The sequence below is a fragment of the Motacilla alba genome, chromosome 14, assembly GCF_015832195.1.
Source record: "Motacilla alba alba isolate MOTALB_02 chromosome 14, Motacilla_alba_V1.0_pri, whole genome shotgun sequence".
Lineage (NCBI taxonomy): Eukaryota > Metazoa > Chordata > Aves > Passeriformes > Motacillidae > Motacilla > Motacilla alba.
Genome location: NC_052029.1, coordinates 13,489,905 through 13,556,502, shown reverse-complemented (window position 1 = coordinate 13,556,502; position 66,598 = coordinate 13,489,905). Strand labels below are relative to the sequence as shown.

General features: G+C 49.6%; 8 protein-coding genes across 10 annotated transcripts in view; 3 read left to right on the top strand and 5 right to left on the bottom strand.

Moving 5' to 3' along the window:
• The first annotated feature begins 21,184 nt into the window (after nucleotides 1-21,184).
• Nucleotides 21,185-22,818, top strand: ATP5MF (ATP synthase membrane subunit f). Its single transcript, XM_038151237.1, has 4 exons — nucleotides 21,185-21,232; nucleotides 21,326-21,433; nucleotides 22,227-22,343; nucleotides 22,662-22,818. The coding sequence occupies exons 1-4, from the start codon at nucleotides 21,220-21,222 to the stop codon at nucleotides 22,688-22,690; spliced, it is 267 nt and encodes an 88-aa protein (XP_038007165.1). The 5' UTR covers nucleotides 21,185-21,219; the 3' UTR covers nucleotides 22,691-22,818.
• Nucleotides 22,819-23,716: 898 nt separating this feature from the next.
• Nucleotides 23,717-30,505, bottom strand: CPSF4 (cleavage and polyadenylation specific factor 4). The gene is made up of 8 exons (XM_038151233.1): nucleotides 30,181-30,505; nucleotides 29,206-29,256; nucleotides 28,561-28,713; nucleotides 27,732-27,827; nucleotides 27,510-27,603; nucleotides 26,736-26,808; nucleotides 26,091-26,183; nucleotides 23,717-24,927 (listed from the first exon to the last, which is right to left on the bottom strand). The coding sequence occupies exons 1-8, from the start codon at nucleotides 30,281-30,283 to the stop codon at nucleotides 24,859-24,861; spliced, it is 732 nt and encodes a 243-aa protein (XP_038007161.1). The 5' UTR covers nucleotides 30,284-30,505; the 3' UTR covers nucleotides 23,717-24,858.
• Nucleotides 30,506-30,607: 102 nt separating this feature from the next.
• PTCD1 (pentatricopeptide repeat domain 1) lies at nucleotides 30,608-35,215 on the top strand. The gene is made up of 8 exons (XM_038151230.1): nucleotides 30,608-31,222; nucleotides 31,747-31,887; nucleotides 32,083-32,301; nucleotides 32,629-32,730; nucleotides 33,041-33,793; nucleotides 34,029-34,145; nucleotides 34,445-34,627; nucleotides 34,857-35,215. Exons 1-8 carry the CDS (start codon nucleotides 30,764-30,766, stop codon nucleotides 35,034-35,036), a joined length of 2,154 nt encoding a protein of 717 aa, XP_038007158.1. The 5' UTR covers nucleotides 30,608-30,763; the 3' UTR covers nucleotides 35,037-35,215.
• A 405-nt stretch (nucleotides 35,216-35,620) lies between these two features.
• On the bottom strand, nucleotides 35,621-37,747 carry BUD31 (BUD31 homolog). The gene is made up of 5 exons (XM_038151236.1): nucleotides 37,658-37,747; nucleotides 37,107-37,259; nucleotides 36,547-36,669; nucleotides 36,195-36,361; nucleotides 35,621-35,890 (listed from the first exon to the last, which is right to left on the bottom strand). Exons 2-5 carry the CDS (start codon nucleotides 37,198-37,200, stop codon nucleotides 35,840-35,842), a joined length of 435 nt encoding a protein of 144 aa, XP_038007164.1. The 5' UTR covers nucleotides 37,201-37,259; nucleotides 37,658-37,747; the 3' UTR covers nucleotides 35,621-35,839.
• On the bottom strand, nucleotides 37,362-37,978 carry LOC119706951 (translation initiation factor IF-2-like). Its single transcript, XM_038151235.1, has 2 exons — nucleotides 37,605-37,978; nucleotides 37,362-37,564 (listed from the first exon to the last, which is right to left on the bottom strand). Exons 1-2 carry the CDS (start codon nucleotides 37,967-37,969, stop codon nucleotides 37,435-37,437), a joined length of 495 nt encoding a protein of 164 aa, XP_038007163.1. The 5' UTR covers nucleotides 37,970-37,978; the 3' UTR covers nucleotides 37,362-37,434.
• PDAP1 (PDGFA associated protein 1) lies at nucleotides 37,835-46,042 on the top strand. The gene is made up of 6 exons (XM_038151234.1): nucleotides 37,835-37,986; nucleotides 41,023-41,114; nucleotides 42,942-43,049; nucleotides 43,391-43,512; nucleotides 44,398-44,549; nucleotides 45,184-46,042. The coding sequence occupies exons 1-6, from the start codon at nucleotides 37,977-37,979 to the stop codon at nucleotides 45,240-45,242; spliced, it is 543 nt and encodes a 180-aa protein (XP_038007162.1). The 5' UTR covers nucleotides 37,835-37,976; the 3' UTR covers nucleotides 45,243-46,042.
• Nucleotides 46,043-47,316: 1,274 nt separating this feature from the next.
• On the bottom strand, nucleotides 47,317-54,519 carry ARPC1B (actin related protein 2/3 complex subunit 1B). 2 transcript variants are annotated; one of them, XM_038151231.1, is made up of 10 exons: nucleotides 54,360-54,519; nucleotides 51,646-51,719; nucleotides 50,853-50,957; nucleotides 50,029-50,251; nucleotides 49,634-49,741; nucleotides 49,155-49,361; nucleotides 48,532-48,607; nucleotides 48,253-48,449; nucleotides 47,731-47,821; nucleotides 47,317-47,593 (listed from the first exon to the last, which is right to left on the bottom strand). In XM_038151231.1, the coding sequence occupies exons 2-10, from the start codon at nucleotides 51,707-51,709 to the stop codon at nucleotides 47,555-47,557; spliced, it is 1,110 nt and encodes a 369-aa protein (XP_038007159.1). In that variant the 5' UTR covers nucleotides 51,710-51,719; nucleotides 54,360-54,519; the 3' UTR covers nucleotides 47,317-47,554. The 2 variants fall into 2 exon arrangements, with proteins under 2 accessions (XP_038007159.1, XP_038007160.1); XM_038151232.1 differs by having other exon boundaries at nucleotides 54,355-54,509.
• A 1,860-nt stretch (nucleotides 54,520-56,379) lies between these two features.
• ARPC1A (actin related protein 2/3 complex subunit 1A) overlaps nucleotides 56,380-66,598 on the bottom strand; it is a 15,924-nt gene continuing 5,705 nt past the window's right edge. For both annotated transcript variants that reach the window (XM_038151604.1, XM_038151603.1), the window contains exons 4-10: nucleotides 65,301-65,523; nucleotides 63,502-63,609; nucleotides 60,450-60,662; nucleotides 59,204-59,279; nucleotides 58,833-59,026; nucleotides 57,855-57,945; nucleotides 56,380-56,775 (exon numbers count right to left, since the gene is read on the bottom strand). In XM_038151604.1, coding sequence (XP_038007532.1) covers nucleotides 56,737-56,775; nucleotides 57,855-57,945; nucleotides 58,833-59,026; nucleotides 59,204-59,279; nucleotides 60,450-60,662; nucleotides 63,502-63,609; nucleotides 65,301-65,523 — 944 coding nt within the window. In that variant the 3' untranslated portion in view covers nucleotides 56,380-56,736. The remainder of the gene's footprint in view (nucleotides 56,776-57,854; nucleotides 57,946-58,832; nucleotides 59,027-59,203; nucleotides 59,280-60,449; nucleotides 60,663-63,501; nucleotides 63,610-65,300; nucleotides 65,524-66,598) is intronic.

The following is a 66,598-nucleotide window of genomic DNA, read 5'->3' as shown; positions in this document are numbered from 1 at the left end:
GTAGATAGAAAAGCTCTGAGAAGCAGAGCTTTTCTGCTGTCTAACTCTCACACCAGCTGTCAGGACTCTGCAGATTTTGCTGAGGTGACCAGAAGTAGCCAGAAGGGGTGAGAAAGACACAGGCACCACGCTGAAGGATAACAGGTTTCCGAGCCATAGTTCTTGGTAGATTCAGGATTGGACTGATGGCCTTCTAGGAACAAGGTGTTCAGGAAGAAGCTCTTCAAAAGATGATGATTATCCATCCCAGAAAATAAACACAAGCCTCCACACGGTGCTGTTGGATTAGTGTATAGGTTGCACATGCTCCATAAATCTTTGCTATATGCTGCTGATCTACGAGCACTCAGACGACTGAGAAGCTGTTTGTGGGAGGCTGTGCAGTGAGGAGAGGTGGAAAATTGGGAAGTTCTCCTTTGAGGAATCTGTCAGGAGATGAGAGGGACTGACCTATACAAATACTCCAGGGAAGGAAGGGAGACAGCTCCTATCAGCTTGGCGATGGCAGCTCTTTCTTTGGAAATCTGGCCCCTTGCAATGGAGAAGAAATGGACGGGGCTCTGGAGCAGAGCTTTTGTGAAGGTTTTCATAGGATTGAAGGAACTGCATGATTTTCGACTGGCTTGTTTCAAATTTAAGGCAGAAGTCAAAAACGTGGTTCCTGCACTGTCACAGTGTATAAATAGCCTGATGGAAGCATAACAGCAGCTCAGTTTGGTATGTATCATGCACTCAAATAATTTTATAAAAAATCCCACAGAATTCTATCCAGCTACTCCTGCAAGAAGCTCACCAGCTTCTGTTTAATGTGTGTGCAGTGACAGCTACTCGTACTTCAGGTGGATCACAAAACTCGCCCTAGAACCAAAATTGTTCTTTCCATTCTCTGCAGAGACAATTTTTTCCTTTTAACTTGAAATTTGCTATCATAGATTTGATTGTCTGCTTAAAAAAAAAAAAAAAAAAGAAGAAGAAAAGTGCCACATTAACTTGCAAAGAGAAGAAAGGAGCTAAATCTGAGACCTCTTATCTCAATCTTCCCAATGCCTAAGTGCTGGATAATTGGAATTGCTGTCTGAGCCATAAAATGCAGTTTTGCTCAGATGTTCCTAACCCCAGATAGACTTCTCCTTTCTGCTTCTCCTTCAGAAGCACCCTGGTTCTAAGATCTCAGGAGATATGTGAAATCTAACCTTCAGTGGAGAAAGACCCTACTTGAACTTCCTAGAAGCCAGCCAGCATGAGATAAGTGCTTTGCAAAATGAGCAATCCACTTTCTTTGGAGTCAGGAGTTTTTTTGGAAGCACAGGGTCACTCAGCCAACCACATGGACCAGTATTCCCTTAGTTAAGAGTTTTCACAACCTTCCCAGACAAAGCACTTCTTATCACCAGGTAGGTTTTTAGGAGGGAAATAGCTGGGACATAGTCACCTTTAGGAAATTGGGTCTATCTGCTGTGCTCATTGCCTTGTGCTTATTCTGTGTGCGTTACCTTGGTGAGTGTGCAGAGCTGGAGTCCACCTGAAAAACACAGAGGTTGTCTATAAGGAGAAATAACTATTAGTAATTGCTGATATCCAGGACAAGACAGCTTTCCCCATGGATATCTTGTTTGGGTACTGCCTGGAGGGCAACTAGTGAGGACTCAGCAATTCTGAACACCAGCTTACATATTTAGGAACGTCATGTCAAATGCATCTTAAAATACAGGGGAAGAAAGGCCATTTGACAGAGAAAATGGAGAGATGTAAACAGCTGGATCTGTTCTCTGTCACTGGCTCACCAAGGGACATGGAGCAAATCACTTAATTTTTCCATGATTCAAACACCCCCTTGCAAAATGAGGCCAACAGCAAAGCAGGTCCAGCACTTCCCATAGTGCTCACATTTGTACCTGGTGGGGTGTGTGTGTCAGCTGGGGAGCACCAGAGTTTTCAGTTCACAAGGAGGGTCTGTAGAGAGACATCAGTGTTTGTTAATCCACGCTTTATAATGTTCTGACATCTGGAAGGGCAGAGCAGAATTGTTATTGTTCCGATGATGACCACTGTGTCGCTTATTAAGAGGAAATTAAAAATAGGAAGTGGTTATAATTACCATTTTGGACACCATTCCAGTGGCATCATTCTCAACACAGTGCTGGGATTATAAAGTAATAGCCGAGGGAATGTCAATTTGCAATTCCTTTTTTCAGTGCAGCACGAGTGTGAGCCAGTTCAATCCCTGCTATCTCCTTCCCCGACACCCAGCCGTGCATTTCCCAGTACTGCTCGTTCAGCTTTCTGAGGCCCATTGTGACATTAACAAAGGCAGCCCAGCGATATTGTTACATCCAAATGATGGACAGAGACAGAGAAAAAACTCACAGTACCTCTAGAAATGAAAACAATGATCTTGTACCATTCCAAATGGGAAGAGAATTTCCCAGATAAAGATTTACCTGTCTCCTGCTCTAAGGCAATTGCTGTTGCCCGTTCCAAGCTCACTGGCTTTGCTCTCCACTCCACGCACGGAAGCGAGCACCTGCCTTTGGAAACTGCTAACCTTTTCCTGCATGGGAAACCAAACGAAAGCACTTTGTTTGGGAAAGGCTTGCGCTGGGATTCACAATAAGCCATCATTGACGTGACAGACCTTGTTGTTGACTTGGAGCCAAATCTTGAGGTCCTTGCCTGAAGGATCAGAAGGATTTGACCCCAGGACTGTTATTAGCCTTGACATCACCAGCTCCTGACATGGGATAGTTTTCCAGTGAACTTGCTTGAGAATGTTTAGAAATGTCAAGTGGCCGAGCCACGAGGACACAAGAACGAGAAGGTATCAAATTCGCCCAATTGAACGGGAGAATTTCAGTCCTCCCCCTGCTCTCGCTGGCGATGGCAGCGCTGCTGACAACGTATGTCAGGGTCACACTGCCTTATCAGGCCCCTCTCAGCCCAGCACCATTGGTCAGCACAAGCCACGTGCGCCATCCCAGCTGAGCGAGAGCAACGGGATCCCGACGTGGGCTCAGAGACCCGCAAGAGAACTTTTCCAGCACTAATTGTGTTGTGGTGGACAGAGCTTGTAACAAATGGTTTACACAGAGGATGGACACTGTGTGAAGTGGACAGGAGGCTAAAAGTTCTGGTTGTGGTGTGGCAGCATTTTGCCAAAGGATTGCTGGCGTCACATCACGCTGAGAGCTTTGAGGGTGGGGAAGGAGAGGGGCAGAGGAGACTGAAGAAGCCACAGAGCTGTAGGCACTCATGAGCTTGTGAAGTGCAGCGACTCATACATTTACTTTTACTCCATAAAGGTCAGAACTCCATGCTGAACTCCAGCAGAGGAAAGGCCGTGTGTTAGGTAAACCTTATCCAAACTTTCTCCATACAGGGAATGGCTACAGCTCTCACTTCAAGATTGCAGAGCAGCTCAGCTCACCATGGTTTAAACCAAACTTCTCAACAGCCTTTGCCTTTCCCCATCTTCTTCCCTGTGTTCAGGGCTGCCAGCTTTCCATGGACACATCCACGGCACAGTAAATCTTCCTCCTCTGCTCCTCGACTCAAGCCACCGTTCTGGTTGCTGAAATTAGTCAAGGTCTAACAGGATCTACTATTCCATTCACGCCTCCAGAAGATTTGTGCCATCCAGATGCCCTTACTGAGTGAAACTCCCATTGTTTCATGCAGCTAAAATCAGTTCCACTAACAAAAATGATAAGGTGTCAGAATCCGTATCGATCGTATATCCACCCATCTCTCTTGCCATCTCTCTGCAATTTCCGCAATCCTTGAGAGCACCACTTGTTAGTGCGCTGCAGGAACTCATCCAAAATGCTTTAAGATCCCTAAATTAATCATGGAGGATTCACCTTCCCTTCCATCAGGGAAAACAAAAGCTTGAAATTCAAGGGGAGGGCTGGAATCTCCCCGGCTGATTGGCTGGAGGATGCCTTCTCGCCCACACGTCCCGCTCGGTAACATTTCCAAATATTTTTGAGCAAGCTGAAAACAATTGTGTTGGAGGGGCAGGGGGGCTGCTAATACCCTATCGGTTTCACATTCCTAGGAGAGTTCCCAGCCCACCAATCTGCCATCCTATATCAGGCAATGAGTCCTCAGCTGGAAACTCTACCCTGGCTCTACCTATTGTCCAATGTTTTCCTTCCTGCCAGATGATTGGAATTGCACCAGTTGTTAATTTTACACCTGCTGTTTGTGAATATCCCAGAGTGACCTTTCCGACAACAGCCACCCCGGGGGATTTCTTGGTGGAGAGATGCACACACATGCATGCAGGAGCAGGGAAAGGGAACAGGAAGGGGCCTCCTGATGAATGATGGGGGATTAAAATAGCTCTTGCTGGGGCCATAGTGGGATATTGGACGGCAGGAATGATGAAGCGGATGTTTAAAACATAGTGAAGTGTCGATCTAATCACTGAGGGCAAAACAGTGTTAGCAGATCCCTTCCTCTTTCCAGCTCTCTCCTTGTGCCCAGCTGGCTGAGCAATGCAACTCCCAGAGCCTCTTACAAAAGAAGAATGGCTCCCTGAGATGCTGAAGCCAAGGTTGGGAGAGTCTGGAAACCCTTTTATCTGGGAATCTGAAAGGAATATCTGCCCTGTGGCCCCATTCATCCCTTCTTACCTTGGTGTAACTGACCCTAATGCCATCTCTGGAAGGTATCAATCACCCCAGAAGGGATGTGTCAGTACAGCATGGACAGGAAAAGCCATTGGCTTCTCAGTCCTGAACTCTAGCTGGTCTGAGGAAGTCACAGGTGCTCAGATATCACTGTGACCAGTTTTAATACTCAGATTAGGTTAAACAGATCTAGCTCACTTTAGAATAGATTAAGAGAACTCTGGTTATTAAAAATGATTTGTGGTGCCAGAGATGGATCAGAGGAGAAACTGTCCATGGGCTGTAGCCACATAACCTCGACATTTCCTACAGCAAGCTGGTACTTGGCTGTAGAAAGTAGTATACAAATAGGAGCAGGAGATGGCAAATTTTCCTCTGAAAAAAGACTGAATATTGGATAAATAACGCAGTGGTGGATGTCTGCTGAGTGGTAGCAGATGTTCAGGGACAGGCAAGGCTGACCCTTGTGGAGGAGAAATCACTGATGTGGATATCAACAGAATTCTGTGTGTACAGTGCTCAGTCCCAGGCATCCATCCCCCCAGTACAGCAGGGGGAATGTGTGCCAAGCAATCCCTCTCCCAGAGATCTCAGCTCAGGATAATGCACCCTTTTCCTGGAGAAAGGCTCTGGCTCGGGAACAATTCTGTTCAGAGATATGGGGCAAATCTTGCTTCTATCCTCTAACCTGGCCAAGCACAACTCAAATGGAAAAAGCCTTCTCAGATCTGAACCCCAGGTCAAAATCAAGCTGCCCCCAACTCCTCTAACTTCTTACTACAGGATGACTGTAGTAGAGGCCCCTTTGCAAGCGAGGCTCTCCCCACATCTCAGCTAATGAGCATCCCACTCTACCTTGAGCAAAATGGGAGCTCCAAGGGTTGGCCACTTCCCAATTTTGAAGAACAACATTCTGACAATCTAAACTCCTGCTTCAACCCCAAAAGACATTCCTCACACCTTCTCCTGATCAAGTGAAGAAGACAGAACAATTTAGGCAGACAACCTGTCTAAAAATGCCAGGGGAATAATCCCAACACACCTCTGAAAGAAAGGATGTCCCCAATGCATCATTTTGCTACGGTGTTCTTGTGAGTCCTTCTTCTGAGACTTTCAGGCCTCCAAGCCACCACTTTCTAAATATTCTTGGCCAAAAACTCACTCAAATGAATGGACAGCTGCAGAGAGTACAATGTGCCTTGGGCAGCTCTGGAAAGGGTCTGTGTGTCAGGTATCTCCAAACTCCTGGCAATCAGGGGAACAATACTTGTAATCTCCAAAAAAAAGCATTCCTTAGCTGAGTGAAGCCCATGGTGGAAGAACAAGGATGGCAGATGAGCTTCTCTCTGCAGCCACATCAACATACTAATGGCCATCTGCATCTCTGGATTCAGCTCTGTCCTTGGCCAACTCAGTTTAGAAAAGGTTTTGTTTTTCTTGGGCTGGTTTTGTTTACAGCGCTTGACCGAGGCAGAGAGTTCACCAGCAGCTGAGTGCAACCCAGGCTCTCCCAAGTGCACGTTCTCCAGTGAAACATCTGGTTACAAGGCAAGGTCAAACGGGCCTGAAATGGGAGAGGGCCACAGATTCTGCCCGCTGAGATGCAGCCAGCTGGGAAAAGAACAGGCTTTTCTGGGTATGTTGGGGGATTTGGCTGGGAAAAGGAAGGAGAAAAAGAAACATACTGCAGAAAAGCTGAGGATCAAGAGGCTGGTTCTTTCATCAGTTAAAAATCAAGACCACCCTAGTTGTCACACTGATTGCTGATTCTTATTCAGCAGGAATTCTAGTTGCTCCCAAACAGACAGAAGGTGTATTCAAATCCTTCATTTATACATAGTACCAGTGTAGGTATATATACCTCTATTATATAGTCTATTCCCCATTATCTTTGCATTACCTCAAATACACATCTCAGACCTTCTCTCTCTGTTCTTTCTAATTTTCAACTCTCACAAGGCACTGGAGCCGGAAGGATGAAGACAGATCTGACTTGCAGCACACTGCAAACCTTGATCTCCTGAGTTCCTTGGGACAAGGACCACCCAGCTGCTCAGTGCTTGTCCAGCACCTGCACCACTGGTGCCCAAGCCAGTGTCTGGATGCAATAAGGACACAAATAACAACATTGCTCAGGGCCAGTGTGAGAGCTCCTGCAAACCAAAGAAACCATTCAGGAAGCCTAAAGAACAAATCCTCCCATGCAGCCCTGGGGAGTGCTAGCAGCACATATTTAGGGTTTCTTTGTTTTTAAAACAAGGCCTGTTCCTCTGAACAGGAATCAGAGAAAAAACTCCCATGTGGATTGGATGAACCAAGCACACAGAACACCAAGAGAGGAAGCTCATCATGCAGACACAGTGGGAGGTGTTTGGTGAACCGGGATTGATTCACAGACAAGCAAAAACCAGTGGAAATCACTAAATTCACATTATGGTGTTTATGCAGCATGAGCTGACCAGCCTTAATAACACTAATGCCTAGTACATGATTTCAGAGGGAAACAAGTGAAGAATAATTGTCTGAGCATGGGACCAAGCACTATTTCTAAGCTGTGATACTTCCTTCTTCCGGACTTTCACTACATATCCTGAACTGTTTGTGCTTGAGCATCCTTCTATAAGAGGATAAGGACAACAGCGGTCACTCACCTACTTTGGTGGGTAATAAATGACTCAGACAGCTCTCACCGACCTCTTCAAGTCCTACACACAGTACCCGATGTGTCATGCAGCACCTCACAGCAGCCAGAAAGCTGTCACCTCTTACTGGGCATGCCTTGCCAGCCTGATGGGCAGGGTAAAGCCTGCACAAGGTCCTTTGGCACCTCTATCCAAGCTGGGAATGATTTGCAGAAGGATCCACTGTCCCACGGAAGGAGTACAGAGGGAAGGGGACAGCTTGAGCAGAGTGTGTGCTGCCATTCCACCGCGTCCTGCTGGAATCCGGACATTGCGGGCAGAGGCATCTTTTGAGGCTCAGCACATCAGCTGCTGCCTTCATGCACCAGAAATAAAGGACTCCAAATCCAAACCTGGAAGCCAACCAAAATGCCAGAAGATCGTTGTGCTTCTCATGTGCATAATCTGATGCCTAATTTGCATGCAACGCTTGTGTATCTTAATCCCAGCTTTCCAGAGGATGCTGTCCCATCCCTGATCCCATCAACAGATGGACTCCATCTGCCCAAATGAAAGCTACAGTTTCACCCTGCTCAGATTTTTCCCACCAAACTGCTGGATGCAGCTGTTACCCAGGCCCCTGCCTTCTGCAGCCCTTGGTCTGAATGCAGAGGTTTTCCTTCAGAAGATTGTTACCATTTCTGTCACCCTTCAGGCTGCCTGGACATGAGCGAGCTCTGTGCTCCAATAAACTCCATCAGCACTTCCCAGCACACAGCACTGGCTGGAATCTGCCTGGCTGGGAGCACAGATCCAGTGTAAAACTCCACACAGAGCAGCCAGTTACTCATAACAGTCTATGCAAGGCACATTTGGAGTGGGACTCGACTCACTCATATCTGGGAGTGCAAAAGCAGGCACTGCTTGCTTGAACACAAACGTCACTTTTAAAAACTTCCTTAAAATCCTTTTAAAAGCCAACCATGTGATTTTGGCAACTTCATGCACCCCTCATGCAGTAGGTAATAGTGAAAAGACAGGTTTGCTCTGACCCTCTGGTATCTGCAGATAGTATTGAAGGGATAAAATGGAACCTGGTCTCATGCTTTTCCCAGAAAAGGGAAAACCTAAGACATAAGTGAGGCCCTGGCACAGGCTGCCCAGAGAAGCTGTGGCTGCTTCATCCCTGGAAGTGTTCAAGATCAGGATGGATAGGGCTTGGAGAAGCCTGGGAGAGTGGAAGGTGTCTATGTCAGGGATTGGAACAAGATGAGCTTAAAGGTACCTTCCAGTCCTCACCATTCCATGATTCTAGCATTCTGTATTTCATTCCCCAAATAACAAACAATAACAAGAACACAAAGTCACATCCTTATTCCTGTCTCCCAAAAGTGAGGCAGGGGCATTAGGAAAAGGTGCATTTGCAAAGCCAGAGAATTAGATTTGCTAGGACACACTGAAGAGTTAAAAGGGTAAAAACGCCAGCTGGGAGCACTAAGTATGCACATGTGGGAAGATGCCGTGGAAACTGGGCTTGAGAAGCCACACAGTTAAATGTTGATTCATCCTCACCCCTTTCCTTCTCTTCTGTCTTTTCTCTCATGATGGGAACAGTGTCTCTAGAAAAACCTCATTGTTTATTTCAGTCATGATGAAAGAACCTTCCTGCTGCCCACCCCAAACCTATGTCTGAGTGCTGTAAGAGCAGTTTTGTCATAAGGGAAAGGATCAAATAGTTCCCCTCTCCCTCTCCCTTTACTCACGTACCCCATGGTAGGTAAATGTGGTGATTCCCAACCTCTAATGAGCACAAGGGCTTCTTTGGCTAATGAGGCTGTACCAAAGTAGCAGAAATGTTTTTTGAGGCCTCCCCTCTCTATGCTGCCAGGAGGGAGGGAACCACACTGACTGAGAAACTGTCTGGGACTTGGGCACTTCCCTTCCTTTTCCTTTCAGAAGTGTTTTGATTAAACTAGTAAAACCATTCATTCTCTCTATCACTCCTTAACTTTATTTTTGTTACTTCTAGACAGCTCGGAACAGCCTTTCCTAGGTAACGTTCACTAAATCTGTCTCGGAAGCCAAACCTGCTGCCTCCCTGCACCCGAGTGACAGAGACACTCCCCTGCAGTCGGGTCTGGCATCACCTGGGGAGCACCAAAGAACCCACCCACCTCCATTTCTCTGCCCCCTGGTTCTGGGAGGTGCCATCCTCCAGCTGGGAATAATCCCTGCCTCACTCCCCGTGGCTCTCGGTCAGGAAGTGCCATCCCTGAGCCCCTGAGCTGGGAACAGGGAATGCTGTGGGGACACCTCCGTGGCCTCCCCATAGCAGTGGTTTAAGGGTGCTGACTGAAAGCATCCGCTGTGGCTGGGCAGCCATCCAAGCACCTTGGATCCAAGCTCAGTTGCGCTTCCACAGGGATCACACTCCTGGATCGCCAACCCTTGATTGCAGCGGGCAAAATCCTAAAGCAGGGAAACTGCCCTTAAAGCTTGTTCCCTCTCTAGTTGTTCACAGCAGGGATAAGTAAGGCCTCATCTATAATCACCTAAAACCATCACATGATTCCTGCTCTGGCAGTACAACAGCTGAGCACGCTGCAGGATACACAGCAACACACATTGGTGATGCACCATTACACACTTCCCCAGTGCAAGCCCTGTTGAAATGCTGCCATCAAATTATTTCAACTGATCAAATCAGGAAAAAAATAGAATATTAAAGCCCCAGATAACAAATTAATAAGAATAAAAGCATGTAGGTGAGAATTAAGAAGGCATTAACATTCTGATGGCATCTGCTGCCTAAATTAAACTACAGGGAAAAAAAAAAAGAGTTCAGCTGACGCTCAGGATCAGGACAAATAGTTCTCAAATGGAAATTACAGTTTTGAAAATTATGTACCAAAAACGGATCCAAATTAGGACATTTCTGATTTGTGAAGTTCTTTCTCCAGGTGGGGATCTCAGGCTTGACTGGAGGGCTGGCAACATGATTGGCAAGATGCTGGAATTGCTCAGTTCCTGCATCCCACAGCAGGACCAAACTGGCCCAGAGCCCAGCTGGGACAGTGTCTTGTCACTTCTCTGATCCCTCTGGGGCTCTGTCCCTTTTTGGACTTGGACCATATGGATATGGTGTGTAAAGTGTGTTTCATTCATGCAGACACCATCTTGGAAAAAGAGGAGGAATTAGGCCTGGATTTCCAAAGGAGCTCAGTGTTAAATTATGTGAATAGCTGCATCAGTAATTTACATGAGCAGTTACTGTGACAACTAATAGTGAACAACTTAAGTAGCCAGTTGAGCATGTAATGACCTGAGTTATATGCACCATCATGTCTCTTTGGCACACCAAATTAGGTGTGCATACACATTTTGCATGCCCTGAAGGACTTCTACCTCAGCAACAGCCTAATTTCACAGCTCAAGCCTGATCTCAGCAGCCTAGCACAGCACAGCCAGTTTATGCAACACAAAGAGCTGGCACAAACTCCACAGCCAGGTCAGAACGGATCTTCAGACAGCTAATTAATTTTTACTGCTCCTTTGTGAACTGTAAATTACCCTTCATTTCCTAGATTTCTGTCCCATTTTCTGCCTGCCTTTCTCTAGTGAAGCAGTAAAAAGGGAAAAGTGCCAGTAATGGGCTCTCGTTGTGATAAAAGCAGCCACGATTCACCCACACTTTGAACAGTGCTCTGCTTATGACCAGAATATAAAGGCAATTTGGTTTCAAGAAACTGTCCAGAGATAATGACTTTTCCTGTAGATGGGAGGATAGGAGGAATATTTTATAAAAAGAAGGGCGGGAGAAGTGTCTGGTTTTACAGGACAAACACAACTGAGCTCCTCTCCTGCAGAGGGTTAAAAACAAGATAAATAATCTTCGCTTAGAGACCAAGTTCATCAGTATTGCCTGCACAAAAGAGAAGCGAAACTGCTTACAAGGCTGAAATGCCAACAGCCTCCCCTTCTCATTCAGACAGGAAAGAAGAGCCTCTTCCCGAGAAAGAGTGACCTTCAGACCACACACACACCCCCCAGTGTCTTCCGAGAGCAGCCCCTGAGCAAACGGTGCTGGAGCAAGGACGGGCGCAGCTTTTCCAGTACTGCTGTGACCCTGTGCAAAGATTAAAGCTGCTGATTCTGCTGGATCCAGAAAGCAACACCCTGCCAAGAAAAGATCTACCAGTGTATACACTCCCGCAAGCCGTGGTTCCAGTCTGTGTTCTCTGCTGATGTCACTGTTCACAGAATTGTGGAATGGGTTGGGTTGGGTTGGACTGGGAGGGACCTTCAGCTCACCTTGTTCCAGCCCCTTCCATGGGCAAGGACACCTTCCACTATCCCAGGTTGCTCCAAGCCCCATCCAACCTGGTCTTGAACACTTCCAAGCAAGGGGCAGCCACAGCTTCTCTGGGCGACAAAATTAATCGAAATCTTTTACCTGCAGCCACACACTGATCGGAGGCCAAAGCAGCTGTGGGGAAGAGATCACAACACACCTGAGATGAACTTTGCCCAGGCACTGCTGAAATTCAGGACAGATTTAGCATTGTGAGACTCACTTCACCCTTGTGTCAGGACACCAGCATTTGCATTAAACCCGCAAATAACAAAAAGGTATTACTGGAATTTTCATGTGGTTGCATCTACCAAATGCCCCTTGAAAGGCCACGGCCGCAAGAACATACGGAAGATCTCCAGGTCCCAGCTGTTGGGATGCTGCAGGAATGAGAACACGGCACTGCTGGGGTGCATTTATGGGGCCTTCAGCACATGAGATACTTATATTGCAAAACACCACATTCCTCAGCTCTGACGGAGCCTCTTTTATCTCCGTGGCAGATTCCTGAGCTGCAGTCGCTGCCAGAGGAGGGTGCACTGTGAGTTACTGGCCACGGACCCTGAGCTCCTCGTGCCTCAAGTCATTTACACAGAGCACCAGTGACGTTATCGTGCTCAGCCCATATTTACTACAGCTACAAACTGATTCAGAGAAACCTGGAGTACAGGATTAATCATTACTCTTGGGATGTTGAAAATGGATACCAGAACGGACTTCCAAATTAGGTATCTAAAAGTCCTGCATCTCCCAGGAGAGCCCCATTACATCTCCCTACTCCTTCTAATGGAATCTATAGTATGTGAGCACAGCTTTGCCTCCCACAAGCCCTCTCTGAATAATTATCCCCGGCTCAGATTGCTGCTTTCTGTAATGGCTGGAGAACCACTTTCTTCAGGCTACTGAGATGTAAAGAGGAAATGTTTATTGCAAAATGCAAGTCAACCACAGCCAGTGGGTCTGGGCCATGGTGGAGGGATACAGAAATGGCTTCTTCTTCTTTTTTTGGCCTCAGAAATAGAACTCACTAAAAATAGCAGTTCCACAGGAACAAGACTGCCTGAAAATAGCTGTTTCTCAGGAGCAGGGCTGGCTGCTTCTGAAAGAAGTAGCTATTAATGTATAATTGTCCCTGAGGCTGGTTTCTGAGAAAATGCTGTACATACAGAGGGCTGTAAAGAGATATGTTCACAGCAGGGAGCACAGGCACCCCTCTCTTGTCAGAGGTCCAGTGAACTCCAGTAGCTCATATCAGTGTATTTGGTTCACTAATCATAGGCACAGTTAGATCCATCACAGCACCAGGAAGTATTTCCATCTGTTCTGGTTAAGGAAGCACTCTAGGATGCTTTTATTAGCTAGACCAGTAAATAAGAAAGCCTCCATCAGCTTTAACTGAATGTGCACTGGTTCCTCTCCCAGGACTGAGCAAGCCTTACAAGCTAGAGCCAGCTCTGAAATCCCAGCACTTTCTTTCCACAGAAGATCCAAGAACTTTGTTGAATTGCAGGTTGTGCAATCTACTTCCAATTTCCTGCTCTACTCAGCACTTAAGAGTTTTCTTGCGCAGATGCTACAGGGCAATAAATCTTCTGAAGAATGGCTCTACATTTCTCCCACTATGGTGTTGCCTTTTAATGAGGAAAGACAAATTGCTTGTGAGATTGGCTGATTGGTTGGTTATTCCCTAAAATGTCTCACTCATCCCTCTCATAACACCATGGGTTCAACAGCTCATTTCTTCTGTCTTCGTTTTCCTTCCCAGCGCAGCCAGACAATATCTATATCGAGGCCATTCTCCTCCTGTTCTTCTCCCCTTAAGGAAAAATCCATCTGGCCAAAAGCAGCAGAGATTATAAAAGGTCCTGAAAAGGCAAATTTTGGAAAGCAGCAGCTTTAACGAAACTGCAGTGGGGATGAAATACAGAGGGCCTGGCTGCTGCTATCACTTCAGTCCCGCAACACCAGTGCCAGAAGCCATAGTAACCTCTGCTGGGAGCAGCCCTGGATCCCAAAGGCTGTGGGACTGGGCTGGGTCATCACAGGAAATCTTAGATTGCTCCTTCCAGGCTCTGTTCTAAGTGCTGCTTCAAGTGATATCGCCTCTGTTCACTGGCGATCTGACACTTCAGCATTCCAGTAACAGGAGAAGGTGCTTTCCACAAGAAGCAAATGGCTGAAGTTCTACCCTCTGAGTGGCCCAAGGCTGCTCTGTTAGCTTGAGAAATTATTTATTTTCCTAATAGAATTCCAGAAAAAAACAATGGCATCCTGCTTGTCCTTACTCCAGGCTGCAGTTTCCAGCATGGAAACTAGCAGTTCCCTGTGAAGGTTTACATTGCATGTGCAATGAAGACCAACGTTCCCAGGCTTCATTTGATCCTCGTTTGCTTAGAAGAGGAAACCAGAGATGCTGCAGCCTGGATGATTTCATGTGACTACAACTGGAAAACATCTAAAACACAAAATATACAGTGCCAGAAGTGTGGTGCCTGATGTGGCCTGGTCATACTGGAGCAGGTACACACACCCTGTCACACAGCCATGACATCCAGCCACACCATTCTGATCCTTCCCTTCCCTGTTGCCAAGTGGTTCGTTATATAACTGCACACATAAAGGGAGAGATCTGTAAAATATAGAGACACAAATATGCTCCTTGCCTTTTTATTTTGCTAAAGTTTTGAAAAATGCCTTGGGATCCTCAAACCCAATAGCCCATGAAAGACAGAGTACTTGATTCCTGTTGGATAGCAGCAGGATGAGGACTATTTTTGTAGCTCAGATCAGTTTGATTAAACAAGCGTTTTGTTGCAGCCGTCATAGAGCGCTCATTAAAAAATACTCTACATTTGTGTAGCATTTATCATCCAAGAATCTCATCATGTTTTACAAAATGTAATTAATTAAACTTTACAACTCCCCCCGGAGAGGGATAAGGAAAATGGAGAGCTGCTTTAATCCATCACTGAACTGCAGCAGGTGCTGGGTAAGAGGAAAGCAGCTTTTCAACAGCGCACAGCAGCACTGGATCAAGAAGAGAACGACTCCAGGCAAAGTCTCCCAGGGAATATCTCATACACCTTGTGTTTGCCTGAACCGTGCACTTCCACAAAAGGTTAAATGCCAATTCTTGCAGAGAAGAGGGGGATTTTTCACCCCCACCCTGCTCCCCAGGTTTGTATCTGAGGCACCTGGCAGCACAATGCCTTCCACTGAATCCCAAGCAGTTCTAAAGCCCAGGGGCAGCCACGACCCTGCCTGGAACCAAGGAGGCAGAAGATATAAAGCCCCACAGCTAGAAATTGCATCTCACAGTCCTGGAATGTTGTGCAAGCTGGTGCTTAAAGTGGAGGGAGAGTAAAGTCCCTTTAATCCCTCGCTTACTTCCCTCTCCCCTCCCCATCTGTAAATCCACACCTGTTAAAGGTCACCCTGAAATGAAATACATTTAAATGCTTCCTGCTGCTGCTTGGCTCCCCTGTCCTGGTCCCCTGTGATCCCTCCCAGTCCACACTGTGGAGCAGAGGGAAGGGGGGTGCTCACGTGCCCTGCTTGAATGTCAGTGTCTCATGGCTGAAATCCCACCCCACTCTTAGCTGATCTTTGGAGAGGAATCTCCCTCTCACCCTGGCTTTAGGAGCATATAGGATACCGTGGCCATGGGGCAAGCCTGATCAGACAGATCTGTTATGCCACTTTCACTGCCTAGGAAAAAGGTAGAATTTGATCTGGTGCAGGTTGGGGAGGGAATGCAAAGGATCACTTTTGTGAGACAGTATGACAACAAAACCACAGAGATATGTGCCAGGAGAGAATGATGCAAACAAACACATGGAGGGAGGATGGATGGAGCAGCACCAGCTCATTCAGTGATCAACACAGCCATGAACCCAATGGCAGTTGCATGTATGGATTAGAGAATGAGCCTTTGCCTAACCCTGGGATACAAATCCTTCCAGTTGTCAATGAGAAGATGTGCTGGGTTGAGACTGGCTGTGGTCTGGGATCTGCAGGAAACAACATCAACAGGTGCCACAGGGCTTTGGAGGCAATAATGTCCCAAAGCCACCAGTGTCTTTGGTCTGAGTAAGGCTCAATGTCAGCAACTGAGCTTCTTCCAAGAAACAAGGTAGGAGAGAGAGAACAGCCATTGGCTGCTTCAGCTGGGAAGGGCAGAGAGACAAATTCCACATTTATTTTCATCAGACATAAATGTGGGAAGAGAGAAGTACAAGGATTGTGCTGGAGGAACTGACAATGGATTCAAAGATGGTAACAAGGTGATTTATTTTAAACCTCTGTCACATCATTTAATTAGTCTCCAAGTCCTCCCCTGATAATATGAAGCCCATTTGTACATCCCTCCTGCTGGCCCGCTCAGACTTAGCCAAACAGACACGTGGATAAGATGGAATTTGTCCACCAATCTTCCCCCACTAATGAAGGCAGATTGCCCTGCCCTTCTGGACTGATATCACCATGCCATTTCCAGGGGGTACATGTCTTTCCTCTTTTTAGCATGAAGAAATTGGGTTTTACTGGTCCCTAGTTCTATTTTCATGTTTGTCTCTGGGAAGCAGCCTCAGATACAGCTGTTGCTGCAGCAGATTTATCTCTGTGAAAATTCCTGCTTTGGTTTTGCAAGTGTTTTAATTAACGTACATTATTTTAGTACACTTTACTACTGATAGCATGTAATTACCTCCCCACAGGTATATATTTAGCTAACCACCAGGCTGATCAAAGACTTATAAAATAAGGTACTTTTGCAACTGACACCAGATACAAGCAAAGGCCAGCAAGACGGGACCAAAGGAGGAGGGAGGAATTCCCCCTCCCCACTCCTAAACCCAGGGCTCAAATTTCACCGCTTAAAAAGATAATCATAACATTAATGTACACATTTTATCACAGGAGCATGAAGATGCATCAACACTCAAGTGCTGTGAAGGAGAAAAGAACTATGTACATGCTAAACTATTAATCATTGGTAAGTGATCTCCTCTGCAAAGTGTTTTGAGGTTGATGAAGGAAAATGGCTCTGTAATAACACAGAGCAAGCAATCTGCTTGCAATCACAGGTTCATTCTCTCAACTGCTTTTGCCATGTCAATCCCTAGGTATTATTATCCCTGCAAGGCAATTCACCATTTTCCTGAGGAGGTCTGGCCATGGAAGAGATTTCAAACTCCACACCCTTTTCTTATCCTATTCAACGCTGGAGTCTGGTTTCTACTGCAAGCACAATTTTAGATGAATGATGCTGAAACCCCAGCAGCTGCTCTGCTCTCACCACACCAGACTGTTCATGCAATTAAAAAATAACTGACTGGATAAAGCAAACTGAGGCCATAACTTTTCTCCAAATTACTGGCTGATAGAAAGTGCATCTCTCTGTTGAGCTTCTGCAAGAGCTGGTAGCCCATGATTTCTCTTTCTCCTTGATGGCTGCAGCTCCTTAACCTGTGCTGGTGGGAATTCATCAGATTGAAATGAGTGCTTTGGAGCCAAGAGGCATCCTGTGCCAAACCACATGTTTCAGAACCATATCTGGTCCACAAACCACTGAAGGTTTGATCCTTTATTAAAAGCACTGGGTGCTTTGTCATCAGTTTCAGTGGGCACGGGATCATTTAGGTAAACCCTTGTTTCTTGACCTTCTTCAAGGCCACTCTGTGCTACCTCACACACCTGCAGACACTGTGTCTGTATATTCCTGCAGGACCACTGACCAACCAGGTGAGACCCTGAGTCTTAAAAGGGTGGCACACAGAACAGGAAATATGATTGCAACCTCTGAGGGAGGCTATTCTGCTTTTTACATCTCCTTTTCAGCAAGTCAGATGAAGTGGGACTTAACTTTTTGGGCCGCATCTGAATCTTTGGACTAAAAGCTGCAATATTATGTGTTACCCTTGTTAGTGGAGAAAGGAAATCTCTTTTGTATCCACTGACGTCTTTTGCAAAATGCTCTGTGTTTTCTGAATTTATTTCTATTTTTATTTCTACTTCTATTATTTCTATGCCATTATGTACCAACTTCACAGCATTTACTAGAGAGGTCTTCACTAAGATGAAAACCTCAGGGCAACACTCCATTAGGCTTTTATTTTTAGAGGTAGGGCTAAACCTTCTTGAAATTGGTAGGTTTAACTGCATTCCTTTATTTAAGGTAGCTGAAGGAGACATTAAGTCTATTGCCACCCACAATGCAAGATTGCTCAAGAACCTGAAGGCTCTGGGAGGACAGTTTGGAGTAGGATATTAAAAGCAAAGAAGGTTACGTGTGGATGCTACGATTCAGGTGGAGGAAGAGACAGAAAGAGAGAGTATGGAAACAAGCAGAGAACGGAAACTTCAAAGAGCCTGAACAATCATTGATATAAGACCTGGACTGAATACAAGGATTTGGGGTCACATTGCTGCCTGGAGCAGGTGTGGAGCTCTAAGCAAGGCAGCTGGTTCTCAGTGTGTGAATTCTTCTGTGGTCAGGAAAAAAGGGCTGCGAGAATTCTTGTAAGCAAACAGAAACACGTCAGAAACATCTTTCTTTGTCACAGATCCTCCCATCTGGATCCACCAACAAGGCCCTGAGTTTTGGCCAGCAGCACAGGTCAAAAGCAGGAAATGTGCAGCAAAACCTCCTGCACATCTGTACCATTCCACTCTTCCTGCTGGGTCAGGTTAAGGTGGCATAAAGAGAACAGCCCTGTTCCTCTCACCCTGCCAGCATGGGCAGCTCAGGCCAAGGCTTGAGTCACTGCTGCCTCTAATTGAATTGGACATGGATCCTCATTAAGAACGTCCATTCTTACCCCAACAATCCAAATTTCCCCAGATCTTGCTATAAGCAATTTGAGCAGCTTTATGTTCTCTTCTACTCTGCAGGGAACTCCTTAAAACGAGGCCCCCGCCACTGGCTTTCTTCCTGTAGGTGAATTAATCTGCCTTGCATGAGTAATCCTATTTAAAACAATAGGTTGCCTTGCAAGAAGGAGGGAGGCAAGTTTGGAGCACGATTTTCTGCAAGTACTGTAAAAAGGGCACACAGTAGTTCATCAGGGGACACTTCAGCCATAAAATGACTGTTACCGGTAAAGTCCAATAATAAAATAAAGGATAATTTAATGAGAGGATTTTAAACTCATTTAGCAGCGTCTAAATTTGGAACCCTTTCTTCAGGTGATCAGAGACACTATACATTCCTAATCTTACTTTCTGTTAATAAGAGAAAAAAATTAAAACTCAAGCAGCAAGCAATGTATTCCTTCTGACTTTTTTTTTTAATTATGTGATGTTATGCTATAGAAGTACTCAATGTAAATAAATTAATTTTAGTAAAATAGAAGGTGAAGCTAGACACAGATGCCAGCCTCTGATGTGTGGCACAGTTCCATGTATCTTCAGACAGCACAAGTTCCTCACCTCATTTAATACCAGGTAACACAACCCTGCAGACTGCAAGAATCCTGCAGAGGCAGGAGGGAGGAGTATGGAATAAGACTCTGCGAGCTAAGAGAAGTAAAAGCTGCAGAGATTAGTGTTTGTGTAGGAGCCCTGTGGGCTCCTTTCAGCGTCCTTAATTCAGTTTTCATCTCTGATCCGCTCTACCAGTCCTCTTTGGGATGGAGATTTCACATCCAGGAATCCCGGGGTGCTGTTTCACCTGTCAGGGGCAGCGGGGGAACGGCTGCTGCCTGTTTACCGCTGCGGTACTTTGCTTTTCAGCTCCAGCACAATAAACAACAACAAACCCTGACACTGCCATGAACCTGCACGAGAGGATTTGAAGCCTCTAGAGGTCACTACACGGGGACCGTCAGCCGCAGCCGCTGCCTGCGAGTGACACCTGCTGGAGTCACACCTGGTGCCACCACCCAGGGCTGCAGGTGTGCCCAGGGTGGGCTTGAACCCCCCAGCAAGGCTCTGGGGAAAAAACAAAATAAATCTGGGTGGCTCTTTCCCGTTTTACTCTGAGCAGGTGCAGTCTACCCTCAAGTTCTGCATGCAGTTTTGGGCAACACAATAGAAGGTAGAAAGCAATCAAAAGGAGGGCTACGGAGATGGGGAAAGGTCTCTAGGGGGGAAGCAAAACAAGGAGTGGTTGAGGTCACCTGGGTTGTTCTGCTGGAGGAGACTGAAGGGAGATTCATCAGGGCTGCAGCTCCTCCCAAGGGGCAGTGCAGGGCCAGCTCTGATCTCTGCTCTCTGGGAAAGGCTGGAATGTCAGGGGGAATATCAGTAAAATGTTCTTCTCCTAGAGGGGAGAGGGGCACTGACCAGGCTCCCCAAAAATGGCCGCAGCCACTCTCAAGGCTGCACAGGCAGTTCTGTGCAGGGCCAGCAGTTCGACTCTGATCCTTGTGGGTCCCTTCCAACTCAGGATATTCTGCAATTCCTGTTTCAGGAAAATAAAATTTATGTTTATCTGCACATTAACTGCTCCACCACTATGGTTATGTGGCTTTATTTACGCCATATACCCCAACCCAACCTCTCCTTTTGCTTTTGACACCCTTCCAGAGGAGCTGGAGCAGAACACAGCGTATTCCCACAGGGAAAAGTCTTCAGTGGGCACTGAAAAAGAACTTCTTACAGTACAATAAGTGACAAGTGACAATTTCAATGTATGCTGCAGTATATGCTGTCTGTGAGCACATATTTACTGTGTTAGAGCTGCAACTTAAGAACACACTGGAAAAGGTTCATTTGTGGGACATCGACAAGATTGCTGTTGGAGACGTGTGAAGATGCTGATGACAACTTGTGAATTTTTCTATATTTCCTCCCAATCTGAAGCACTGCAAGGAGGGCACCTGACACCCCATAACGTGGGACGGTGCGAGGCGCTGCCCTGGGGGATTGAAGGACATGATCAGGAGTTGTTTACCATCCCCTGAGGAAGAGCACAGCTGATGGAGGGACCTGCTGGTCTAGAAATGAAAGGAAAATCCCTCAGGTGCCCCAGCTCTCTGCTAGGCTGACAGTGCCTGTGGCACCTGGGGCAGAGTGTGCAGCCCCCACTGGGAATTGGCCCCTATAGAGGAGATCACAGAATCATGGAATGTTAAGGAATTGGGAGGACCTTAAAGATCATCCAGTTCCAGCCCTCTGCCATGGGCAGGGACACCTTCCACTGGATCACATTGCTCCAATCCCTGTCCAATCTGGCCTTGGACCCTTCCAGGGATGGGGCAGCCACAGCTTCTCTGAGCAACCTGTGGCAGAGCCTCACCACCCTCACAGGAAGGAATTTTTTCTGTATATCTAATAAATTTTCTCCCTATTTCCAATTAGTACCCATTACTCCTTGTCCCGTCCCTAGGACAGGCTGGACGGGCTCAAGGCGGCACCGGGACCGCCCTGGTCCCTCCTGAGGGGGCCGTGACACACCCAACATGGCGCCGCGACACACCCAACATGGCGGCGCCCCCGGGACCGCCCTGGTCCCTCCTGAGGGGGCCGTGACACACCCAACATGGCGCCGCGACACACCCAACATGGCGCCGTGACACACCCAACATGGCGGCGGCCCCGTCCCGCCCGCCGGCCGCGTTCCCGCCCTTCCCTCCTCCCATGAGCCCCCGCGCCCGTCCCTTCCGGGCACACCAAGATGGCGAAGCCGGGTGAGTGCGGGGGGATCAAGGTGACCGCGGTGTTCCCCTCCCTCCCTCCCTCAGCCCCGCGCTGACCGGGCTCTCTCCCTCTCCCTGCCGCAGTTCTCCTCAAGGACACGAAGCTGATGGACGTGAAGCTGGGCCAGCTGGGCAGCTGGCTGGCCATGAGGGACTTCACCCCCGGCGGCATCTTGGGGGCCATGCGAAGAGGTGAGGGGGCTGCGGGGCCCTGATTCCTTCTCCTGACGGAGCCAGGGACAATAGCACTCGAGAATCCCTGCCTGCCGGAGTGGATGTTGCTTGGGGGGAGAGTGGCAGCACAGGGGCTGCTCCATGGCGAGTTTTGCCTTCCCACAGCAGTTTCTCCTGTAACATCTCGTTTTTCCATCTGTAAATTTATTTTTCCTGTGGGCTGTATCCACTGGATGTTTGTCCTCAGTGTTCCTTCTTGTGTAAAGGGGAAACGGGGTGCCCTGAACCCGTTGGCTGGAAATCTTGGGGTTTCACAGCATCACAAGTAAACAAAAAAGGATTAAAATGCAGTTGATCTCTGCAGATGGTAAAAGAGGAGACAGAGCCCTTATGGATCATTTGGGACCAATGTCATTTGCTGTACATACAAATGTCATTCAGGTGGATTTAAACACAAAATGTCAAATGCAAGTGCCTGCCTTTGATAATACATGTGTGCATGTATATATTGTATGGAAGAGTTAGATAATTCCAAAGTAGGTTGAGCTCATGAAAGTCATAATAATATTTAGGGAAAAAATGGGGAAATGGGTTTTTCCCCTTTTTTTTTTTTTAAGGCTTAGGTCCATTAACTTGGGATCACCTTGCTCAACCAACACACAGGTTGCCTCGTCTCAGAGTTGCTTCTGAGACCTTGAGATGTTTCATTACAACCAATTTCCTGAAGTTTTGTGAATCCAGGCTGCTTCTTTCTCTCACAGGGTAACAAACAACTCATCTGGCTGCTCTGAAACATTTTCCTCCTCCACAGGTCACGAGAGATACTACAACAAATACATCAATGTGAGGAAGGGGGGCCTCGGGGGTCTCTCCATGGTGCTGGCTGGGTATGTTATCCTCAGCTACATGTGGAGCTACAGTCACATCAGTAAGTAAAAACCATGGCTGAGTGTGTGCAGGGCAGCTTGGAAGGTTGCCTGGGGAATAAAAACCATTACCTGCTGCTGCTTTTAGAAATAAAATAAAAGATTGTTGGCAAACTTCTTTTAGCTGTAGAAAACTTGAATGCTGAGAATTTTCTTGGCAATGAAGAAAACTTAGACCTTGGTACCTGTCTGACCTGACAGCACCTAGAAAATAAATGCTCAGGGGTTTTTTAGAATGCTTTCTTGCCTCTAATTTCAGGTGAGGTGGGTTTTTTTTCCTTGTGAGTTCAGCAGAATTAACTTGCTGTGCTTTGCTGCAGAGCACGACCGCAGGAGGAAATACCACTGAAACACCCTCAGAAGGTGAAGGTGCAGCTCCTGGCACAGCCACCCTGACAGAAGACATCAGAACCATGGATATTAAACCTGTACTCTTGTGACCAATAATAAAGTGCATACACTTTACATTTCCTGAGCTGACACTCTCCTAATTGAGTTGTTAATTGTACTGTGCAAATAAATTTGTCTTCTGAGAGTTTCACCCCTCAGGGTAAGTTCAGAGGGAAAGCAGCTGCTCCTTGGGCTGGGTTATGAACTGGGGGAACTGTTGGCAACTGATTCCTGTTTGATAAAATGATAGCATGGGACTGTTTCTTCCTGGCCATTCTGGACAGGCTGAGAGGATGTGTTTTGATTTGTAAGAATACCTGAGCTTTGTGTGCCCTGTGGGGTTTTCTGGTTCTCAGTCAGGCTGTCACCAGGGGCTGGAGGTGTTTTGGGCAATTTTCCATCATTGCAGAGCACTGTCTGACATGAGACAGGGCTGCAGCTCTCCTTCTGTCACTGCCTCAGGTAACCCAAAATTTCCATCAGAACTCCTTTCACTGCCAAAACTGGGAGGTCATTCTGAGTGGGAAGAAGCTTCTGACTTTTAATCCATCAAAATAAAGGAAAGGAAAACTCCTTCTTGACTTAAATACAGCTCAAAAGAGCATCTGTGGGTTTGGCCCCAGGCCTGAGCTTCCTCATGCCACACCAGCACCTGGAGCTGGGCACTGCTGCCCACCTGAACCATCCTTGTCTGGACAGCAGGGAGGGTGAAAACCACTTCTTGAGGGACATGAACAATCTCCCAAGAGCTTCAGTGGTTACAGGAAAGCTTTCAGGGCTGGAAAACTGAAGCCCAAAAGCTCCTCAATTCAATGGGGAAGGTGATGAGACACTGGAGTGTTTTAGCTCCCTTTCCACATGCCCAGTTACACACAGATCACAGCTCAGTCTGAGGGGGGCACAGAGTGTTATCAAAGTGTCTGATGGTCTGTGACTCCAGACTTGAAACTTGCACAGTGAAATAACTGCAGTCATTGACACCAACACAGGCTCTGGTCACGTCTCTTAATCCAGCCACATTTACCTTGTTCTTCCAGCAAAATAAATTCACAGCCAGCTTTTGCCATCAGTACATTTCAATAAAAACAAAGTATAAAGGCAGGCAGCAAATGAAGAGATGGGGTAGAATCAATAAGGCTCACATTGTGGGTATTTTTCTTCTTTTAATTCATATTTTGTCATTGGCCCTTTTGAAATAGTCATCTCAAAATAAATGGGGCTTGTGTTGAAAAAAAAAATGCTTTCAGAAGGAATCTCTACCAACACTTTAAAAGCAGTGTTCCATAAGAATATACAGCTCCACTTCCTGCTCTCTGGTGTGGGAATACCTGCTCAGTGTGAGCTGGATGATGGGGCTGAGACAAGGCTCTTCTATTCCTACTCCAAGCCGTGCTCTCGTCCCTCCTTTCTGCAAGTGGGAACTGAGCACAGATGCAGCTTTCCTATAATCCTTGTTCCTTATTGTCTGGCTAACCAGAGAGATACCAATTTATTCTCCCCCTGATCAGTTCTCTCCCAGAAGATTGATTTCTAACCTTCAGTACAGCAAGAAGCACAGAAACAAAGCGAGTGGACACAGGTTTTACTGCCTGATGTACGTGAGGGCTTTCGCCAGCCACCAGGACAAGCTCACCAGGCTGACCTGGAAACAGGACTTTGCTTTTGAAGAGCTACAGGACAGCAGAATCCCTGCTTCCTCACTGAGGAGAAGGCATTGCAAGTGTTAAGTTTTCCCAGTCAGTCTTCCTGCTTCCACAGGGAGGGCTGAAATGCTGCAGATTCTCCAAAGAGAAGTGGCAGAAGGAAAATACTTTAAAGAAACACTGGCCTAAGATGTGTTTATGTGGAGTGCTGCACCAGTAAGGGCTTGGTTTTTCTACTGGCTTTTAGATCTACCTTTCATAAGGGCTCAATGAACACAGGCGGAGGCCAAAATTGATTTTTAAAAAGGTTAAAACTTAAAAAAAGTTGGGAACAATTACAAAAATGTTGCTTAGCAGCCAGCCTCTGACCAGTTCTTTCAGTAATGGCATTAAAAAAACAACCTGATTAATAGCTCCAGACATTGTGCTAGGCAGAAACCTTTCCTCAGTGGTAACAGCTCCCTTGCACCTTCCTGCTGCTCCTTCACTGTCCACTGAGAAAGGCCAGGTGTCCTTTGGTGCATCTGTTGGCATAATGACCTTTTTCACCACACTGAAAGAAAAAGAGACAGGAATTATTGCAGAGATACAGCTCTTTCCTCATAGCTGCCTTTATTAAGGCATCCAGCAACTGCTCCCATCTGGAAGTTTTTCCACACGTGGAAGATGCAGCATTTAGCAGGAGAAGTGAAACAGGGTGTCAGGAGGGACAGGATTTATGGGCTGCTACCATGCCTTGGAGCAAAAACTGCTTCTATGCTGGGAGTAACCTGATGCCATGTTATTCTAAAGCATTTCCAAGGAGAGAACCCTCAGCACACAAGGAGGATTTCAACATTTGAGGCTTCTCAGAATACTCCACGTGATATGCACCATATCCATGGGGACTCTCCTGATCTTCATGAATAAACAGAGAAAAGCACCTCTGAACTTGAGAAAGTCACAGATTCGTGACTTTGCATCTTGAAGCTACTCAAACACAGAGAAATGCCAGTGTCTGCTGCAACAGCCTTCTCCAGGTCTGTAATTGACTTGCAGATAAAAGAGGCAGCTATTAAAGGTTTTCAGTGAAATGGATTCAGCTATTTAATATTCCTGTACAATCACAGTGACTTTCACCCAAACAAGCACCTAAGGCTCAGAGCTGACATGCAAAATGTTGTAACTGTCAGGGCTAAAGGGACAGGAAGATTCTTTGTCCTTTTCTAGTAGTGACTGTGACTTTTGTGGAAAAATAAGGAGATAGAAACTTGATTGTGTCCAAATTTTCCTGGTGCTCCTCAATGAACAACCAAGGTGAACAACTCATTGCTTGGTTTGACACCACAGGGTGCATTTACAGCTCAAACACTGAGCAGGCTTTGCAAACCAAATTTCTGTTCCTTTCAGTGACCTTCCAGGAGAAGAGAATCTACACCCACCAGTGTAAGCAAATCAGCTTATGAGAAAAAAAATGACTGTTAACTCTTATTTTGAAATGTGCAGCTTGGCAGTCTCCTCTCAGTCTTTGGGGCAGGGTTTTCCTGTTTATTAACAGAGTCCTACAGAATTTGTCATTGTCACAGCAAGGCAGCGACCTCGGAACTCAAGGCCAATTCCCACAGCTGTATCCAGGCACCACACAATGTCCACTGAGCAGAGCTCAGAATTGATGAGCCTTTCTACACTGTGAAAAAGCCTTTTGCTGTCCCTCCTGAGCCCTCCCCTCTGCATTACCTTGTAGCAGGTGACCTGCTCCAACGGCCGGGGTCCTCTGTTCCCACTGTTGTTATTTTGAGATTGCATGACTCCAATGACTTGGGGTGTCCTCTGTTGGGTAGGAGAAGAGTTCTGACTTGTTAAGTGCATCAAGGATAAAGATCTTTGTGGTTTTTGTTTTGTTAAGAAGGGAAAAGAGCACCCCATATGTCAAATGATCAATTTTCCTCCAAATCTGTGTGTGGGTGCTCTGCCAGCTGGAGCACCAGAAAGAAGAAATCAAGCACTGAGCCTTACAAAGCCCAGTGATCCTGTTTTTCTCTGGAAAGCAGATTTGGAGAGTAGGTTTAGGCTGCTAAAATATCATTGCCATCACGGAGGGATGTCACCCTGATTACAAAACCTGGCAGACTGCTGCACAACCACATATGATGTGCTCTGTGTAGCGTGGGAGTGTTCTGTGACATGATCTCCATGTGAAGTTAGAACAATTGTGGGGTTTCATCACTACAATGGCACTCAGGGTTGCTCACTGTTTAATTCTCCCTTCCAAACCCAAGAGCCTGGGTGCCCAATTTTGACCACTTGACAACCTATTCTATTTTAAAGCACTGTGGGAGAGGTTTGAGGGTGGCTGTGTGGGGAGGCAGGGAATCTGGGTACCTTTTGCTGTGTTTGTGTTGGCTGAGGCAGTGGTGGTTGCTCTGTGGTTCCCATTGGCAGTTCAAACCGAGGGCTGGTTTAGATGGAAACAAGAAAATTGATTCTCAATCATATGCCAACATTTTATCATCAGCTCAGTCAAGTTGCTCCAAACAACAAAACATTCAGCCAGTTAAATCTGGCTCACAGGAAACAGACCTCCCCCTCCCCACTTCTCTTTACATATGTGTTGCATATTCCTCTGCCTTCTGGAATATAAATCCATGTGATTCCACTGCACTGATGGCACCTAATCACCATGCCAGTCTTACTGGGAACTCCCTGGAGAGGCCCTGCCCCATATCACAGACTGGTTTGGGTTGGAAGGGATTCAAACCTCATACAGTTCCAACCCCCTTGCCATAGGCAGGAGCGCTTTGAACTATCCCAGGTTGCTCCAAGCTCCATCCAACCTGATCTTGACACTTCCAGGGATGGGGCAGCCACAGCTTCTCTGAGCAACCTGTGTCAGGGCCTCCCCACCCTCACAGGGAAGATTTTTTTGTCTAATTCCTAATCTAAACCTAATCACTTTCAGTTTGAAACCATTCCTCCTTGTCCTGTCACTACATGCTCTTGTAAATACTTTTTCAATCCTCAAATCAGTAACAATTTGGCCCCACTCAACACTGGAGAATCTCCAAACCATTGGGAAGCACGGGAGCACCCTCATTTGACATGTACCAGACCACAAAGGAAACACGAGGCTGCAGGGCAGGCCTGGAGCATACTCACTGCATGAATTTACAGGCAGGGCCCTCTGGACAGAATCCTACCAGGTAATTCACACAAATGACTCTCCGAGTGTGCCGATGTCTGCACAGGGGACCTGCAACAACACAAAGCTCAGCAGCTCACATTCCATACATCCATATCCCAGCAGATCTGGCAAAGATGGAACAGCAACACTCCCCCTGGATCTGCAGGCACAGAACAGAAACTGTGGGAGGCACATACCGTGTTTGCAGAAGCCTCTGTCATACCAGGGACAGTCTTTGATCTTCGACTCCGGGTCAATGTGCAAGAATGGACATTCCTTGTTACTGCATTCCCCTGTAGCAAAGGCAAACACACTTCTCAGTCAATTGTGCAGGTTTGAGATCAAAACGACTCTCAAAACATTACCTGGATCATGCAGCTCCCACAGAGCTGTTACCAGCATTTGTAAGTTCAGGCACAACAGTCTCACTGCCTGTCTTAACCTCCATGAAGAGCTCCAAGGACTCACCCCTGGTGAGCCAAGTTCTACCAGACTGGAGGATTTATGTTTTTAAAAACAATGGAGGAACTAAACTTGAAAAAGCAGTCATGGTAACAAAACCCAAACATTTAGTGCACCAGAAGTGTGGAGAAACTACAAATTACACACTAACTTCAATCCAAGGAAACCTACAATACTGTAAGTTTCTGGCACCAAGTTGCCTCATTATGTCCAGATCTCCAGAGCTCCAAAGCAAGTGCACACAAGTTTTGCACGCCCATGCCCTCTGCTGCTCATCAGCTCCCCAAAATCAGAGTCATGCAAAGACCAGCTGCTCAGCCTGCTCCTCTCATACCCCAAAAAAATGAACTTAAGGCAAAAAAAATCAGTAAAAACAGCAGTTTCCCCCCTCTTCCTGCAAGGGACAAGCAGTCAAGTGAAGACATCTACAATGCATCACAAATTTACGTGGATAATAAGGTGAAGCAGATCTGGAAAAATGTCAGTCTGACATCAGACACAGAAGAATGTAATGCTCTGAGGAGGGATCTTCTTCAGACTCCCACACCTGCAGGAGCTACTTACCAAATTTGGAGTAGAAGTAACACTCAGGCATCTTGGTCATGTCATACTCGTGCAGGAACTCGCACTGGTCTCCCTTTTTGCACAGTCCTCGTAGCCAGTGTTTACAAACAACTGTCTTTTCCCCACTGATGTGTCTGAATGGGCACATGCCTCCTGTGGAAGGGTGGGAGAAGTGAAAAAAGAACAATTAAAGTGTGCCACACAGGGCAAGGGCAACCCCTCTGCGTGAGGGGTTTCAGAAGACATCACCCATGATTTTAGCCTTAAGTGATAAGAGCAGAACAGGGAGTTCCAAAACAACCTTGTGGTACCCTCTAATGAGCTCCACAACAAAGTCTCCAGCTCTTAATCCTGGCAATTATGAACCACAGCAACTAAGAGGCAGAGCCACAGCAAAGTCAGCTTATGGTGAGTTCAAACCTTCCTTTAATAGTGGCTTTGCTTATTTACTTCCCAGCTCCCTTAAAAGACACCATTATTTTCCAATTGCTGCAGATATTCCAACACTCTTCAGTTTCCTCCTCTACCTGGGTTATCCCCTCAGCTTTACAAAACAAGAGCACTATAATCAGTGCTGGAAAATCTGTTTTCGCCCCCCCAGCCCTCTGAGAATAAGTGCCTTTTCCAACATTCCACACAACTTGCCTTTTCCACATGCTGCCTTTAAAAAAAACTCACAGACAGCTGCGCCCGATTCTGTGGAGAGAACAAGGAAACATTATTTATTTTATCAAAGCTTCATGGCAACCTTTAAAACATTTCCTGCCCTAGAAAGAAAACCTGATCTCCAAGAGAAAAGCAACATTTTGGTTTGGGGAAATTACTTTCCTGCGGGAGTTCCTTGTTAAGGGCTGGCACTCAAAAATATCTGTTTTCTTCTTGAGGGACAGCAAGGGGAGTTTGCAGAGATTTGGAGGTACTTGTTTTGCTTTTCACCTATTAAAGTTCTCAACTGGGTTTTCCTCTGCTAAGTCAGTCATATCACAGAATATCCTGAGTTGGATGGGACCCAGAGGGACCAGGGACCATCAAAGTCCAACTCCTGAGCCCTGTATTTGTAGTCATGGCATTAAAAGTTTTATATTTCTTTACCAGAACTGCCTGAAACAACCATCAGCATGTTATACCTTGCAGATCCTGACAAAGAGGAACATTCAAAATAGTCAAACACAAGTTTAGTAGCCCTGCCAGAAAAATTCAGCAAACTGTGAGTCTGCTGAGTCTGTGTCAGACTGAGGGAAAGAATTAGAGAGTCAGCCATGGATATACCTAAAGCTGATGACTCTTCCCATCGAAATACCTCATCTACCAAAAGGGAATGAAAAATGAAATATAAAGTATTGTGCAGGAGAGTGATGTTTATTCATGGCAACCTCTCAACTTTAATTTTCCAGCCTGGCCGGCAGTAATTACGAATTTCACTAAGTAGAAAAGAAAAACATCTGGGTTATAACAGAAACCTCACGGGGAAAGGGGAAATTGGGCGGATCTACGGGTAAGACCTGGGGAAGACGCTCAGATCGCTGCAAACCTCCCAGGCACCCCAGCCCTGCCCGGCCCACCCTCCTCGGCCCCATGGCCCCGGCCCGAGACCCCGCGGAGGAGAGAGCCCACACGCACTGTCCATGCCAGGGAAGGGGAGCGGCTGTGCCCCCAGCTGCTGCTCCACGGCCAGCTCCAGGTCGAACGTGATGTGGTCCACGCTGGCGATGAGCTCTTGCATGGTGGCAGCTGGGGGCCGCCGGCAACGGGAAGGTAGGGGCGGAATGGTGGCGGTGTTGGAGGCGGCGGGCGGGCGGGCCCGGGCGGGCCCGGCCCGGCCCGCTCCGCTCCGCGCCGGCAGCGCCTGCAGTGAGGGGAGGCGGCGGCGGCAGCCCCGTGGCCGCCCCGCGCCGCCCGCCCGCGGAATGACGGGACCCACGGCGGGCACGGCCGCCCGGCGGGCAGCGCGCGCGCTCCGGCCAATCAGCGCTCGGGGCGCTCCAGCCCGGCGGGCAGCGCGCGCGCTCCGGCCAATCAGAGACCGGCGGAGACACGCCCCTTCCATGAGCGCAGGCGCTGTGGGTCAGGGGCGCGTGAGGAGGGGCGGTGCGGGGGCAGGGCCGGGGCCGGGGTTTGGTTCCATCCCGGTCCCGTTCCCGGTCCCGTTCCTTTTCCCGTTCCCGCTCCGCACCCGCTCGCTTCCGGGGACAGCGGGCACATCATGGGCTCCCTGCGGCTCCTCGTCCCCCGCTGGTGCCGCTACGCCTCCCCCGCTGTGCTGCGGACGCGGTGCGCAGCCCCCGGGGTTGGAGCCGGGCAGGCGCCGCTTCTGTCCCGGCCCCCAGGCCAGGGCCCGCTGCCGGGCTGGAGAACGTGCAGCTCCTCCCAGGCCTCCTCCAAAGTGCCCGGCAGCGACCCGAGAGAGATCAGTGCTGGCAGCTTCGCTGGAGCCACCGAGGAGCAGAAGGATGACGATGATGATGATGAAGGTGTGGAGTTCGGGACGCTGTCTGATAAATTTTCCTCTAGGAAATATTACCACAAAACCACGGCGCGCTTTCGGGATTTAAAGCTTCAAGAAGAAGGAGAAGAAGAACCAGAAAGAAAACCTCGACGTGGCCCTAGGAACACTCCATACTGGTACTTCCTACGGTGCAAGGCCCTCATCAAAGAGGACAAGGTTTGAGCCCAGCCCTTCTCTAGTTTTTAATAGCACTGAGGAAAGATGCAGCTCTGACCAGCTCTCTATCACTTGGTATCTTTACAGAAAGGATTAAGATAAGAATTTCCTGTAGAATCATAATAAAACAGTTTGGGTTGGAAGGGACCTTAAAGATCATCACATTCCAGCCCATGGGCAAGGACACCTCCCACTGTCCCACATTGCTCCAAACCCTGTCCAACCTGGCCTTGGACACTTCCAGGGATCCAGAGGCAGTCACAGCTTCTCTGGGCAACCTGTGCTAATGCCTTGCTTCCCTCACAGTAAAGGATTTCTTCCCAATATCTAACCTCAGTCTCTCCTCTGTCAGCTTAAAACCATCCCCCCTGTCCTGTACCACATGCCCTGGTCCAAAGACCCTCTCCAGCCTTATTGTGAGGAACCCCACACTTGCACGACAGTCTGCCCACAGCTGCATATATTAATACCCGTGGTAGTTGATTCTCTTGCCGCCCCATGATGGATTTTTCTCATCCTTGTAGCTGGCAGAGGCTCTGGAGCTGTTTGAGGTGCAGATGCTGAAGGAGGAGCGTGTCCAGCCAGAAGAAGGCAATTACACTGTTCTCATTGGTGGCTGTGGCAGGGTTGGCTACGTGAAGAAGGCATTCAGGCTCTACAATGACGTAGGTTTAACTTCTCCCTCAAAGTATTTTCTAAGCCTAAAGCATTTCAAGCATTCAGTCATGTTACTTTGTCTCCAAAATGCCTCTGCGTTAGTGTTGGCACCTTCTTAGCCTGAAACTCTTAACAACAAGCTAAAAAATTCAAGCTGTCCTTTTGCAAAAAGGCCAGTTCAAATCCTTCTCCTCTTCCTCTAGATGAAAAAACGAGGGTTAATCCCCACAGAGGCCACTTACACAGCCCTGTTCAACGCCTGTGCTGAGTCTCCCTGGAAGGACTCGGGGCTGCAGAGCGCCCTGAAACTGCGGCAGCAGCTGCAGAGCAAAAACGAGGAGCTGAACCTCATCACCTACCACGCCCTGCTGAAGGTCTGTGCCCTCTGCTCGGACCTCAGGATGTGCTTGGATGTACTCAAGGTAAGTAGGTTGCTTTTCTCCTATTAAACCTATTCTGTGCTCTGGTTCAAGCTCCTGGAAGTTGACATGTTGCATCGGGTTTTAATTTCATTTCCAGCAGAGATAATTAGAGATCATGTGTTTGTGTTTAATTCGTCCTTATTGTCATAGAGTGAAATTGTATGTACCAAAGTCTGAGCTTAATTACCTAAAAGGAGGCAGCTTTGGCTTTAAAACTGGCTGGGCGTGTCCAAAACGTGTTGCATCTATCCCCAGAAGATGAAGGTGGTATTTGACTTCACCACACAGGGTAAGCAGGAAGTTTAATGCTCTCTCTGCTCTTTTCAGGAAATTGTGCAGAAGGGCCATGTCCTCACAGCTGAGACCTTCAGCTTCCTTCTCATGAGCTGCATAAAAGACAGAGAGAACGGCTTCCGATTTGCCTTGCAGGTTTGTCCTCATGTTCTGCGAGGGGGGAAAAGTGCTGCTGCATTGTAACTCATCACCTGAACACATGGAAATAACAGTGGGGTGGTGAAACGGGAGGAGTTCAGCTCCTCCTAGCACAAGTTCTGAAAACCAGACTTTGCTCAGGACATCTCGTACGCTGGTAAATAACCCTGGATCATCTCACAGGGCTCTCCAGCTCGAGGTCACTGTCCTTGTCATGCTGTAGATTCACTCCTTCTCACACAGATCCCATTACTTGCAGGCTGCTAGAGATGCTCCTGTTATTTAATATCCATCTTCCCCTCTTCAGGTTTGGCAGCAGATGAAGAAGCTGGGAATAAAGGCCGACAGCCACACCTACAACCTGATGCTGCGCGCGGCCAGAGACTGTGGGATTGGCAACCCCGCTGTGGCCTCTAAACTCCTGCTCAGTCCCCCTGAGAGCCCACCTCAGCTAAAGCTGCCGCCTGGCAGGCGGAAGGAAAAAGTGAAAAATCAGAGGAAGAAGGGATCAGAGAGTGCTGCTGTCCAGCTGGATGTGGAAGCTATGGAAAAGCAGTTATTTCAGGAGAGTTCGGTGCAGCCCGAGGAAGGGACCCAGCAACAAAATAAAGATGTGGCTTGGGCTGAAGCAAAATCAGCTGCTCCTGACAGCCCCAGTGCCACTCACAGCAGGGCTGGAGCCTTGATGAGGAGAGCCCAGAGTGAGATGGAACAGGAACAGCCACCCCCAAGCCAGAAGCTGCCTCTGTGCAACCTGCCCAACTTGTTGGATTCCAGGGTGGCTGACATAGCCGTGGTTTCCCTGGGGACAGTGGCCACACCATCCCATAGACTGGCTCTGATGGGGGATGTGGAGGGATTCTTGAACAAAATGAAAGAGGACAATGCAGAGCCCAACATTAAAACGTTCACATTACTGGCCGAGCTGGTGGAACCCCAAAGCCCCTCAGAATCCTCTCTGCTGGCTTTGCTGGATGATCATAAAGTAAAAGTAGATGTGACCTTCTTTAACACTTTAATGAGGAAGAGAAGTAAACTGGGAGACCTGGAGGGAGCAAAGGTGAGAGAAAAACCTCAGAACCAGCCTCATCACCACCTCCTTGTCTCAGACTTCTCTTGCTGAGACCCATTTCTCTGTCCACAATAGAAACTGGGATCTCACACCATTTCCCATTAGGTGCTGCTTGGGTTAATTTCTAAGTATTTATGGATTCTGTTCTAGCATGTCCAGCTCCCTGTCTGGAAAGTTACAGTAAGAATTTTTGGGAAGTGATGCCAACACTTGTATCTTGCAGAGCATGCTGCCAGCTCTGGTGAAGAGGGGACTGTCACCTAACCTCCAGACATTCTGTAACCTGGCAATTGCCTGCCACAACCAGCAGGACGGACTGCAGCTGCTGTCGGATTTGAAGGTAATCAGAGCAAAACGCTCTGCTGCTTGGGGTCTGAGCTGCAGGAAGAGGCAAAACAAAGTGTTAATGCTTTTAAAAGACCTGCTGAGGTTTTTGTGACGAGTGGTTTTGTTCTGTTCCCAAAAACATGCAGCTCCTGAGTGGCTGGAGCTCAGGTGGTCTGTCTTAGCTAGTGCTGGCACTGCACAAGCTGCTTCACAGGTCCTGTGATCAGAGCTGTGCTGCTCTGCCTTTCCTTCCGCAAGTCCTGCACTAGGCAGCAGATAAACTTGTTTAACCGTAGCATTTGTTCTTTCCAGAGGTCTGGAATAACTCCCAACAAGTACATCTACAGCAGCCTCATTGCTGCTGCCGTGAGGCAGCTGGATTACAGTTACCTCACGGAGATCCTGCGGGACATGAGGAACAAGCAGGTGCCTCCCAACGAGGTGATCATCCGGCAGCTGGAGTTCGCAGCGCGGTACCCTCCCAAGTTTGACAGGGTAAGGAGCCACGACTGGCAGGCTGTGCAGGCTTCACAAAGGACACCAGCAAGGCAGGGGAATCGTAAACAGGATGATTTAATGTCTGCCTGAGTGTCTTTTGGGTTGGTCTGGTCTGGCTGATGATTACTTGATCGCTGTTTCTTCGGTAGCATCTCGTAGCTCCTGCAGGCTGGTGCTGAGTGAGCTCTCATCTAACAGAAACTCCCTGGTGGATTTCTCTTTGCAGTATAAGTACAAAAACCCATACCTGGAGAAGATTGATGGTTTCCGTGGCTACTACTACCGGTGGTTAAAAGTTATGGCTGGAGAGGAGACCCCCCACCCCTGGGCCAAGTACAGGACAGCAAAGCCTGGGGGGCAGGACAGCAAGGCAGAGGCTGTGCAGGAAAAGGGAGCAGGATGCTGAAGTTTCAAGTTCTTCCAGCACAAGGAAGATGCGTGACTTGCTTCTTTAAACTGGCTTGTATTAAAGCTGCTTTGTGTATCCCCAAGCCCCAGTTCTTGCAATAGTTACATAATAAAATATTTCCTTTTGTTTTAAGGAGGAGCAAATACATTTTCAGTGAGTTTCCTTCTGCCGAGGATTAGCTAGGCTGTAGTTTAGCAAACCCTGTGCAAAACAAGGAAGAAGCTAAATCAGATTTAAGAGGGGTTTAGCTCAGTGCTGGTTTTGTCTGTGTCCTGTCACTTCACATGTGACCTCTAAGTCTCTAGACTGCTGGCATTCCTGCAGGGATCTGTGCATTAATTCCAGGTTACAGACCTCAGCAGGGAATTCCAGTGAAATGCAGCTTCCATCCCACACGGTCAGGGAAGAACTCACACTGGACATCTGGGAGCTATTTCCTTTCCACACAACCTTTTAAATGGATTTAGTTGAGAAAAAACCCAGAGCAGCTCACAATGTGCAGAGCAAGCTTCGAGCACCCAGAACACATCCAGCAGGAGAAGAGGGGCACAGGAATGTTTCACCAGAAGACCACGCCACTCTCTCAGGAAGGCAAGCTTTATTTTAAAATAAATGGCTACACAAAACCCTACTCCAAAGCACCCCCTGTTTATGCACGATCCAGGAGATCATGCTGATGCTTTAATTTAATACAGAAATACCCCATCACAGAAAATAGCTGTAATTGCTCTCATAGTCCATTGAGGAGGAGGAGGAGATGTCCCTCAGAGTTCAAAAAACAAGTTTGATGGCAAAAGGCTTCACCCAGAGCAGCCTCTGCATCCACAGTGAGTGCACTCAATGATTCTGCCCTGAAAAACAAACATGAGGAGGGGGTCAGAGCCAAGCCACAGCCAGAGCAGCAGGCTCAATCCTCCAGGCAGGGAATGGCTCTGGGTGGGAAGGGTTTCCACAGTCTGGTGTTATTTCCCATACTTTTAACAACCTGAAATGAATGCCAAAGCTGACAGTAACTTCAGCACCAGCTGTGCACCAATCCTACCAGCAACAGCAGAGGAAACGACCAGGAAGAACAGCACTACCCCCTCTGCTGTCCCTGAGCTGGGAGGAGTCACAACAGCTACTGCAGGGCAGAGGAACACGCTGGAGACTCACCACTTCCAGCTTGCTTTTGGGGACCCTGCAGATGCAGTTGGTCCCGAAGTTGGTGTCCCGAGTCTGGATGCAGCGCAGGCAGCAGAGGTTCTCATAGCCCTGCTTCTTCCACTTGGCAATCAGGTTTTTGTCAGCGTAGCCCTCCTTGATGCAGTACTCATAGAGCTCTGGGGGGAGCACACAGTCACGAGTCACGGGAGATGCCAGCTGCAGTGACCAGCAGGTAAAGCCAGGCAGCTGCCAAGCCTCCCCTCCATCCTCCTGCCCCAGAAACCTGATCCCCCTGACTCCCAGGTCAGTGGCATCCACAGCGAACACCTCACTCAGCCCAGGTTGCCCCTGCCCTCCTCACCTCTGCTGATTGCTTTCCTCTTGTAGAAGAGATCGAAGATGTAACGTGTTTTCTGGTGGTGGATCCTGAAGATGGGCCAGAGGGACTCCACTTTCCTCTTCCCTTCGTGTGGCTCTGTCTCAGCTGGGAGGAGACACAAACACCAGGTGACCAAGTGCTTCCCTCACTCACTTTGCAGTGAACTGTTCCAAGAACGTTCACAACTTTAATCCATGGCAGGGCTAAAACTGAGATTAATGGGAGGAGACTCAAATGAGAGAGACCTGACCTGGAACAGCTCCTTTAGGATATAAAACCAGTGGTAATGGGATGACATGACCCACACTGGGATTGGGGGTGACTTCACCCCCACAGGAACTGCCACACACCCATGAGCTTCATCCCTAAACCAGCTGCAACCAAACCTCTGTGCTCCAAAGCCCCAAAATTAGGGACCAGCATGGCCCAGGATCAACCTGCAGCATCTTTGGAGGCACAGACACAAAAAAGGTTCCCCTGTATTCAAGAAGCAGCTCTTGTGAGCTTGTTCTGGGGTCCCATCCCGGAGAACACCCCCTCACCTTCTCTCATCTTCTGGTCCAGCTCGTCCAGCGTGGGCTCGATCAGCTCCCAGCCATCCGGGGGAGGCTTCCTGCTCCTCTTCACCTTGGGCATTGCCTCGCCAACGAGAGGGCCAAAGGGCCAGGGGAACTGCCAGCACTCCCTCAGAATCACTAGGAAAAACAGAAGGAAAACAGCTCTCAGATGTACTTCTCCTAAGGTTTCTCTGCCCCCTTCCCGTTTTCCACTACAAGGATAAAAACGAGCTTTACGGAGCTCGTGTAAAGCCCTGTGACTGCCGCACGATGAGTCGGTTTTTCTCCTCAGTAAAGCGCGGCAGCCACTCCTTCACTCCTCGAGCTGACAACTCCGGCCAGACCCCGGTGACACAGAGGCCGCCGGCCCGGCCCCGACAGCCCCACAGCGGAACCCGGGGCTGAGGGGAGGCCGCAGGTCCTGGTTCCGATTCCTGTGGGGGGGTCCCAGTCCCTGTCCCTGATCCCGGTCCCTGATCCCGGTCCCGGTCCCTGTCCCTGATCCCGGTCCCTTTCCCGGTCCCGGTCCCGCTCACCGCCGCTCCCGTCGCGCCGCCGCCGCCGTCACCCGGGGTCCTCTCGCAGCCGCCCCGCCCGTGGCCGCGCCCCCTGGGCTGCCCCGCGCGCTGCCTGAGCGGAACGCTCCCCGCCGCCCGCGCCGCCGCCCCGAGAGAGGCGAGAGCCCCGGGGGGAGCGGCCCCGCTGCGCTGCCCCCGCGGGAGCACCGGCTCGGCGGCGCGGGCAGCGGAGCGGCGGCGCTGCGGGCAGCCCGGCGGCGGGGCCTGCGCTGGGGGCGGTCCCGGTTCCGGTTCCGGGCGCCGCTCGGGCCGGGGGGGCCGCGCCGCCATCGCCGCGATGCCGAAAGGTGGTGGGGGCCGGGCCGGGCCGCGCGTCCCCCCGCGGGGAGCGGTGGCGGGAGGGGGGGACACGGGGCACGGAGAGGAGGGGGTTGAGGGGGTGTGCGGGCCGGCCCCGGCGCGGGCAGGGCTCGTGTTCGCCCCCGGCCGTGGAGATGCCGCGGCGGCTCCGCTCTGCCGCCGTCCCGCCCTTGGCGGAGCCTGCGGGGGTCCCGTTCCCTCTCACCGGCGGCGGACGCGCTCCCCGCGCCGCCCCCGCGGCTGTGTTCGGGCTCTGGGGGGGGTCTCGGGTTCCCTTTTCCCCCTCCCCGTTCTCTCCGGGGGCTCCGGGGGTGCCTCGCCCCGAGAGGCGCCGCGTTCCCCCCGCCCCTCACGGCGCCGGGCCCGTGCTGAGCCCCCGCGGCCGCGGCGGCAGCTCCCGGGGCTGTCCCGCTGCGCTCCATGTGCTCCCGCCGCAACGGGAACCGCGGCCGGCTCCTGGCACGGAGCCCCGGGGAGGGGGTGCGGCCCCGCCGGGGGTACCGGGGGTACCGGGGGCTGGCGGCCATCCCGGGGGCTCAGGGGCTCCAAAGGCGGCTGCTCTGATGTGGCTCGGGCAGCGCCGCGTTCCGGGTGCCGCGGAGCGGGCAGGGACTTGCTCCTGGCGTGATTCAGGAGCGGGGATGAGGCACGGCCGGGCTCTCACGGCTCGGCGGGATCCACCCAGAAGCTTCTCCTGCACCATCTGCATAATTGGCTCTGGAAACCCCGGTCACACGCGTTCGAAGGCAGCCCGCATCGCTCCTCTCCCTGCAGTTTGCTCTGCTTTATTTCATCAGCAGTTGCCACCCTTTAGCACCAAACCGATCCCTCGTTTAGAATTTATTGAACCATTTCGGTTTAGGTCCATTTGCACAGTGATGGCAGATGGGGCTGAAGCTTTCACATGGTTTTTGTGAAGGCAAAGAACCATGGCACGTTCTAACCTCATTTTTCATATTTAAATGCCCATAACTCAGGATTTCCTGCTCTTCAGTTCATTGTCCTGATTGCAGTGTTTGATTCAAACCTTTTAGCTTTTTGGAAGAAGAGGGGCTTTGGTAGTTTTCCCCCCAAGTCAGTGGGAGTTCTTAGATTGATGGCAGAAGAGTGGATTTTGGCACTCACTGTCTAATATGAAAGGGAGGGGTACAAACAAGCTACTAATAATTTTTTACAGGATTTTTTAAAAATTAATTTCCTTTTTTCCCCCCTAATACTTTGATTTTAAAAAGAAGAGATTCCATCAGTATCGTTCCATTCTCTTTCATCTAAATTCCTTACTGAGGCTGTTTAAAGCTGAAGACAAATTTGTTTGAAGGTGGGCCTGCCTGGGCACCACTGGGCTTTGCTGCAGGTGAAATCTGCAGGTGATTCTACTTCAAAAGTGCTTCACAGAGGTGGAAAAGAAGCATTATCCCTGTTTCCAGATGGGGAAACTGAGGCACAGTTTCAGTGGCAGGTGTTGACCAGCTCCCCGTGTCTGATGTGAGGTTTGATCTCCCTGAGGGAGCAGAGCCCCATCCCTGCACTGTGCTGAGCTCTCGTGGGCTTCCTTCTTCCATTTGCTTCTTTTTAGGCTTTCAAAGTAAAATAATTCCTCTGTAGCTGCTTCTCCCCCCCCTTATCACCAGTGTTTGTTTGCAGCCAGGAGCAGTCTGTGTTCCTTGGTCCTGGGCCCAGTGTGGAGTTCTGGCACAGCTGGGTGAGGAGCCCTGGCCAGGCTGGGGGCACAGTTTGGGGTTGGTGTGTCACAGGTGTCACCGCTGTTCCATTTGGGGTGATGCCATGTGCTGGGCAGTGAGCTCTCGTCTCCCCAGGAGCATTCCCATGGCAGATCTCCTTCCGGAGGGTGTCATTGTTCCCCCGTGGGGTGGCAGGGAGCACACAAACAGAAAACACCTGTCTGCCTGCACCAAAGCTTTGGCTTGTGCTTCGGGTTGGAGAGCCCATGAGCTTCCCCAGCTGAATCCAGGGAGAAGAATTTGGTCTCTGCACTTCCCTATCTTATAGAAAAATATCTCAGGAGTTTCTGTGAAGCTTCACAGTGAGGTTTTGGGACAGAACTAAGGCACTGTGAGAGTTTGTCTGTGCTGAGTCAGGAGAATTGGTCAGGAAAGGTTGGATCTCTAAGGCTCCCAGTCCAACAGCAGACAGAGAGCAGATCTCCCATGGATCCCACACAGTGCCAGGGAGGGGGGGATGATCCCTCATCCCTTCCCATCCCTGTAAGGTTCCCGTTGTCCTTGGCAGGTGAAATGGGGAGTCTGAGAGGGATCCGGTGTTTCCTGCTCCTTCCATGGCACTTCAGGACTGCTGCAGTGGCACAGAGCAGCCTTGCCAGAGTTGTTTGTGCCAGTCTCCCTCACTCAGGGCTGTGGATTGGCTCTATCCAACTTGCTTCCCAGTTCCTTGGGCTGGAAGAACATCACCAGTGGCTTGAGGGGAGCATTAATGGCTTCAGCAGTTCATTAATCACACAATTTGGAACTTGGGGCAGTGCCAGCCTCAGTGACTCCCCTTCTTGGTTCCTAGAGCTTGTTTTTATTTTTCCTAATAAAGCAGTAAAACCGGAGGCTCCTTTCAGTACTTTTTCAGCTCCCATTGTAATTCCCAAAGCTTTTGTCCAATTAGCTTCCTATTTTTTCCTGGCACGGGGGGGTGGTTAAGGAGCCAAGCTAGTTGGGATGTTGGTTGTAACCACAGGAACACACTGTGATTCCTCCTGTGCAGGAAACTGGGATCTGCTGTGGGACTGAGCATCCCTGCCAGCCTGGGAAGGGAACTGGAGAGGCCACGAGCACAGGCAGGGAAGGGTGATATCAACAATCCCAATTCTCCGTGTGTCTCACCTAAAAACCTTGGAGCATTTCTCCAAGTTCACCAGGGGGTTTTGTTTAGGGTCTGTCAGAGGAGCTGGTTTGGTTTGTCCTGCCCACACCTGAAATCCAGAGAGTGCTGCAGGAGGAGCAGACCTTCCTGGAAGTTACCACTGAACCATTTGTTCTGTTTATTGTTTTGTGCAGGTAGAAAAGGAGGCCACAAAGGCCGAGCAAGGCAGTACACGAGTCCTGAGGAGATTGATGCCCAGCTCCAGGCAGAAAAGCAAAAGGCAAGGGTATGTGTTTGGTTTTTTGTGTGTTTCTGTCCTAATCCCTGCTTTACCCAGCCTGGTTTTCACTGCTCAGGAGCGATGGCAGCTTAGCCCAGTGCTGCAGATCATTCCAGCAGCGATCACAGCATGGATCCCAAACATCTCCAGCTGGGGAGACTCCAGGGTGTCACCCAGTTCCTGAGGCCTGGGAGACCAGCCAGGGCAGCATTGGAAGGTTAAAGGACAGGGAGCTGATGCCCAGCAGCTCTGGAGATCTTTTCTCTCCATGTTTTATCATTCCAGTCTCCAGTGTCAGCTCCTTTTTTTATCCATGTTCTGCAGCTTGGCTTCGGAGAGCAAGGGCCACATCTTGACATGTTACTGTTATTGAAATTATCGTATTTGCCCTCTTTCTATCATAGATTTATGGACCAAACTCCTTTGACTTCTCCCTGGACACAAGATTTTCTTGTTAGCCTCTGCTTTGTAGAGAGAGAGAAGAGTTTTCTGCTGTGGGGCCTCTTTTGGGTGTGTTTCTGTGCCCCAGCATTGGACTGTAACAGCTCCCCCCACTTCCACCACGACCTGACTACTGTCACAAAACCCTTGGCTGCTTTTTGGGGACTCTTGCTCTCTTTATTCCGTGCTCTGGTGACACTGATATTTTTCTGTGACTTTCTGAAAGTGCTGCCTCAGCCCAAATACACAATTCCAACCGAGGCCTCACAGCGCTGCCCACAGGAGGATAATTACAGCCCATGTAGGAAATCCTGGTGAATACCTCTGAGATGACTCTCTCAAGCAGTTCTGAGCTGTAGTGTTGAGTCCTTTTTAATGTTTTGCCCAGCTGGAACTCGAGATGATTGCTTGGTTTGCTGCTTAGCCACATATTCCAGCTTCCAGTGTTGGGTTTCTTCTTCCAAACTGTAACTCCTCTTGGTTAGTTTCTGATTCCACCTTCTTGGTTTCATGCCATATTTCCAAATTCTCAAACCACCGATGAGTCTCATCCTGTTTTCCAAAATAATTCCAACTCCAGCCAGTGTGATATCATTCACAAACTGTGTAAGTGTTCTCTGCTTCCATGTTGTTAATAAAAATACTGACTGGAAGTGGAACAGAAAAGCAGGACCCACTTGAATTGTGTGTCTTGTTCCACAGCAAACCAGAGAACTGCTTCTTGAGAAGGATTTCTTTGTTGTGACAATCCATATCACGTGGTGATGGTTACATCCAACACTGATACATTAAGGAAAGCTTAAAAACCCCTACAATTAACAAAATTACTCCTCTTACTATTCCTTGCTCATCCACTTTGCTGGTTGCTTGATGAGAGATGTTGGTAGGGTAAAACAAGCTGTTCACACCCATGCTGGTTCTTCTTATGATTCAGAAATGAATTCCCTGGTTCTGACTGGTGGAAGCTGTGCCAAAAAGGCTGTAATTCCTTGGATAATAATATTCTGGTTGATGATTGTAAATTTTCTCCTCTAGGTGTTTTTATTTATCCACAGGATAAGCTCTAAGCTGCATCCGTGCAGTTTCCAGTCTCTGAGGTCGTGTGCAGTGGAAACCCAGGCCAAAATTCTTCTGGAGAGCTTTAATTTGGGGAAAGGAAAGTGCCAGTGGTGTCTTTCACAGTCATTTTCCTGTTAGAGGGAGCAGCAGAGAGTTGTTTGGAGGGGATGCTGTTGCTGAGGAGGAGCCCTCGCTCTGTGACAGCCAGACCCCCTTGGTGGCACAAGGCCACATCAGGAACACCAGTGCCCAGAGCTGGCTCGTCCCTCCAAAATCTCATTTAAGAGCTGGGTTTGGGGTTTTTAGTGACATACATTTCCTCTGATTTTGTAGGAAGAGGAGGAGCAAGAAGAAGGAGGTGAAGGAGCAACAGGGGACCCTAAAAAGGAGAAGAAATCTTTAGATTCAGATGAGAGTGATGAAGATGATGAGGATTATCAGGTACTGCATCTCAGGGCACTTAATGCACCTAATGCTTGGGCTGGGGGGAAGATGCACACTCTGGACTCTGAGCAGGGCCACCTGGAGTGCATTTTTTGTAGAACTACTTTTAGAAGCCAAAAAAATGCTCACTTGACATTTTGCCCCCAGAATGAGAACTGGTGAACGTTTACAAATGAAATACAAAGGCAACAAGATTTTTAAAAAGGCTGAAGGTGCCTTGGTTCATAAATGGCTTTACTGGCTTGTAGTAAAATCTTGCCTTGTGCTTTTGGGGTGCTTTGGAGTGTGTTTGGGGAGTGGGAGAGCTCCTCAAGCTCCCTCTTGTTCTTGACCTGCAGCAAAAGCGCAAAGGAGTGGAGGGGTTGATAGACATAGAGAACCCCAACCGTGTCATTCAGACAACCAAAAAAGTCACTCAGCTGGACCTGGATGGACCCAAGGAGCTCTCACGACGAGAGAGGTGAGTGTTCCCTGCTCACCCTGGAATTTGATGCAGGGAGGTGTTTCCCCTACTCTGAGTCAGTGTTTCAGGGAGGCCCTTAAAAGTGTGTGAGTGCTGCCTAAAGCAGGCACTGAGCAGCAGCAAACTCTGCTCACTGTGCTTCAAAATGTGGCTCCTTAGGATCTTCACAGGAGTTGTCTGTCCTCTGGGAGCAGCTGTGGCTGTCCTGGAGCCAGGCAGCCTACCCTGCTGAGAAACGGATTTAGGCAATTCCTTTCCTAAGCTTTTATGCCAAAAATCAGACCTAACTGAAACCCTGAGATCAGACTGCTGTGAAAGGGATTTATGCCATTCCTTTCCTGAAGTTTTATGCCAAAAATCAGAACAGAAATCCTTTAACCAGAGGTCACTTTGGATCCACTTTCATCTTGCTGCAGGAGGTGCTCTAGTGACAGGCAGCAGCTTCCCAGATTCCAGATATCGTGGTGAAATTTTTATCTGGGCAGATTAATTACCTGAAAACCAAAGTTTAATCTTCTAGTTTCATTTAGCAATGCTGAGGTTTGGAAGGGAAGGTTTAATCTTTTTTTTTATTTGGGATAGATTGCTTCAGCAGAAGGACACCTTTGAGGGTAAGGCAGGGAAAAACATGTCACAGTTCTTGTGATGTGGGATTCATTAATTTCACCTCCTTGTGTGTCTGTGTCCTTACTTAGCTGAAGGAAGGTAGAAATAATCTCTCACCTCACCCCTGTTCAAACCCTGCAAATAGACAGAACCCGTGCTTGAAAACTGGAGAAGGACCCCCAGTTTTGGGGTTTCTCCTGGTTGGAAAGCCCCACTCTGCCTGCTCCTGTGGGCTTGCCTGGATACCCTGGTGACTGGTGTGTTTCCTTTGGGCAGAGAGGAAATAGAGAAGCAAAAGGCAAAAGAAAGATACATGAAAATGCACCTAGCTGGGAAAACAGAGCAAGCCAAGGCAGACCTTGCCCGATTAGCCATCATTCGGAAGCAAAGGGAAGAAGCTGCCAGAAAGAAAGAAGAAGAAAGAAAAGGTTAGAGAATAATTAATAATTTTCTCCTACCTCTCCATGCTGTGGCTGCAGTGCCAAGGGGCACACATCCCTCCTCTGAGCCTGTGTGGTGTTGCTGAGTGTCAACAACTCCCCTCAGCAAAGCCAGGCTCAGCTGTTTCTCTCTCATAAAGTTCTTTATTTATAAACAAGAACTTGGACACTGGAGCAGGGAAAGAGAGAAGGGAATTGCCCTTGATATCCATCTTGTCCCCTGCCTCCCAGGCAATGCTGGCTCCACTTTGGGGGTTTAGCAGGCTCCTTGTGCTTTATCTGCTCTGCACGTGGGGATCTGAACTGCCCAGGGAGTTCCCAGCACTCCTTCCCTTCCTGGCCTTTCCCTGGGAGGTGTGAACCAGCAGTCTGAGCTCAGCTGCTTGGTGGCTTCCACAGAGAAATTTGGGCAGCAGGGTGATTTGTGGAGACCTGCAGAGAGGCCAGGGATAGAAGGGAACAACAAGAGGGGCTGTGCCTCTTACCTCTGAGAAGCTGGTGGGAAGAGTGGGACTTTTTCCATTCCCCAGCTGGCAGGATTCTGATCCCTGGGGCTGCCAGAACTCCCCCAGTCCCTGATGTGCACCACGAAATGATGAAACTCTGTTGTTTTCCTCCCCAGCGAAAGACGAAGCGGCCATGGCGGGTAAAAGACTGCAGTCACTATCCCTTAACAAGTAAGCACAGGCCATGCAAGAGGAGGAAACACCAGGGAACTGTGCCTGGTCCTGCCAGGAGCTCTGCCTTCCATCGCTGCCGCGCAGGGCATCCTGCAGCATTGACCTCACCTCCACCTCCAAGAGACACTGACGATGTGTTTGTCCTCATCCTGGCACAGATTTCCATTTGGGGTTAGGGGCAGCTGCTCTCTGCAGTGCAGAGCTGTGCTGGACAGCAATTCCCTGTAACAGTTTGGAAACATGAATGTTTTTGCTGTTTTAGGATCAAGAACTCGTAGAGGGTGGGAGGGGGGCAGGGTGGGAGGGACCCGTGTGGGAGGGGAGGTGCTTCAAATACTAGATTGCAAGAAAATAGATTGTGGGGTCGTTTAGGGGTGGGGCGTGGGGTGGGGATCTGACTTGGTATGAAATCCCAAAGGATAATGTATCTGAGGAATCCGGTTGGCAAAGAGCCCATCAAATTTTGCTGCAGGGCGTTGCAGTATAAGCTGGGAGCCTGACTTCATGGACATCTGGAGTGCCGTTCCTTCCTGGATTCATCCCTCCTTTCTTGCAGCCAGTCTCCCCTTTCCCTCCTCTTCATTTTCTTTTTCTCCTCCTTATTAGGGATAGTGCCAGTTTTTAACCACATCATCCTTTGTTTAAAGGAGAAAACCAGACAACATTTATTGTGTCAGATCCAGACGGGAAAAAAAAAACAAACAAAAAGAAAAAAAAAAAAACAAAAAAACAACTTGATCAAGTTTAAAAACCACCAAGAGAACTTGTATATTTGGCTGATTAAACTGTAAGTTATCAGAACTGCTGTGGCCTCGTGTGTGTGTGAAGGGCAGAGCTGGGGGGTCCTGGGGGAGGCACAGCTGCACTGGGGGGCTGCTGGTTGTGATGTGGAGCTTGGCTCTGGGGTCAGGAGCTCCCTCAGCCTGAGGGGAAAAGCTTTTCCTGCTGATTCTGATGGATGTCTTGCTCAATCTGTTTACCACGGTGGAGGAAGCAATTACCCTCAGGCCGTGTCTGGCCTGGTGCCCTGTCAGAAGGGCAGTCACCGCACTGTCACCTCCTCTCCGATGTCTCTGGAGGGGAGAAGCTCCAGCCTGCTGTGCCCCAGGGGGTTTGGGGGCCCTGCTGCCAGCCTGTTCAGGGACACCAGTGCTTCCCAGACTTCCCAAAGGCTGGACATCCAGCCCCAGGGCTGGGAGCACTGGAAGTCACTGGGAGAGGGGTTGCAGCTGTGGAGATGAAGGGTGACAAACGGGATTTGTTCCGTGTCACCCTGGTCGTGCCTGGCTGCAGGGACTCGGGCACAAGAGTGTGACACAGGACACAGGACTGTGCCCCAGGGAATGTGGCCGTGAGCTGCTGGCTCAGACCAAGCCAAGATTTGGGACAGGAAATGCTCTCAGGGAGCTGTGGAAGATGAGCAAGTGCTGGCAGGAGAGGTGCCTGTGCTGTCAGCTCCTGGAGGGAGGAGCTGATGTGGGGACAGCCTGCCATGGGACATTTGGGTGATCCTTGGAGCGCAGGGAGGTGGATGGGGCAGGACAGGGGGAGTTTTTGGGCTGATGCTGGGATGGAGCAGGGCAGGAGCCACAGGGGAGAGGGTTGAGGATTGTGAATGCATGGAAATGGGTGGGAAAATCTTCTCCAAGTAACAGCTCCCACTGACAGGGCTGGGGCAGAACTCAAATGTCACTGTCCCTCTGGCAGCCACTCTCCCTTCCCAGGCCATGGGAAGGTGCAGGATTAGCTGGGCAGCCCAAGGTCTGTGAGCTGGCTCCAGGTTTGGGAATTGCCCACCTGACAGCACTTTAGGGAACTCAGAGAATGGGAAACCTGTGCTCCCTGGCCACTTCCATCCTCTGCCCTCCATTTTCCTGAACACCAATCCAGGTTTGAAATGGTGCTGAAGCAGGGAACAGAAAAGTAACATTCCCTTTATCCCCACAATCCCAATTCCCCCTCAGCACTGGTGGCAGAAAGGATGTGACCACCCGTGGCACAGCACTGTGATCTGCCCTGATCACACCTGTGTTTGCACTGAACTTGTTCTAAAAAAGTGCAAAAAACCCTGTTTGGATTTATTCAGGAAAATCCTTTATTTGCTGTTTCTCCAAGCAATGTATGACCAGCATCGGGAAGGATGGTAACAAAAATAGTAAGAAAAATGGTTTTGTTTGTCTGGAAACAGCCACCAGGGCTGGCTGGCAGCGGGGACAGGCACTGGTGGCGTTGTGGCACGGCGTGGGGGTGGCAGAGGGCAGCAGGCAGAGCAGGGACAGCTGGAAGCCGGGATGCCCTTCCCAGGCAGTTCCTTCATTTGATCTTGAGATCCTTCAGCGCCGACTCCAGGCTCTGAAATGAAACAGGAGGGTGTTCAGCAGCTCGTTGCTTCCCAAAGAAACTGGAGATGGTTGGGGAGCTGGAAAGGGGGAACTGGGATGGTTCAGTGCTGGTACTCCCAGCCCGAGGGGTCCACGGGGATTCCTCACCTTGACATCCCAGATGCTCATGCCCCCGTCCATCCCCGTGGTACAGAACTGGGAGCACTTGTCCTTCCCACCAGTCAGCACCGAGATCTGGCTGTGGGTGCAAAGAGGGAGCAGGAATCAGTCCCAGGGCTGAGCCCTTAGGGGTGGGAATGGGGCTGGACCCCTTCCTCTCCCCCACCAGTGCAGGAAGGCACTGGGGATAGACAGGGATGCTTCGGGGTACCCAGGGAGGCTCCAAGGATGCTCCAGGACCGTCCCAGCTTTTGGGACCAGACCTCTCTATCTCCCCTTCCCACATGCAAGGATGCTCTGGGGACACCCTGGGAAACTCAGGGCTATCCAGGGCTATCACAGCTCCCGGTGCTGGAGCCTCAGTCTCTCCCTCCCACTTGCAGGGACACCGAGGGACATTCAGGAGATATCCACGGATGCTCCAGGGCTGCCCAAGCTCCAGGGCTGGACAGCAGCACAGCCAGGGGATGCTCAGGGATCATGAACCCCGAGGTGCCCCCCAGCCCGCACCTGATGCTGTTCTTGTGCAGGGTGTCCAGGGTGGCGTTGGCCGTGTCCGAGCTCGCTTTCTTGTCCAGGTTCTGGAAGCGCTCGCGGGCGGTGAGGCCGCGCTGGGAGCTCTGCTTGGGGACGTCCAGCTTCCCCCCGAAGGTCAGGGCGCCCTGGCTCTCCTCGTAGGTGAACAGCATGGGGCAGCAGTCGTGGCCCTGGGGAACAAACCTGCCCTGCTCAGCACCCCCCGGCCGGCTCCAGCCGCGGCTCCCAGCCCGTGTCCCTGCCCGGACTCACCGCGGCCACCAGGCTGTTCTCGGTGATGAAGGTGACAGCCAGCAGGGGCAGCGTCTCGGTGCACAGGGAGGCAACACTGCCAGGTGTGAAACACGAGCTGAGCTTCAGCCTCAGTGCTGAGACCGGCACGGCTCATCACACGCGTGGAACCCACGAGGGGAGACACCACCTCCTCCACCCGTGGTGATCTGGGGATGTTCCAGGGGTGTCCCAGGTCCTGGGGCTGAGCCCTCTATGTACATCCCACCCATGTACAGGGACGCCCAGGGGATACCCAGGGATGGTCAGAGACACTCCAGGGATGCTCAGGGATACCCCAGGACTGCTCCAGGGCTATTCCCAGCTCCTGAGGCTGAACCCCTCTACCTCCCCCACCCAAGTACAGAGATGCTCAGGGGATACTCAGGGATGGTCAGAGATGTCCAGGGATGCTCCAGGGCTAACCCAGCTCCTGAGGCTGAGCCCTTCCATCTCCCCCACCCATGTGCAGGAACACTCTGGGATTGTTCTTGGCCCGACTCAACCCAGATACCTCCATCCCCGTGTTGGTTTGGGGGTCAAGCCCTGCTGCCACCCCCAGCACAGCCTCCCCCAGTCTCCCTCCCGTCCCCAGCCCTGCTTACGCCATCTTCTTGCCGGCATCGGCGAGGCACAGGGTGCTGTCATGGCTCACCCAGGCCACACGGGAGCCACTGGCTGAGAAGCAGATGCTGTGCACCCACCCACAGCTGCTGCTCGACTCGAACATCAGCTCCCCAAAGGGCATCTTGGAGCCCCAGGGCGTGGGGCTGGGCCGCTCCTCCACCTCCTTGATATAGGCCGAGAAGATCCTGGGAGGGGGAGAGCCTTGCATGTGTCCCTGGATGCAGGATCTGTGCCACCCTCATCCCTGCCCCTTGCCTCAATTGTGTGACTCAGTTTCCCTGGTAGAGCCTGTGGGGTGTCCCCCTACCTGCCATGGGTGCTGTAGCCCTGGGATGGTCCCCAGACCTCCCTGCATCTCCCCTGTGCTCCATTCCCTGCTGGTGAAGCCTGCCCCCCAGCCCATCCTGGGGGATCCCCCTGCATCAGGCCCCCCAATCACCCAGCCCCTGCTCCCCACCTGCACTTGAAGTCACAGGAGCCAGCGGCCAGCAGGACGTTGTTGGGGTGCCAGTCGAGGCTGAGCACCGTCGAGCGGATGGGCTTCTTGATGTGCTTGCAAACCCACCTGTGTGGAGAGGGGGTGGCAGCAGAGGGGCAGCATCACCGTCCCCAGAGCCCCCTGGGATTCTGGGGAGCTGGCTGATGTTGGTCAGGGCTCCAAGTGCACCAGGAGCTGCAGTAAGAGCTTGGGTGTGGGGAGTCCATCCCTCCATTTTACCCTCTGTCTCCACCTCCAGCTCCTCCAGTCTCTTATTTCCCAATCTGTCTCCCATCCATCCATCCATCCATCCATCCATCCATCCATCCATCCCCTCTCCCTTCCCCTCGGGACAGCCCCGCTCAGAGCCTCACCAGTCGTTCTCCTGCTCGAAGTAGCAGATGGAGATGAGGCGGGAGCCGCTGCCCACGGCGAATTTGTTCTCCTTGGGGGACCACTTGACGCAGCGGGCGGCGCGGTTGATGCGCAGGATCACCAGGGTGGGCTTCCAGACGTTGCCCTTGAGGGTCCACACGTAGGCGTTGCGGTCGGTCCCACACGTCACCAGCCGGTTGCTCTCGGGGGCCCAGTCGATGCCTGGAAGGCAGAGGGGGGTGATGGTGGCCCAGGGAGCCTCAGGAATGGCGACGGTGGCACTCAGGGCTGGGGGGTGTCTGAAGGTGTGGTTGTTTTGGGTGGTCTCTGCTCCACAGCTCCTCTTTGCTCCACACCATCCCTTCCCATCCCTCCCACCTCAAAGCATTCCATGTCAACCCGTCCCACTCCATCTCATCCATCCATCTCATTCCACCCCATCCCTTCCCGTGCCTCCTACACCATTCCATTCCATCCCAACCCCATACATCCATCACCCATCCATCCCTCATTCCACCCTACACCTTCCCTTCCCTTCCCTTCCCTTCCCTTCCCTTCCCTCCCAATCCATCTCACCCCATTTTTCCCAATCCATCCCATCCCTTCCCATCCCTCCCTCCCTCCACCTCATCCCTCTCCATCTCTCCCATCCCATCCATCCCACCCTGGCTGCCTTCAGCTGGACACAACCTGCTCCACTCTCCTCCACCCCCGCACACCCCCCGTCCACGGGGTGCCAGCACCACGAGCAGGGCTGGGAGCAGCTCTGGGACACTGCCAGCCACCGTCCGTGTCCCTGTGCCCTCTGCCAGCCGGGACTCACCTGTCACCTGCCCATTGTGCTCCTTCAGCTCGTGGACTTTGCTCCACTTGGCGCCGTCCTTGCGGTAGATGTGAACCTCGTGGTTGTTGGGGCACAGGGCGATCTCTGGGGGTGACAGTGGCCAGGACAAAGCCCTCTCCTGAGCCACAGGCTCTGCAGGGCCAGCCAGCACCCACCCCCCCTCCCTGGGCTCCAGGTCCCCACCAAGCCCCCAGCCCTGCTCCTGCACTGCCCTGGTGCTGCAAATTGTCCCCGTGGGAAGGGAGAACCCCACACCCCACAGTCACCCCTTCCCTACAGTGCTCCCATGGGCTGAGACACGACAGGACGGGAGAGGATGGGATGGAACGGGACGGCTGGGGGTGCACGGCCCCCAAACCAGCCCCATCCCGCCCCGCCTGCCCGGCGCTCCGGCCGCAGCAGAGAAAGCCCTTTTTGTTCGCCCCCATCCCCCGGGCCGCGCTCGGGAAATGCCATCGCCCGTGAGTCACCCGGCTCCGCCGCCTCCCTCCCTCCCTGCCGCTGCCCCGGGGCCGGACGCTGGGCTGGCACCACCGTGCCAGGCTCCGTCCCGGCTCTGGGACCGGGGGACACTGGGATGTGCTGTCCCGGCCCCCAAACCTGCCCGGGGCAGGATCTGCTTCCCCAAACCAGCCCTGCCCCGGCCCGGAGCAGGATCTGCTTCCCCAAACCAGCCCTGCCCCGGCCCCGAGCATCGCCCACCGCGGGGATGCCGGGCCAGGACAGTGCCCGCGATGTCCTCGGGAATCTCGGGGTGCCCAGGCGTACTCACGGGTGCGGTCCTTGTTCCAGGCATGGCAGCTGATGGGCTCCAGCAGGAAGCTGTGGTAGGCCATGGCTCACGGGCTGGGGACAGGGAGAGACCCCCAGGCTGTCAGGACACGCTGCTGTGGCCCCAGGGACGAGACCCCAGCCCCACAGAATGATCCTTCCCAGCGGGATCAGTCCTGTGATGCGGCCCACTGTCGTTACGATATTTTATGAAAATCCTTTTGTTAGGCTTTTCTTCTCCTGAGAAGTTGAGGGGTCTCAGGAATAAAATGTAAATAATAATGATTTGTTATTGTGGAATGTAATAGGCATATTTTTGATTGGTTTTTGTTAGGTGTTTTTACTTAATAACCAATCAAGGATGCAGCTGGCTTGGACTCTCTGGGAGTCACAAGATTTTGTTATTTATTTCATTCTATTCTTGTTTCATCTGCTGATGCATCTTTTTTCTGTTCTTTTAGCATAGTTTTAATATAACATTTTTAATATAATATATGTCATAATAAACCAGCCTTCTGACACATGGAGTCAAGATTTCTCGTCTCTCATCCTTGTCCTAACTGCCCTGAAGACCGCAGACCACCACGTCTCTCCTCAGCCGGGGAGAGGGTTTTCCTGAGATTTTCCAAGCTCAAACTGTCCATTTCCAGGAACTTCTAAACCCTGCTGTCATCCTGCTCCAGCTGGCTGGGCACACGGGGACCCTGGCGTCAGCAGCCCCACGGTCCCACCAGGGGCAGCACCTCCTCTCTCCACCCCAACAGCGCCAGAACCACTCCCTCCTTCCTCACCTCTCATTTAGGAAGAGCCAAAACCCCATGGAGGCGCTTCCATCCCATCAGTGCTCGGCCCTCAGGACTGATCCCTGCTCCTGGCTGAACTCCCACCATTCCTGCTGGTCCCCAGCTGCCATGGCATGGAGCAGTTTGCCCCAAAGATCCCCCGGGTGCCGCGGCAGCGTCACAGCCCCTTGGGCATCCCGCTCAGGGAGCTCAGGGATGCAGGGAAACACCTCGCCAGGGCGTGGCTGACGACGGGAATTGCTCACAGCCTGCTCTCGGCTATTTTGGGAGCTCCCTGAACACGTCCCGTTTACTTTGGCAGCTAAAAACGTTACAGGGGAAGGGAAAAAGGCGTCTCTAAGCAAAGCTCCATCCCAGAGCTGGGGAGAAGAAAATCTGAGGAGCTCCATCAGCTGCCTTCTGCGTGTGGAGAAATTCCAGGGCTGATGCAGGACAGCCCTGCTGTCACACAGCCCCTGGCCCAGGAGGCAGCTGCCCTACCCATCCCACCAATCCCCCTGGGATGCGGCACAGGGTGTCCCAAGGAGGGGACAAAGCTGCTGCTGCCACCACGGGCCTCTCCCTCGAGCCCTGAGGATGGAGCAGCACCACGAGGGATAAGGGACGGACAAAACCATCAGCGACAGGGGCATCGCAAGAGATCAGGAGAGGGAAAATGTGTGAAAAGGGGATTTGGCTGAATGGGCACCTGGCTGAAGGGGCTCCCTGCAGGAGAGAGGGGAGGCAGGACACACCGAGCTGCGTTCTGGCTTCAGCACTAAGAAAACAGCAACACTTTTTCTTTTTCCAGGTGGACTGGGAGCTCAGAGGCATAAACCCTCCTCCCTGGGGTCCCTGCTGCTCCCTTGCTGAGTGCCACCCCGAAGGGACGAGCCCAGCCGCCGCGCCAGGGACGGAAGCCTCTGCCAGGCAGGGGAAGAAGGAGTGAGGGCTGCGAGGGCCTGGCCGCTCCCTGCAGCGGGCGGTGTTTTCATTTCCCCTCGGGCCCTTCGGAGCCAGTTCCCCGCTGCTGCCCCGCTGGCTGAGTCCTGCCCCGCCCCGGAGTGACCCACGGGGGCTCGGCCGCCCCTTCCCCGGCTGGGAAGAGCATCAGCAGAGCTGCGGTTACATCCCCTCCCTCCCCCTCCAACCCAGGGGCTCTTGAGGGAGGAAAACGGGAATTTTCCGAAGGCCAGACAGGGCGGGATTGGGAGCTGGAACCGCTCCGTTATCTCCCCGGCCAGTCCAAGCAGTTCGGAAACATCCTCGGAGGAGATAACCAAACCTTGGCAGCGCCCGGCGCCGGGGGCTCCTCCCAGTCCCGGAGGAAGCCGCACACCAGAGGAGCTGCACTTTGGGTTCTTACGAGCCTGGCGGGGTGGCGGGAGGAGGGTTTGTACCCAATGAGGATCCTGCTGGCAGCTGGGACCCCCCGAAACTCTCCCCGGACGCTGTGGTGCACCCCAACACCGACCCCCGGAGCCCCTCTGCTCCCTGCGGCAGCTGAAGGTGTCACCCCCTGCTCCTGCCAGCCAGGCTGGGGACACTCGTCCTCAGAGTGCTGGTGGGGGGTACCCCACGACACCCCCGTCCCAGGGCAAGGAGGGCGGCTCTGACCCTCCTCTTCCTCGCACCGGGCAGCAGCCGATTCCCGAGGAGGGGAGGACAGATTGCGGCAGCTATGTCTCTGCCGGCACCGACCCCGAGGAGACCCCCCAGGAGGACTCTTTCCACCCCCCCAGAGCTGTCAGACCGCCGGCAAGAGGGGAAAAAACCCTCGCAGGGGGCAAGGGGCTGCCTGCACCCCCCTGCCCCCAGCCCGGGGGGACCCCCGAGCCCTGGAGCAGGGTGCGAGCGCCAGGAGCGGTGACAGCCACAGCCCCACGGGACAGCCGCGGGTCCTGGCGGCGGACAGAGCCCGTCCTTACCTTACCTTGCCGGGCAGGGCTCGGTTCCTGGCCGGCGGGGCTCGTTCATGGACTCTGGGCAGTCGACACGAACGGAGCCCGGAGCGAGCGGCGGGAGCTGTGCCTGCCCCGCCAGGCAGCCCGACTTCCCTTTTCCTCTCCGAGCAATGCAACCACTTCCTTACGTGGGCGTTGGGGGAGCGCGGAGCTGCTCTGCGGCCGCCCTGCCCCTGTGCCTGGGGCCCGGCCGCTCCGGCACCGCCGCGCACGGACGGGCCCCGGCCCCGGGATGCTCCCGGCCGCTCGCTGGGACGGGCAACTCGCCCCGGTGCTCCAGGGGAGGAAAGAGCCAGGAGAACAGAAGGGAAGGGTCCCCGCCCGCTCCCTCTGGCAGCGGGTGTTGCTCACCCCGGCCTCCGATGCGTTTGGGAAGGATGGGGACACCCCGGCGCCTGTGCTGGCTCCCACCAGGGAACAGCCGTGCCTGGAGCCCACCCGGGGCGAGACGCCCGAAGGCATCGCCTCCCACGGCCGGGGAGAGCCGCAGGGCCCCGCGGAGCCGGGATCCGGCCGCCCTCGGCAGCAGCTGCTGTTGGTTCCTGCATCCCACAGAGCCCGGTGGGAGCCAGGGCCAGGCTGGCTGCGGTCACCGTGCCTGGATCCCCACGCAGCACACATCCAGCCCTCTGGTGTTACCACCTCCTGCTTCAGAGCAACTAATTTTGATCCCATTCCTGCCTGGATGCACTCATGCCTTCCCTCCCAGGCACAGGATGCACTCACTCACCCCTTCCCTCTCTGCTACACCCCAGATCCCCTGACAGCCAGAAATGAAACTCTCATTATTTTATGTTTAGAAGGGAGAGGAAGTTGTAAAGCCGAGCCTGACTGCCAGGGGAGAAGGTGGGAGACACAAGGAAACCAGAGAAGGATCCAGCTCAGTGATGGAGAGCAGTGGCTGCCACTCAGAGCTACCTTCCACAGTAACAGAGCTGAGAAATGAGCAGGGTGTGAAGCAACTCTGGTTCCAGAGGAAGTGGCATATTTAGTCACTGGGGTTTTTTAAGACACTTCTGCATTCTCAGCACAAATGACAATTTTTAGCTTTGTAAGGCAATGCCATGAGCCAGCTAATCCCCTCAGAGCACAGCGAGGCAGCAACACAGGGAGGAGGAATACACCCTGTGAAGAAAGGTGTGTGCAGATGCCTCCATGAGCTCCTGAGGCTCGGAGCTGAACTGCCAGAGGCACCTGGGGACAAAGATCAGCACAGAGGCCAGACACTGTGCTGACAGTGTCACTGACACTGTCACCTCTGGCTGCAGCTTCCTTTGCCCACCAGTTGATATAAACAGAGGATTTTACAGGTTGAGAGCTCAGCTCTAACAGGACACAGAACCCCAGAACCAGAGGGTGGAAAAAACCTCCAAGTTCATCAAGTCCAAGCTGTGACCAATGCCCACCTTGCCAAGCAGCTCAGAGCACTGAGTGCCACGTCCAGTTGTTCCTTGAACACCTCCAGGGATGGTGATTCCATGGAATCACCACGAAGTTCCACGGACTTACCACAAGATTTGCTTTTAATTTGTCTTCCCCAGACGAGGCTCAGCAGATTTTTGTTTCACTTTCCACACAGAGCTTTCTATCCTGTCCCCCAGGCACTGCCCTGAGAGCAACTACAAATAATTCTGGTCACTCACCTTTGGAAAAATGTCACCCACTGAGCAGACAACAAAAAGACATTCAGGTTAATTTGCTGTTGTTATGGATTGAATGCAATGCAGACAGAATGAAGAGAAGTAGGATAAAATCATTCATCCTCCAAAATGGTCACCTCAAGGGAAAAATTCTTCTGGAAGAAGCTCATCTGAATCTTCACATCCAGATCACCAGAACTCCAGGTCTGTCAACTTTAGAACCTTTCAGTTAAGATGAACTTCTCCTGTTTTAAGGCCATAAAATATCAGTGCAGGGTTTTCCCCACTCTGTCTCTCTCCCAATTTCCTTAACATCCCTCTTTTAATCAACAAGCATCAAAACAAAGAATCAGTTTTTCTCTTTTTTATTATTATTATTATTATTATTTCTAGCAGACAATTTACATAAAATTCCCCTTTTAAGTTAGTGATTCATAACTTCCTGCAATAAACTACTTAAGGAGCAGCTTTGGTAAAGAATGGAATGAAACAACCAACCAAAAAAAAAAAAAAAAAAAAGAACAATCACAGCTGATTTTGAAACCAACACAATTCACCAAATTTAGATTCAAAAGAAAATCTGCCAAGCTGTATTTTCTCAGTGTTTCCAAATATTTCACCTTCCTCCTCCCTTTTCAGGTTTGTGCAGATGTGGGAGCTGCATTCTGTCAAGCAGTTTGTCCTGCTAGATCATGGAAATCCATCTTTACATGATTCGTAGCCCTTGGATGGAGGACTCTAAAGTCTTGAAGGAGAGAAAAAAAAAATCTTAATTACAATCTGCTGCTCTAGCTTGGGCTAAATAATTCAGTGTAAATGCTAAAAACCATGAATATTTGAAATTAGACTCAGTCACAGAATCCCAGAATGGTTTGGGTTGGAAGGGACCTTAAAGCTCATTTCATTCCAGCCTCTGCCATGGCAGGGACACCTTCCACTGTCCCAGCTTGCTCCAAACCCTGTCCAACCTGGCCCTGGATATTTCCACGGATCCAGGGGCAGCCACAGCTTCTCTGGGCACCCTGTGCCAGGGCCTCCCCACCCTTACAGGGAAGAATTTCTTCTTTAGGTAAAGGATTTCTTCCTAATGCAAGAGCCAGAGACCACAACAGTCATTCCTTTCAAAATCAGGCCTGCACAGGCCAATGATACACACCTAAAACTGCACTAAAGCAGCTCAGAGATCCCCTCAACTCCATGTTTGACCCCTGTCCCCACCAGAGCACTCCGGCACCACAGAACAGACAATCTATTCTTTCCCTAGATCAAATCCCATATCCCAGTTTTGGGAAGACCAACAGGGACCTCTGTTGGCCAGGCCTGAGCAAAGCAGGCTTGGACATTAAAACGTCCTTTTAGGATTTTCAATATTGTATTTTGCAGCTGTCAGAGACAACTTCTTACTCCTTGGGTAAGTTAATTCTAAAAGGACAGGACCACATTCTGCAGCAGGACAATGAGCAGAGCCCCATGGGATGGGAGAAGGAAGAGGCAGGGGGTTGTGTTGTACTAATTGTTCCAGCCCAACTGTGGCTTAGGTTGGAGAATGAAAGAATTAAGGGACATTAAGTAATTCTATTAAAAAATTAATCTGTATTATCACCATCTGCTTCACAAACTGCATCTGCATTTATGTAGATTCCTGGATCAGTTTTTCTTATGGACTTCACTAATGGTTTTGAGTATTCCAGTCTGGATTTCCTGCTGCTGCTAAAACCCGGCTTGGGGCTGAGCCCAAGGAGTTGATACTAGAGATTAAAAGAAAAAAAAATCCCCCCAGCCCAGCTAATTCACATAAACATGGTAGTAAAAGCACATTTTCACCTTAAAATCCCAGATGGTCATTGCTCCATCGATGCCAGTGGTGCAGAATTTCCGACAATCCCGTTTGTCTATCTCATAAATAGACACTTGGCTGCAAACAGACAGTGAGAGCTCCAACAGCCATTCCAGAGAGCCAGAAAACTGGGGAATTTGGGTTGAATTCTACTCCTACTCTTTGGATGGAGACATGACTATACCAGAGCCTACACTAGATTCTTGGTAGAATGCCTCAGAAAAATAAGCCAAGAAAAAGATGCTGAAAGCTCTTTAATGGCTTGGTGAGACATTTTCCTTGAATAAAGAGAAATTGCTCAACATCCCTGGGGATCACATCATTTTTTTAATGCAAAGATATTTTACCCGATTAACCTGAATGAATCCTTTTGATTAACAGAATTGTGGAATGGTTTGGGGTGGAAGGGACATGAAGACTCATCCAGCTCCACTCCCTGCTATGGGCAGGGACACTTTCCACTATTTCAGGTTGCTCCAACCTGGCCTTGAAAGCCTCCAGGGATGGGGCAGCCACAGCTTCTCTGGGCAACCTGTGCCAGGGCCTCTCCACCCTCACAGGGAAGAATTTTTCTGTAGGTTTAACCTAAATTTCCACCCCTTTCAGTTTGAAAACAGTGATACATAATAAATAAATAGACACGGCAGTAACGTCTGAAGTAGGAAGCTGGGATGTGAATTTCAGGTGGATTTTGCTGACTGGATTTTGCACAGTGCCACCAGCCTCTTGGGAACTACCCACGTATTTGATAAGATAAGCTGTGTCCAAGGTACACAACACATTAACCACGAGCAAACAGCTGTGGCCATGTCAACGATTAACCAGCACCCACGTAAATCCCAGAAACAGAGAGCTGCTGGGGAAAAACCACAAGGGACACCAGCTACACCCTTCTGGTACAGCAAACCTAAGGGTACCCTGCACGGAGAACATTCCCTGCCCTGCTGCTGCAGCAGGACACTCACGTTATACTGTTTTGGTGCAGGGTCTCCAGGGTGGTGTTGCGGTCCTCCGTGGTGGCTCTTTTATCCATGTTGCGGAAGCGCTCCATGGCGGAGATGTTGCGCTGGATGCTCTGTTTGGGAATGTCGAGTTTGGAAACGAAGCTCAGCAAGCCACGCTCGTCACAGTTGAAGAGCATCGGGCAGCAGTCGTGGCCCTGCAAGCAAACAGCCGTCAGGAAACGCCACCTCAGCATCCCCACCCTGCCTTCCAACACGCAAACGCCGGCACCAGGGCACGGCCTGCTCGGTGTTATTATCAACTGTGCAAAACACGGGGTTTGCTCCCCCTCCAAAACACAAAGCCCTGCAAGGAGGAAATAGCAGACACTTACAGCTGCCACCACGCTGTTCTCGGAGACAAAGGACACGCTCAGGAGTGGGAGGAACTCTGTTTTCAGCTGCGAAACCCTGGGCACAAGGACATGTGTTAGAGGGATTCACTGAAACCTCTCATTTTCGGCTCTAACAAAAAACAGGCATCGTTCCCATGCAAGGATTGTTGGAAAAGTCAAGGTAGCTCGGATGCCCTGTGGTGACAACAGAAGGCTGTAATTTGTAATAAAAAGTTTCAGCCTAATGAAAGTGTGCTGGAAGATTCATAACGAAGCCAAGTATTCCAGGTGAAAGGCTAACATTACCAAAATTGTGTGTAAACAGGGGCAAGAGTTTAAAAGGAATAACCCCAAAAATGTCTGTTTTGATGAAGATATTAATTTCATTTGAATATAAAAAATGCTTGAAATTTTGATGCTTGACATCTTTGCAGAGGGAAAAAGCCTTGATGTGCAGTTAAGTCAACTTTTGTGATTTAATGACAAATAAAGAGAATTCTTAAACACTTTATAATGAATTATATTTCCTGCCAGGTACTTATACAACTGTATTGATCAGAACCACAATTCAAAATTAATCCCAGCAATATCTGGATGACCCCAGAGATTTCTGCTACCCAAACACATGGAGAATCTCATCCTTCCTGGCTGGAAAGCCAAGGACACTGCAAAGTTATGCAGATCAAGAGGAGGAGCAGAAGGAGCAATTGTTAGTAAAATATTTTGTCGGATTGGAAGGTGGAATTTGAAACCTTGCATCAGCAGCATCTTAAGGACAGATGTTGAAATTAATATTTCATGAACGTATTTTCCAGATTCTGGTTAGAGATGTGGTCTTAGTGCTGCAGCGAGCATGTTTCTGGATTCTCTTTGAATTGGGAATATTGTCTGGAATATGTTGTATTGCAAATATTGTTTTGCAAAAGGGAATATTGTTTCCCTGGTTACTCAGTAGAAGATACCTTTTTTCATAAATGCCTCTTTTCCCCCCCTCAAAATAAATTTGCTATACCCTCACCAAAGGATTCTTCAAAGAACTTAAATTATATACTCTAAAATTCACAGAAACAAACCTTATTTATAGAATATTTATATAAGCCTCAAAGAGACCTGAAGCCTACAGTAAAACAGGCAACAGAGACACGAGCTTGCAAGCCCAATATCCCACATGGAACCACGGAATCCTTAAGGCTGGAAAAGACCTTTAGGATCCTCAGGCTCACACCAGCAGCAAGGGGATACTCACATCATGTTTTTGGAGGCATCAGCCACTGACACGGTGCTGTCGTGGCTGACCCAGGCCAGGCGGTTGCCGCTGGCGGAGAAGCTCACGCTGTGCACCCACCCTCCGCTGCCTGCGCCCCCAAATTCCGACATCAGCTGCCCAAAAGGCATCTTGGAGCCCCAGGGTGTGCTGGCTGGCTTTTCATCCACTTCCTTAATGTAAGCAGAGAACACCCTGCAAATAAAAAGATTTTGGGGTGAACAAGGAGAGAACAAAGCTCCTGGGAGCATGGGGTGCGTTTCATGTCGGAAGGAGAGAGATTCTGGTTCTGATTCTCCCAAAATGAAATATTTTGGTTCTTGGAACAAGCCTGGAAGCAGCAGCGTGCAGAGAGAAAGCAGCAGGACAAAGGGGGTAAAGCACACAGGTTTCTTATGAATGCTGCTCTTGTAGCCCTCTCCCTTTTTTTCCAGAAGGTGGCACAAAAATACACGTTGTCAGTGCACTTCTCCCCGTGCCAAGATTTCCCTTTCATCCTTTTGCGGTGCTAACAGCTCTCCAGAGTCAAGCCTTCAGTTAGAGAAAACCCAGGAATGGCACTGTATAATTAGAAGCTAATACAAACACCTACAAAATTACCCACTTTTTAAGAACATTCCCGTTTTAGCAGGATTTCAAAGAAAGAAATGTGATGTTCTAATGCCAGCAAAGGAGCTCTGAGCCACCTTCTTCCGGCTCATTATGGCAAAAATGCCTTGAAAACCTGAAATACTGCAATGTTTTTATAGATTTTTTTTTCCCCCAGCACTACAGTTTTTAAGGTATGTTTAAATAGAAAGCCTCCCCCTTTCATCAAATTCCTTCTGCATGATTCAGACATGCCACAATATGGTGTTCTTGACTGTTACCATGGAATTTAATGGGACGTCACAACCATAGGATTTGAGTCCATTGAACAGGAGGAGCAAGGCAGCTACACCGTGCTACTACCAGAGGGAAAAAAAATCAGTGTAAATGAGAAACTATAATCAAATATTCATGGTTGCAGTCACACACAAACAAGAATTATTTTATAGTGAGTTTAAAGAAATGTAGCCTCCCCTTCCCTGTTTTTTGTATCTTTTGTATGTGTGGGGTAAGCACCTCCAAAGGCACCTATATTCAGCTTATTTCAATAAAGCTGCTCATATGGAGTGAGAAGGGTTTAACTGCAGCTATATTAGGTACAGATTTTCAGGGAATTAAGTATGGATATATATTTGGCTCTATTAGTTTAAATATAATCTAATGATAATCCCTTAAAAATCTGAATTTTATAGAGCCACCTAAAAGGATGGTGTTTTAATGTATGGAAGTAGGACAAGATGTTTAAAGCAAAAGCCTTTGACACAAGGCAGGAAAATCATACCTAAGTAGGGAAGACCTTGAATTCAACTGTTACTTAGAAATATAAGAAGTCTTCCCCCTTATTAAAGTCTCCCTGTCTTTTAAAACCAAAATCACCTCAGCTTGAAGACCCCAGCCTTCAAAGAATGTTGGGAAATTACTTTCATTCCCTCAGCAAGAACATAAAATCATACTTATGTGGCACTGGTAGCTACAGATACATATGTATTTCAGATAAATACAAGGGGAGCTCATTTATCTTGGCCAAGCACCAAAAATCTCTGCTGAATACCCAGCAATTTGCAGCCTCCTGCCCTCCACTCCTTCCCCAAAATGTTTCCTACTTAGCAGCTTATTACATGGCAGTGGCTCTGGCAGATCCATTTCCTAATTTCCATCAGAACGGGTGCACACGTCAGGTATCTTTATTTTTTTTTAATATGGAACTGAAGGGAGAACTGGGATTCTAGAGATCTGTACTCCTAATTTACAAAAGATAATAGTTTTTCATGGTTTTGGGGAAGAAACAGAATCCTAGAATGCCAGAATGGTTAGGGTTGGACACACACACATTTCAGGTGACCTATATCAAAATCCTGAGATCCTTTATGAAACCAAATTTAAAAACTCCCACATGTGAAAAGTACCTGCTTCTGTTTCACATCACCTACTCTGTGACAGTAAGTGAATACATACAGTTTATCTAATTTAAACTGTAAATAAGGCAGGAAAGAGGAGACAACATTCCCCTCTCTTTCCCAGCTTCCATTTAACATCTCTCCTTACATGAAAAGGTATCAAAGGATGGGGTTTAGATGTGAGGATTTCATTCTGAAATAAGGAATGCAATAGTCAGTCTCACCTCCCCCTCCCACTCCTCCTTAGTCATTTTTAGTACACACTTTGAAGCTTAAAAATTGCCCTATTACATAAAGAATTTGAGAAAAGAAGCTTTCATTATCATTCGAGGTACAAGTGAATGTGGATTCAAGTCAGGCCCTGCAGACTCCCCGTGCAGAGTTCCCTGCAGTGACCCCAATCACTCAGCACAGAGCAGTTTGCAGGGCCCATCCCTCACACTGTAACTTCACCATCAGTTGCAAAGTCTCCCCCATCCATCTCTCACACCAATCTGCCTTTAACAGCCTTTTTTTTTTTTTTATGGTCTTCAAAAATCTCTTCTATTGTGTTGAGTTGCAGGTGGATCAATTCCTTGATTCTGCTCCCCACAGGCAAAGGGGAGGAAACAAGGAACTCAGAGAAAAAAGATGGGATAACACCTTTGGAAATGGCCAGTTACTCTGAATTTTGGAACTGCACCGTTAGGGTATTGTTTTTTCAACTCTAACTAGCAGTGCTGGTGTTCTGCAAGGTAACACCTGATAACCCAGCTTCAGCCTAATGGCCAGCTCTGAGCCTAAACGCTGTGTAATGCTGGGAAGGAAGCCAGCAATCCCCCAAATTCAGGGGTGTCCCTCTGCAGATCCATGCTGGCTGTGCAAAGTCAGGACACAGCAGCACCCAAGCCAAGGTTTCCCAAGCTGGATATTTTATTTTGGTACCAACAGCAGTACACAATGAGCCACCTTTTATTCTAAAAGCCAGTGCAATTACCTGATGAATGTGCTCAAGCTACTGATTTGATCCAGTAACCCAATCTGTAGATAAATGTTTTCGTCTCTCTCACCTGCACTTGAAGTCACAGGACCCTGCAGCCAGCAGGACATTGTTGGGGTGCCAGTCCAGGCTGAGGACAGTGGAACGAATGGGCTTTTTAATGTGTTTGCTCACCCACCTAAAACAAAACCAAACCAAAATAAGACATAAAATTTATGTGAGCGTATTTTACCTGATTCCCACAAATCCATGAAGCACTCCTCAAAAAGATTCCTCCCTGTCAATGACTAAACACATCCTTTTTGGAAAAAAACTTCATGTCAAATCTTTCTCATTCTCTTGTGCAATCTGTGAACTTTATGGTTAGCTTAATTAAACTTTCAAATATTATGAACAAACTCAGTAAATATGCATCTCCTCAGTTAAGTCCTATTCCCCTTCAAGCTGATTTTTATGATGCATCAGATGGAACTCCTTGATGGGAATTTCGCACAGGAATCACCAGGTCTCTTCCCCCCAGGGAACACGAGGTCAGCTGGGACTGTGACACTGAGCTAAGCAGCACTATTTCCATGGATCACCAAGCACAAGTCCTTCCAACAAATTTTATAACCACATCTCTTGCCTATTGACTTTTCTACTGTTTAAAAATACAATAACTATAAAACACAACAAGAAAATGGGGGGACTGCCAATGACCCAAGCAGTGCATTCATCTCAATTATCTGCAGTGCAGTGCAAAGTGGTCCTGCTGCTGAGTTCATCAATAGTGCCCTAAATATGTCTCAGCAGATTTGGTTTATCTGAACTATTTACAAACTAGTAATGAAATCTATTATTCACTTGATGGCCTTTGGGATGATGGTGCTTTTTCTTTGATTTAACTTCCATCAAGCGCAAGTTTTAAGGCTCACAATTTACAAATTATATTCCTTTAGCATATGGAGTCTTGATTCTTTTGCAGACAAGTGAGGCAGAGAAAAAATATTGATAAGTGAACATGCTGGAAAGCATACAAGTCCAAAATAATCTTTAAAATGTATTTTGCAGATGGTGCCATTGTTTTTCATCCCCCCATGGCAGACTGCACAGAGGACACCTGTGCTTTTGTGCCTGTTTATGCAACCCAAAGTAAGAGATACCCCCCACGCTGATTTCAGCTACAGATGATACAGCAACTGTAGCTCCAACACGTGCAGCTACAAAGGGAAAAGATCAGAAGCGTTAAGTTTAGATGCTAAAATGAGAAAAATGTTAATGGTGGAAATATCTTTGTGAAATTCCTATGTGAAATCTATAAACTGTGGTAAAAGTGACAAAATGCAGAATAGGTCTATGACAAGCTCAAACATATTCTAACAGATCACCCTGGAGATGTGACAGAATGACAAGAAGTGGCCCAAAATAAGAGATACAGAAGAAAGACTCCAGTGAAGATTTCTTCATTCACTCTGGCACAAAGAAGGGAAAGGAAATATTTATCTTCTTTCAACCACAGAGTTGTAGTAATGAAATCTTTACTCTGCAGAAATTCTTGCACTTTCAGAAAAGCAACATATGTTTATGGCAGTCAGGCAGAACACATCCACGCCAACTTGTACTGGCTGAAAATAGACAAAGGCCTTTAGGTGCTACAGCAGAGCAAAGAATAGAGATAACCTTCTTCCCCAAATGTTAAAGTCCACAAAAGAACTGATGAGGCCATCCCTCAGCACCTCCTGAATATTTTAGGAATTAGTAAAATAGTAACCCAGTTACCCAGCATTAATTATAACTAATAACTAAATAACTAATAATAGTAACCCAGTTACCAGCATTAAACAACTCCAGCTTTCCCATGCTGGCCTTCAAGACACAAAACCAGCTCACCAGTCATTTTCAGACTCAAAGTAGCACACAGATATGAGTCGAGCCCCACTGCCCACAGCAAACTTGTTCTCCAAGGGAGACCACTTGACGAAGGTGGCGGCACGGTTGATCCTGAGGATGACGAGGGTGGGTTTCCACACGCCGTCCTTCTGGCTCCACACGTAGGCGTTGCGGTCGGCGCCGCACGTCACGATGCGGTCGCTTTTGGGAGCCCAGTCAATACCTGCCAGGGAAGGGGTCACAGGAATTCATCTTCCCCTTCGTGTTAAGGCAAAACAGAGATCACCTCACAAGCCCTCTGTCACGGAATCCCAGAATGATTTAGGGTGGAAAGGACCTTAAAGATCGTCCAGTTCCAACTTTGTGCCAACGTCCATTCACTGGCCCAGGTTGCTCCAAGCCCCATCCACTTGGACACTTCCTTGGACGCTCCCAGGGATTCAGGGGCAGCCTCAGCTTCTCCAGGCAATCTGAGTCAGGGCCTCACCGCCCTCACAGGGAAGACTTTTGCCATATCTAACCTAAATTTCCCCTCTTTCAGTCTGAAGCCATTTCTCCTTGCCCTGTCACTGCAGTTCCTGATGAACTGATCGCTGACACAGTTATTCCTGTTCTGTGATTCCCTTTCATCTCTTATTCTCCAGGAGCTACTTCAAGCTGTTAGGGATACTTGTTTCTCCCTCCAGCTTTCATCAAAACTGCAGATCCCAAATTCCCAGATCCTGAGGAAGCTCCGAGGGCTGGCCAACAGGTGGAGCTCTGCAGACTGGCCAAGGCCTGTCCACTAGCACCCTCCAAACCCCTGACTTGTGCAAGATCCCTCTCAACAGCTGAAACTCAGCAATTCTAAAACTGCACAACCTCTAACAACGTTTTGTGCTTGCTGCCAGACTGCAGCCATGATCTAAAGTTTCGATAACAGGGCTTTTTGGTTAGCTGTTATCAATCTTTATGCACTGACACAATGCTTACATTTTTTTCCATGCCTATTTAAGCTGTGACACAAGAAAGGTTTACCAAGAAAAAAAATAACAAATTCAAACAATAAAAAAAACCCCTTTGATAAAGCTGCCATTGTTTCTTCCCCCTCCTAGGCAATGAAGGATGTTCCCAACTGGAAAGTCTTATGGGAACATTATTTTTCATCTTTTCTCTACCATCCTTTGGGATGCTGTCCTCAACTCTCCCACCACAAATTATGTATCAGTGGTTTTCCATTACTACATGCAGTATTAAAAATCTCTCTTAAGCTCACAATCTGAAAGGGAGATAAAAGCTGTGGAAAGAATTTGCACTAA

What these genes read in the sequence shown, in the direction of transcription:
- ARPC1B (XM_038151231.1), bottom strand. Translation starts at nt 51,709, where the DNA reads ATGGCCTACCACAGCTTCCTGCTGGAGCCCATCAGCTGCCATGCCTGG. An exon ending in GATGCCGGCAAGAAGATGGC is followed by an intron (nt 48,608 to 49,154) that starts GTAAGCAGGGCT and finishes CACACCTGGCAG; the next exon opens with TGTTGCCTCCCTGTGCACCG. An exon ending in CTGCACAAGAACAGCATCAG is followed by an intron (nt 47,822 to 48,252) that starts GTGCGGGCTGGG and finishes TTGCACCCACAG; the next exon opens with CCAGATCTCGGTGCTGACTG.
- LOC119706951 (XM_038151235.1), bottom strand. Translation starts at nt 37,969, where the DNA reads ATGGCGGCGCGGCCCCCCCGGCCCGAGCGGCGCCCGGAACCGGAACCG. An exon ending in ATCAGGGACAGGGACCGGGA is followed by an intron (nt 37,565 to 37,604) that starts CCGGGATCAGGG and finishes GGGACTGGGACC; the next exon opens with CCCCCACAGGAATCGGAACC.
- ATP5MF (XM_038151237.1), top strand. An exon ending in CTTGGGGGCCATGCGAAGAG is followed by an intron (nt 21,434 to 22,226) that starts GTGAGGGGGCTG and finishes CCTCCTCCACAG; the next exon opens with GTCACGAGAGATACTACAAC. An exon ending in GTGGAGCTACAGTCACATCA is followed by an intron (nt 22,344 to 22,661) that starts GTAAGTAAAAAC and finishes GCTTTGCTGCAG; the next exon opens with AGCACGACCGCAGGAGGAAA.
- CPSF4 (XM_038151233.1), bottom strand. Translation starts at nt 30,283, where the DNA reads ATGCAAGAGCTCATCGCCAGCGTGGACCACATCACGTTCGACCTGGAG. An exon ending in CAACACAAACACAGCAAAAG is followed by an intron (nt 26,184 to 26,735) that starts GTACCCAGATTC and finishes CCTACCCAACAG; the next exon opens with AGGACACCCCAAGTCATTGG. An exon ending in AGCAGGTCACCTGCTACAAG is followed by an intron (nt 24,928 to 26,090) that starts GTAATGCAGAGG and finishes TTTTTCTTTCAG; the next exon opens with TGTGGTGAAAAAGGTCATTA.
- PDAP1 (XM_038151234.1), top strand. An exon ending in AAGATGATGAGGATTATCAG is followed by an intron (nt 43,050 to 43,390) that starts GTACTGCATCTC and finishes CTTGACCTGCAG; the next exon opens with CAAAAGCGCAAAGGAGTGGA. An exon ending in GAAAGAAGAAGAAAGAAAAG is followed by an intron (nt 44,550 to 45,183) that starts GTTAGAGAATAA and finishes TTTCCTCCCCAG; the next exon opens with CGAAAGACGAAGCGGCCATG.
- BUD31 (XM_038151236.1), bottom strand. Translation starts at nt 37,200, where the DNA reads ATGCCCAAGGTGAAGAGGAGCAGGAAGCCTCCCCCGGATGGCTGGGAG. An exon ending in GGACCAGAAGATGAGAGAAG is followed by an intron (nt 36,670 to 37,106) that starts GTGAGGGGGTGT and finishes GTCTCCTCCCAG; the next exon opens with CTGAGACAGAGCCACACGAA. An exon ending in CCAAAAGCAAGCTGGAAGTG is followed by an intron (nt 35,891 to 36,194) that starts GTGAGTCTCCAG and finishes TTTGTTTTTCAG; the next exon opens with GGCAGAATCATTGAGTGCAC.
- PTCD1 (XM_038151230.1), top strand. Translation starts at nt 30,764, where the DNA reads ATGGGCTCCCTGCGGCTCCTCGTCCCCCGCTGGTGCCGCTACGCCTCC. An exon ending in TGTGCTTGGATGTACTCAAG is followed by an intron (nt 32,302 to 32,628) that starts GTAAGTAGGTTG and finishes TGCTCTTTTCAG; the next exon opens with GAAATTGTGCAGAAGGGCCA. An exon ending in GAGACCTGGAGGGAGCAAAG is followed by an intron (nt 33,794 to 34,028) that starts GTGAGAGAAAAA and finishes TGTATCTTGCAG; the next exon opens with AGCATGCTGCCAGCTCTGGT.